At 53.5% G+C, this 70833-nt stretch overlaps 3 protein-coding genes across 7 annotated transcripts in view; 2 read left to right on the forward strand and 1 right to left on the reverse strand.

Annotated features, from left to right (window-relative positions):
* Positions 1-771: 771 nt before the first annotated feature.
* RAB40C (RAB40C, member RAS oncogene family) lies at positions 772-33893 on the forward strand. Of its 5 annotated transcripts, none has more exons than XM_075566397.1 (7): positions 772-1202; positions 5729-6098; positions 25181-25241; positions 25756-25816; positions 27208-27285; positions 28797-29019; positions 29839-33893. In XM_075566397.1, the coding sequence occupies exons 2-7, from the start codon at positions 5945-5947 to the stop codon at positions 30132-30134; spliced, it is 873 nt and encodes a 290-aa protein (XP_075422512.1). In that variant the 5' UTR covers positions 772-1202; positions 5729-5944; the 3' UTR covers positions 30135-33893. The 5 variants fall into 5 exon arrangements, with proteins under 5 accessions (XP_075422512.1, XP_075422511.1, XP_075422515.1 ...); XM_075566396.1 differs by having other exon boundaries at positions 5746-6098; XM_075566400.1 differs by having other exon boundaries at positions 772-1064; positions 5746-6098.
* Positions 33894-58410: 24517 nt separating this feature from the next.
* On the forward strand, positions 58411-63317 carry WFIKKN1 (WAP, follistatin/kazal, immunoglobulin, kunitz and netrin domain containing 1). Its single transcript, XM_075566401.1, has 2 exons — positions 58411-59488; positions 61076-63317. Exons 1-2 carry the CDS (start codon positions 59330-59332, stop codon positions 62567-62569), a joined length of 1653 nt encoding a protein of 550 aa, XP_075422516.1. The 5' UTR covers positions 58411-59329; the 3' UTR covers positions 62570-63317.
* Positions 63318-69770: 6453 nt separating this feature from the next.
* METTL26 (methyltransferase like 26) overlaps positions 69771-70833 on the reverse strand; it is an 8279-nt gene continuing 7216 nt past the window's right edge. Inside the window, exon 3 of the mRNA XM_075565101.1 lies at positions 69771-69818. Coding sequence (XP_075421216.1) covers positions 69771-69818 — 48 coding nt within the window. The remainder of the gene's footprint in view (positions 69819-70833) is intronic.

A 70833-nucleotide genomic window follows, 5' to 3' on the forward strand; every position in this document is an offset into this window, starting at 1 on the left:
GGAGGAAGAGGCGGAGGCTCCGGGACCGGTGGGTATGTGAGCCCCACCCCCCGGGTTATACATGCTGCTAATGTACACCCCCCCTACTGTGTGTGTGTGTGTGTGGTGTGTGTGTCCCTGTGTGTGTGTGTCCCCCTGTGTGTGTGTGTGTCCCTGTGTGTGTGTCCCTGTGTGTGTGTGTGTCCCTGTGTGTGTGTGTGTCCCTGTGTGTCCTTTGGCCCGTCATTCCACCTCAGGCCAATGAGAGGTGTGCGGGGGCGGGCCAAGGAACCAATCAGATTTCCCCTAGGGACACCGGACATCCAGGCAGGCAGGCAGGCATACAGTGCTTTCACTAATATAGTATAAGATGGTTACAAATACATAGTTACATTAAGTGAGCAGGGTTATACATTATATTTATTTATAAAATATTTTACCAGGAACTAATACATTGAGAGTTACCTCTCGTTTTCAAGTATGTCCTGGGCACAGAGTATACAAGACATTGCATGCACCCATGGCTCACCCATGCTTGCTCACGGCTCACCCAACACCCCATCCTGTGTAATTACTCTGAACAACAACGTGCCACCTTTCCTATTAATAGAGGACCCCTCAGCCAATCAGAGAAGTGGGCGTGTCCTTCCCCAGTGCAGTAGGGGCGTGGTTTAATGCTGTTGGCCCGGACGGGACCTATAGGAGGCGTGGCTTCATCCTAGTGACCTGCGCGAGAAAGTGGGCGTGGTTCCTCGCCTCCCTTTGTTGCCGATGCGGTGGCTATAGGAGGAGGCGTGGTTTCCCCCCCTTCTCCGATCCCCAACCTTCACGGGGCGCGCGCGGCAAGGCTCCTCCCCCCTCTTTCCACGGCGCGCGGAAGTGGGCGTGGTTTCTACGCCCACCTTGGTCTTGGTCATATGGTGCCCATAGATATGGGCGTGGTTAACCGCCTTCCCCTCGACTGCGCGCGCATCTCTCCTGTCAGACGGAAGCCTGTGCGGGACAACAGAGCGGAGGGGAACGCACGGACAACCGACGGGGGAAAGGAAGAGTGGGACGGCCAGCAAGGCCCAGCGCTCCGGGAGGTGGGGGAAGGACTGTGTCACGTGCCGAGCGCGGGGTGTGCGTGCGGCCTAAACTAGGCCGCAGCCTGGGGGCTCGCGTAGTTATCTAACCCGGGCATCAGGCTTGTTCCTTGGGCATGAGCAGCAGCCACGTCAGCGGTGAGTTCCAGCACCTAGTGCCCACTATCCCACCCCCTCTGTCACTCACTATCCTTATTAGTAACCTTCTGCTGCCCAAGAGACCTGCTGCACACCATAACACCGCCCCCTTTGTTTCATACAGGGTTAATTATAGCCATAATTAATAATTACTTTATTTTATATAGCGCTTTTATACAAATGGGACGCAAAACGTGTCACAATGGCAGTATAACGCGCGGGACGCAGTGCACAGGATTGTTGCAGACGCAGTCCCTGCCCCACAGAGCTGACAATCCCTTTTTTTTTTTTTGGTGACTGAGGCGCAGGGAGATTAAAGTGATTTCGCCCAAGGTCACAAGGAGCCACTCTGATTCCAACTGGGGCCTCGGATACGGTAGGCACGTGACGGAGCGCATGGCGTCGCGTGCGCCTGTGGCTGGAGCAATTTCGTGGGCTGTTGGATTTCTGGTGACGTCACGGGAGCGGTTCGGCTCTTGTTGGCGGAATGCGTGCACATGACCCGGCCACTGCGCGGCCATATAAAAAAAATCTGCTGCTCCGTCGCGCTTCCCTGCACGCACAATGGCCGGCCCCATAGATCCCCCTGTATTTTGTTTACGCTGCTCGTAGTATGGACGCGGCCTCACTGTCGTTATCAGTCAGTGCCATCATTATTATTATTGCTATTATTGTGTGGGGCCACTTGTTGCTCTTTAGTCCACATACTTTAAAATATCTTCACATCAGGGGTTTTTTTTCCCCCTCTCTAAAAGCAAGTGTGTTTGAAGGTTTTGCACTGCAGGTTATGTGAACATTGATATTGGAAATGTTTTACATTCTATGTGCTCACGGTGGAGAAGTACATTTTAAAGGTTAAAAAATTAATGTGGGTAAGAAAGAGCCCTGGATATCACAAGCTGTAAATATGATCCTATTGGTTTATCCTTTACCTTATAGATCCCATATTACCGATACCCCAAATCCCCCTCCCTTTCTGGTCAGTTTTTAGTCATATTGATTTGTACCAATTGAAATGTTTCTACTTTCTAAAGACAACCTCCGCTCCCAATACTTCACACCCCTCGCATCAATACTCTCGCTCCCAATACTTCACACACCTCGCTTCAATACTCTCGCTCCCAATACTTCACACCCCTCGCTTCAATACTCTCGCTCCCAATACTTCACACCCCTCGCATCAATACTCTTGCTCCCAATACTTCACACCCCTCGCATCAATACTCTTGCTCCCAACACTTCACACACCCCGCTCTAGTAAATTAATTAAGAAAGCAAGTACGTTGTCCACCCCCATAAGTCCGGGGCCATGGTAAAAAATACAGCGCTGAGCCAGGAAACTTACCTCCTGCATCCGGCATGTGTGGGGCTTTGGTAGACGCTTCCGCAGGCGTGTGGAATTGCAGCCGACAGATTCATTTAATTTTTCGCGCGGAGGGCCGGTCATGTGACCGGCTAAAGCTAATGGCACTCCGTGACGGCGCGGTGATGTGGTGCGCTAGCCCCGCCTCCCACCCGCCAAAATGGCATCCTTCCCGTAGCCTTCCTAGGGCTGATTTGAGGAGCCGAGTGGGGATGTCGCTGCCTTGGAAGTGGGGTTACCTAGTTGGAGCCCTCCGTGTCCGCTCAGCTGGCGAGCTTAGGCGAGTCACTTTATCTCCCTGTGCCTCTGGCACAGGGCTTAGATTGCTTAGATTGTAAACTCTTAGCTCTTGTAATCCGGCTTAGATTGTAAACTCTTTGTGGCAGAGCCTGGTGCAGGAAGAAATTCTACGTACTGTACTGTGGAGGCTGTCAGCACTATGTACCAAAGAGATAATTATTGGTACGTGCCAGGGATGGAGAAATCCTGGTCACATAAAATGTCAGCTCTGGCGCCTGTGCTGACGTCTGTCAATCACTGCTGCGACATCCACGGTGTCGCCCCTCATGCTTTGCCAAGCATGATGCTGGCCACGGGGGTGACTGACTGGCATGGAGGTAAATCGCTATGGCCCGTGACACTAACTTGTGGCAGGGGTTCAGTGTGAGTGTCAGTTGCACACTGACTTGCTGACACACAGCTAACCTCCCACCCCCTACCCATCCGACACTCCACTCTTCCACCGTTTCCGACATCCGGCGCCAGTTGCGTCATGTGAACGCTACAGGAGAGGTCACTTCTGTGGGTTATGGACCTGGGGATATGGAGTTGTGGTGACCCTATTGTTTTCAGAAAGAGACAGTGAATTTGCCACACATCCCAGTATTTGAGCTTGTAAGCGATCGCTTCTGGTGTATATAGTTATTGAAGTCTTGAATGATCCGTTTTCATGCCATGTTAACCCATAGTCCCTGCCCCAAAGGGATTACAATCTAATTTTGGTGACTGAGGCACATGAAAATAGTGCTTTGTACAAGGACAGCTGATTTTAATCGGGCTCACGCATTTTAAGGGTGGTGTTTTTGCCATTAAAACAACTCTTGTAGCCTTCATTTCAGAAGAGCAAATCCACAAATGTGATATCACTTCAGCCATGTGAAACCAATTATAGTTACTGTGAGTTTGCATTGCAGGTGTCTGCCCGCTGAAGCGTTTTAGAAGGGCACTCCATGTCTCCTTTTATTGACACCTGTGTGCTTGTAGAGAGGCTTGTGACTGTCCCGGCTTCTAAACCGACGTCGTGTTTGTGACCTGCGTTGTGTTGTTGGTGTGTAGATCTACGTTGTCAGCAGTTATGTGGGAGCGGTTAGTGGTCACAAATTCACACCGTGATCTCGCAGCAGAAAAAGAGGGAGTGAGAGCGCCCAGATGTTGTAGAAAGTAGTTGCATATGATTTATTAATTTTTAATGTACTGCCATATTCCGTAGCGCAGTACAATGTGAATGGGAGGACGACAAATTTTGTATGCCGGGGGTGCTCAACTCTAGTCCTCAAGCGCCGTGCCCCCCCAAACAGGTCAGTTTTTCAGGATGTTCCTGCTTCAGCACAGGCGTCTCAATCAGCAATTGAGCCACCTGAGCTGAAGTTGGCATAACACAAAGAGTACATATGTTACATCAGGGGTGCACAAACTCTTCTCCCTGCGCCCCCCTGCCTGCTCGTGCCTCCCCCCCGCCGGGTTGCCATGGCGATACGTCGCGGGAAAGTTACAGTAAGTAAAGTTAGAGGCCTCGCGTGATCCCCCACATTTAATTTAACTGCCTTCAAGGAAGCGCGGGGCCTCTGTAACCGCAACCCCCCTTCCCCCCCAAAAAAACGTGCGTGCGTAATTGATGGAAACTAAGCTTTTTATTTATATATTTTTTATGTATGTCTGCATCTTTGATTGTGTCATTTTATATATAAGGGGCATGTGTGCGCGCGCACACACCCCTTATATATAAAATAACATACAATCAATGTTAGGAATTAATATCACCAGATTTATTATTGCAATATCCCACTTAATTTTCAACGCCAATTTCTTATATATATATATATATATATATTTTATTTTGTTACGCCAATAAACTTTTGATATTTGGCCCCTTCTGTCCTTTGTCCTGTTACCCCCTGGCAGGGGACACTGGGAAGAAGCCCCTTGCTGCCCCCCCCCCCTTCCCAGCACGAGGCCTGGAAGAGAAGGGGGTACCCTGCGAACAATGCCCTGACTGCACAGAGCTCATGCACAAGGGGCATGAATTTCAATGAGCCTCCGCTGATTGCAGCTCTTGTCCTGTGGGGTTGGATGGAGAGAGGTTGTTATGCAGTGGAAATGATGATGCATTTTTTTTTGTTTTGTTTCACCCTCAACAAAGCTCACGTTGCAAGGGTGGAAGACTTGGGGCCATCTGCCCGTGTTTTGCTCCGTATGCAAATATCCGTGTGCTCCGCTGCAGTGCCCCCCTTCTGTCAAGGAGTGGCTCACTTTGCAGGCTGCAGATTTTAAAGCCCACCATTGGATGAGGCCAGCAGGCTACCCCTCTATCCCCCCCCCCCCCATCATTATGCCAAAGCCGGGGGCTCATGAGAGCCTTTTATGCTCATTTAGCAATTGGATGCCTTCCGTATGGCCAGAGAGAGCGCGTGCAGCTGAGACGGGCGGGACATTTTGTGGTGTAAAAGGTTTTAATGAATCTAGCATATTTTTTTTACACACACCCACACACCCACCCACATACAGCCACACAGCCACACATTTTATAAACATACACACCCACACATAAACAACTTAAGGGACTGGGTTCTAGATGGTGGTTGTGAAGTTATTAGGAGGGGGACTGGTGGATAAATGTTTAATCTAACATTCCTTTATTTGAAACAGAATGATGTAATGTTTTGGTATAAATTAATGTTTGCTTAGGATTCTGCCATCTTTTTACTACTGAAACGTGTATATATTTGTGTAATATATGTATGTATTGTAGTGTGTATGTATATATGGACTATGCAAACAGTATTATTGTGTGTGTGTGTGTGTGTGTGTGTGTGTGTGTATGTATGTGTGTCCTTGCACAGTTTGCGATGAGTGATTCATTTGTTTATCGGTTGTCTAATTCTAGGCTCCTCTCCCCACCAGGTCCCTCTGGGATTCTCAATGAGGCAGCGAGCGCGTTAAAGCCCCGCTCCCAAACCACCCGCCCTCTCTCCCCGGAAACCTTTCACGGTCCAGCTCTATAAAAAGAATAAGCGCAGGCACACAGCTGCCAGGCTTCCCGCAGCGGGAGTCTCCGGGCACGTTCCCGGGCGCCGGACATGCCGGTTGCCAGTCTCGGCTCATGAGAGGGAGGATGGGCACTCAGGGCAGCCCCGTGAAGAGCTACGACTACCTGCTGAAGTTCCTGCTGGTGGGCGACAGCGACGTGGGGAAGGGAGAGATCCTGGCGACCCTGCAGGACGGAGCGTCGGAGTCCCCCTACTCCTACAGTAACGGTAAGAGCGCTGCCTGGGCCGATGATGGGTGGGAAGAGGAACCCAGGTCTGCTGTCCTGGAATCAAACATTGGGGCGCCACCGCCTCGCCGTGACCAAGTCTCCACCGGCGTTTAACCGCTGACAGCCGTGAGTAATATTAGGGGCTTACCCTGGCGGCGAAGTGAGTGGCGCTTAAACACTGGCGGTGATTTTATCGTGGCCGCGACCCAATGTCCAAAACCAGGGGTGCGCAAACTTTCCCCTTCATAGATTGTAAGCTCTTCAGGGCAGTGGCGCCCTCTCATTACTCCCATGTATGTGCATCCTACTTACCCTTCTACTAACCTTGTGTTAACCTTCACTCAATGGGAATTTAGTTTTGTACAGCGCAGAGTACATGCTCAGTGCTATAAGATAAAGAATAGTCCTTATAATATATATATATAACACTGCACAGTGCTGTGCAAGTTAACTAGCATACCATATGATGACCCCTTTTAGAGCACTGACTACGTGTAGTGTACGCCGTGGAAAGTGCCAGCCCAGGGGCCCTAGTGATCTACGTGATGGCCATGGGCTCGTTTTCTAAGGGCTGTCTACGATTTGGGGCACCGATCGCAGACTTCACGGAGGGGGGCAGACCCTCCCTTTTCCCTCCCCGTGCCCTTCCGCGACTGGAACCCGGAAGGAATCACGTGATTGCTCTGAAGAGCTGTCAAGTGATCCATCGGTGCCGGAGGGTCCGTGCCTCGGAAGTGTGGCCCCCCTGGGCTGAAGGTGTAACAATTCTTCTAGTAAAATAACTGTTGACCTGTATATAGAATTGTTTCAGGCACAACGAGTCCCTGCCCCAAAGTACTTACAGTATAGTTTGGTGCCAGAGGCACAGGGAGATAGTCACTTGCCCAAGGTCACCATGAGGAGCGGTCGCTGGGTGGAGGTGGATGAGCCCAGTTTAGATGCCAGTGTTGCTACCACTAAGGTACTGCTTCAACCTCCATCAACTTCCAAAATATTATCACGTATACACAGGCCGATGCCAAAGGAGCTTACAGTCTATTAAAGGAACAGTACCCCGAGCAATATTTTATTGGAGTTGCAATGTGTACGTAACGCCCTCATTGCCACTTTTAAGATAGCTGACCCCCCTGACAGCAGTAGAGTTAAGGAACCCGTATGGCTTACTCCAATGTCATTACATAAGGATTGCAACAAAACAAAGCTCTTGTTTACCTGGAATTGTTCAATTAAAATAAATACTTTAAAAAAAAAAAGGGGGGGGGGGATGTAAAGAGACTCCATTTAACCAATTACCTCCGCCACTGTTACTAGTTCATTGTTGTCCTAGGAGGGAATGACCCCGTACAGCCGTTTCAGATCAGCCAGTAAGCTTTTATCTCTGTTTTTTTAGTCTTCTACATTTGCATTACACCCCCGAGGATCTAATTACCTTCGGGGGCATTGTACCCCCCTCTCTCCAACCCCCCCCCCCCACACCTTTGTTCCTGTTAATCCAATGGATGCACAACGCGCGAGATCCATAATGAAACCCATTGCCATGTATTAGTTTAGCAATAGAACGAAGCCTCAATGTTAACGCAGCAGCGACGCCGTCCTGTCCTCGTGTCGCCGATATCCTGATTGGAAGAACAGAACAATCACAGAGGCTTTATTCCAATCATTGTGCCGATGCCTGAGCATGAAGGGAAACCCCTCTGCTTATAGCACAACAGTCCCTATGTGTGGTTGCTATACGCGAGTACGTTGAGTTGTACGTCTATGGGAGCGTTGGCAGGACATCCCTAGGAGCCAGCACCAGCGCCAGTGTGGGCACAAAGCAGAAGAAATGGAGCGTGTGCCAGTATAACCCTGTACTAAATCCTGATTGAAAGGCCCGTTGATCCCCTATGACGTCCCAGCGCTGGTGACCCCTGGGACGTCCCTTGGATGTCTTCACTTTCTAGGGTGGTCACCTCCGCGCCTCTCATTGTTACACACACACACGGCACTGAAGAAGAGGACTTGCTCTTTCACTGTGATGTTGGGGGGGAGGGGGACGGAATGTGATCACTACACACACAGATCCGTGTGTCTGAGGTCGTGAGGCCCTGTCCAAGTTGGAGAGGCTAATTTTGTTGATGCTTTTTAATAACATTGCCGCAGGGAGTTTTGGGTTGACTCTTATAACTGGGGTTTCGAGGTCCGGAAACATATATACTGGGGGTGAAGTCGGAAGGTAGAGCAGCGAGATACTTTGTGCCGATATAGCGCAGTCAGCTTTACCTATTGTGTCCATTTGTTTCTGCGAGCCATAGTGTGGAGTGGTTATACGGAGGAGGCACTTGAAGTGGGTGTAATGGGTGAGTCTAGCCGTATTTCCCACCTTGGCTGCCACAGGTCACGCATTTCGTTGCTGGACCCATCTGGCAATCATGGGGTTACCAGCACGTTGGGCATAAGAAGCATTGATTATTGATCTTTGTTGCCCTGGCGGTTAATGTCACCCCACAGACAGCGGTGATAAATCAGGTGTCACATTTTGTGTGTGTTGGCTCTGAGTGTCCATGTAAGATTGCAGTAATTACATGGGGGGAAACAGGGATGGAACATTACCAGGGCCCAGTCAGGCACGCTTCCCTGAGGAACAGACCTCCCGACCCCCCTCTCTGTGCCTCCACTCAGGCCTGTTCCTCACACCCTCCCCCCTCGCCTCCTTTGTCTTTTGAAGCCTTGTTTAGTCACAGTTTGTGTCTGATTTGTGTTTTAGGAGCCTCTTCCTCTGCTCCATGACTACTAAAACCCTAACGTGTGTCCTCGTTCTCTCCCGTACTGATTACTGCAACATTTTTATCTGGCCTCCCAGCCTCACACCGCTTTCTTACAATATATTCAACATTATGTTGCTAGAATAATATCCTGCCCTGGAGGGCACATATCTGCTTCTGACCACCTGAAACCTTTCTGCTGGCTTCCTAAGAACCCCTGTATAAAGTGCAACCTTCTCCATGTCCTCTAAAGGCTCGTTACACACCTCTGCACTTCCGTATATCACACCCATGATCTCTCGTTACACACCTCTGCACTTCCGTATATCACACCCATGATCTCTCGTTACACACCTCTGCACTTCCGTATATCACACCCATGATCTCTCGTTACACACCTCTGCACTTCCGTATATCACACCCATGATCTCTCGTTACACACCTCTGCACTTCCGTATATCTCACCTCTGATCTCTCGTTACACCCCTCTGCACCTCCATATATCTCACCTCTGATCTCTCGTTACACACCTCTGCACCTCCGTATATCACACCCCTGATCTCTCGCTACACCCCTCTGCACCTCCGTATATATCTCACCTCTGATCTCTCGTTACACACCTCTGCACTTCCGTATATCTCACCTCTGATCTCTCGTTACACCCCTCTGCACCTCCATATATCTCACCTCTGATCTCTCGTTACACACCTCTGCACTTCCGTATATCTCACCTCTGATCTCTCGTTACACCCCTCTGCACCTCCATATATCTCACCTCTGATCTCTCGTTACACCCCTCTGCACCTCCATATATCTCACCCCTGATCTCTCGTTACTCCCCTCTGCACCTCCGTATATCACACCTCTGCACCTCCGTATATCTCACCTCTGATCTCTCGTTACTCCCCTCTGCACCTCCGTATATCACACCCCTGATCTCTCGTTACTCCCCTCTGCACCTCCGTATATCACACCTCTGCACCTCCGTATATCTCACCTCTGATCTCTCGTTACTCCCCTCTGCACCTCCGTATATCACACCCCTGATCTCTCGTTACTCCCCTCTGCACCTCCGTATATCACACCCCTGATCTCACGTTACACACCTCTGCACCTCCGTATATCACACCCCTGATCTCTCGTTACTCCCCTCTGCACCTCCGTATATCTCACCCCTGATCTCTCGTTACTCCCCTCTGCACCTCCGTATATCACACCTCTGATCTCTCGTTACTCCCCTCTGCACCTCCGTATATCACACCCCTGATCTCACGTTACACACCTCTGCACCTCCGTATATCACACCCCTGATCTCTCGTTACTCCCCTCTGCACCTCCGTATATATCTCACCCCTGATCTCTCGTTACTCCCCTCTGCACCTCCGTATATCTCACCTCTGATCTCTCGTTACACACCTCTGCACCTCCGTATATCTTACCTCTGATCTCTCGTTACTCCCCTCTGCACCTCCGTATATCACACCTCTGATCTCTCGTTACTCCCCTCTGCACCTCCGTATATCACACCCCTGATCTCACGTTACACACCTCTGCACCTCCGTATATCACACCCCTGATCTCTCGTTACTCCCCTCTGCACCTCCGTATATATCTCACCCCTGATCTCTCGTTACTCCCCTCTGCACCTCCGTATATCTCACCTCTGATCTCTCGTTACACACCTCTGCACCTCCGTATATCTCACCTCTGATCTCTCGTTACTCCCCTCTGCACCTCCGTATATCACACCCCTGATCTCTCGTTACTCCCCTCTGCACCTCCGTATATATCTCACCCCTGATCTCTCGTTACTCCCCTCTGCACCTCCGTATATATCTCACCCCTGATCTCTCGTTACTCCCCTCTGCACCTCCGTATATCACACCCCTGATCTCTCGTTACTCCCCTCTGCACCTCCGTATATCACACCCCTGATCTCTCGTTACTCCCCTCTGCACCTCCGTATATCTCACCCCTGATCTCTCGTTACTCCCCTCTGCACCTCCGTATATCTCACCTCTGATCTCTCGTTACTCCCCTCTGCACCTCCGTATATCTCACCCCTGATCTCTCGTTACTCCCCTCTGCACCTCCGTATATCTCACCTCTGATCTCTCGTTACTCCCCTCTGCACCTCCGTATATCACACCCCTGATCTCTCGTTACTCCCCTCTGCACCTCCGTATATCACACCCCTGATCTCTCGTTACTCCCCTCTGCACCTCCGTATATCACACCCATGATCTCTCGTTACTCCCCTCTGCACCTCCATATATATCTCACCTCTGATCTCTCGTTACTCCCCTCTGCACCTCCATATATATCTCACCTCTGATCTCTCGTTACTCCCCTCTGCACCTCCGTATATCTCACCTCTGATCTCTCGTTACTCCCCTCTGCACCTCCGTATATCTCACCTCTGATCTCTCGTTACTCCCCTCTGCACCTCCGTATATCTCACCTCTGATCTCTCGTTACTCCCCTCTGCACCTCCGTATATCTCACCCCTGATCTCTCGTTACACACCTCTGCACCTCCGTATATCACACCCCTGATCTCTCGCTACACCCCTCTGCACCTCCGTATATATCTCACCTCTGATCTCTCGTTACACACCTCTGCACTTCCGTATATCTCACCTCTGATCTCTCGTTACACCCCTCTGCACCTCCATATATCTCACCTCTGATCTCTCGTTACACCCCTCTGCACCTCCATATATCTCACCTCTGATCTCTCGTTACACACCTCTGCACTTCCGTATATCTCACCTCTGATCTCTCGTTACACCCCTCTGCACCTCCATATATCTCACCTCTGATCTCTCGTTACACCCCTCTGCACCTCCATATATCTCACCCCTGATCTCTCGTTACTCCCCTCTGCACCTCCGTATATCACACCTCTGCACCTCCGTATATCTCACCTCTGATCTCTCGTTACTCCTCTCTGCACCTCCGTATATCACACCCCTGATCTCTCGTTACTCCCCTCTGCACCTCCGTATATCACACCTCTGCACCTCCGTATATCTCACCTCTGATCTCTCGTTACTCCCCTCTGCACCTCCGTATATCACACCCCTGATCTCTCGTTACTCCCCTCTGCACCTCCGTATATCACACCCCTGATCTCACGTTACACACCTCTGCACCTCCGTATATCACACCCCTGATCTCTCGTTACTCCCCTCTGCACCTCCGTATATATCTCACCCCTGATCTCTCGTTACTCCCCTCTGCACCTCCGTATATCTCACCTCTGATCTCTCGTTACACACCTCTGCACCTCCGTATATCTCACCTCTGATCTCTCGTTACTCCCCTCTGCACCTCCGTATATCACACCTCTGATCTCTCGTTACTCCCCTCTGCACCTCCGTATATCACACCCCTGATCTCACGTTACACACCTCTGCACCTCCGTATATCACACCCCTGATCTCTCGTTACTCCCCTCTGCACCTCCGTATATATCTCACCCCTGATCTCTCGTTACTCCCCTCTGCACCTCCGTATATCTCACCTCTGATCTCTCGTTACACACCTCTGCACCTCCGTATATCTCACCTCTGATCTCTCGTTACTCCCCTCTGCACCTCCGTATATCACACCCCTGATCTCTCGTTACTCCCCTCTGCACCTCCGTATATATCTCACCCCTGATCTCTCGTTACTCCCCTCTGCACCTCCGTATATATCTCACCCCTGATCTCTCGTTACTCCCCTCTGCACCTCCGTATATCACACCCCTGATCTCTCGTTACTCCCCTCTGCACCTCCGTATATCACACCCCTGATCTCTCGTTACTCCCCTCTGCACCTCCGTATATCTCACCCCTGATCTCTCGTTACTCCACTCTGCACCTCCGTATATCTCACCTCTGATCTCTCGTTACTCCCCTCTGCACCTCCGTATATCTCACCCCTGATCTCTCGTTACTCCCCTCTGCACCTCCGTATATCTCACCTCTGATCTCTCGTTACTCCCCTCTGCACCTCCGTATATCACACCCCTGATCTCTCGTTACTCCCCTCTGCACCTCCGTATATCACACCCCTGATCTCTCGTTACTCCCCTCTGCACCTCCGTATATCACACCCATGATCTCTCGTTACTCCCCTCTGCACCTCCATATATATCTCACCTCTGATCTCTCGTTACTCCCCTCTGCACCTCCATATATATCTCACCTCTGATCTCTCGTTACTCCCCTCTGCACCTCCATATATATCTCACCCCTGATCTCTCGTTACTCCCCTCTGCACCTCCGTATATCTCACCTCTGATCTCTCGTTACTCCCCTCTGCACCTCCGTATATCTCACCTCTGATCTCTCGTTACTCCCCTCTGCACCTCCGTATATCTCACCTCTGATCTCTCGTTACTCCCCTCTGCACCTCCGTATATCTCACCTCTGATCTCTCCTTACTCCCCTCTGCACCTCCGTATATCACACCCCTGATCTCTCGTTACTCCCCTCTGCACCTCCGTATATCTCACCTCTGATCTCTCGTTACTCCCCTCTGCACCTCCGTATATCACACCTCTGCACCTCCGTATATCTCACCCCTGATCTCTCGTTACTCCCCTCTGCACCTCCGTATATCTCACCTCTGCACCTCCGTATATCTCACCCCTGATCTCTCGTTACTCCCCTCTGCACCTCCGTATATCTCACCCCTGATCTCTCGTTACTCCCCTCTGCACCTCCGTATATCTCACCCCTGATCTCTCGTTACACACCTCTGCACCTCCGTATATATCTCACCTCTGCACCTCCGTATATCTCACCCCTGATCTCTCGTTACTCCCCTCTGCACCTCCGTATATCTCACCCCTGATCTCTCGTTACACACCTCTGCACCTCCGTATATATCTCACCTCTGATCTCTCGTTACTCCCCTCTGCACCTCCGTATATCACACCCCTGATCTCTCGTTACTCCCCTCTGCACCTCCGTATATCACACCCCTGATCTCTCGTTACTCCCCTCTGCACCTCCGTATATCACACCCATGATCTCTCGTTACTCCCCTCTGCACCTCCATATATATCTCACCTCTGATCTCTCGTTACTCCCCTCTGCAGCTCCATATATATCTCACCTCTGATCTCTCGTTACTCCCCTCTGCACCTCCATATATATCTCACCCCTGATCTCTCGTTACTCCCCTCTGCACCTCCGTATATCTCACCTCTGATCTCTCGTTACTCCCCTCTGCACCTCCGTATATCTCACCTCTGATCTCTCGTTACTCCCCTCTGCACCTCCGTATATCTCACCTCTGATCTCTCGTTACTCCCCTCTGCACCTCCGTATATCTCACCTCTGATCTCTCGTTACTCCCCTCTGCACCTCCGTATATCTCACCTCTGATCTCTCGTTACTCCCCTCTGCACCTCCGTATATCACACCCCTGATCTCTCGTTACTCCCCTCTGCACCTCCGTATATCTCACCTCTGATCTCTCGTTACTCCCCTCTGCACCTCCGTATATCACACCTCTGCACCTCCGTATATCTCACCCCTGATCTCTCGTTACTCCCCTCTGCACCTCCGTATATCTCACCCCTGATCTCTCGTTACTCCCCTCTGCACCTCCGTATATCTCACCCCTGATCTCTCGTTACACACCTCTGCACCTCCGTATATATCTCACCTCTGCACCTCCGTATATCTCACCCCTGATCTCTCGTTACTCCCCTCTGCACCTCCGTATATCACACCCCTGATCTCTCGTTACTCCCCTCTGCACCTCCGTATATCACACCCCTGATCTCTCGTTACTCCCCTCTGCACCTCCGTATATCTCACCCCTGATCTCTCGTTACTCCCCTCTGCACCTCCGTATATCTCACCTCTGATCTCTCGTTACTCCCCTCTGCACCTCCGTATATCACACCCCTGATCTCTCGTTACTCCCCTCTGCACCTCCGTATATCACACCCATGATCTCTCGTTACTCCCCTCTGCACCTCCATATATATCTCACCTCTGATCTCTCGTTACTCCCCTCTGCACCTCCATATATATCTCACCTCTGATCTCTCGTTACTCCCCTCTGCACCTCCATATATATCTCACCCCTGATCTCTCGTTACTCCCCTCTGCACCTCCGTATATCTCACCTCTGATCTCTCGTTACTCCCCTCTGCACCTCCGTATATCTCACCTCTGATCTCTCGTTACTCCCCTCTGCACCTCCGTATATCTCACCTCTGATCTCTCGTTACTCCCCTCTGCACCTCCGTATATCTCACCTCTGATCTCTCCTTACTCCCCTCTGCACCTCCGTATATCACACCCCTGATCTCTCGTTACTCCCCTCTGCACCTCCGTATATCTCACCTCTGATCTCTCGTTACTCCCCTCTGCACCTCCGTATATCACACCTCTGCACCTCCGTATATCTCACCCCTGATCTCTCGTTACTCCCCTCTGCACCTCCGTATATCTCACCTCTGCACCTCCGTATATCTCACCCCTGATCTCTCGTTACTCCCCTCTGCACCTCCGTATATCTCACCCCTGATCTCTCGTTACTCCCCTCTGCACCTCCGTATATCTCACCCCTGATCTCTCGTTACACACCTCTGCACCTCCGTATATATCTCACCTCTGCACCTCCGTATATCTCACCCCTGATCTCTCGTTACTCCCCTCTGCACCTCCGTATATCTCACCCCTGATCTCTCGTTACACACCTCTGCACCTCCGTATATATCTCACCTCTGATCTCTCGTTACTCCCCTCTGCACCTCCGTATATCACACCCCTGATCTCTCGTTACTCCCCTCTGCACCTCCGTATATCACACCCCTGATCTCTCGTTACTCCCCTCTGCACCTCCGTATATCACACCCATGATCTCTCGTTACTCCCCTCTGCACCTCCATATATATCTCACCTCTGATCTCTCGTTACTCCCCTCTGCACCTCCGTATATCTCACCTCTGATCTCTCGTTACTCCCCTCTGCACCTCCGTATATCTCACCTCTGATCTCTCGTTACTCCCCTCTGCACCTCCGTATATCTCACCTCTGATCTCTCGTTACTCCCCTCTGCACCTCCGTATATCACACCCCTGATCTCTCGTTACTCCCCTCTGCACCTCCGTATATCTCACCTCTGATCTCTCGTTACTCCCCTCTGCACCTCCGTATATCACACCTCTGCACCTCCGTATATCTCACCCCTGATCTCTCGTTACTCCCCTCTGCACCTCCGTATATCTCACCCCTGATCTCTCGTTACTCCCCTCTGCACCTCCGTATATCTCACCCCTGATCTCTCGTTACACACCTCTGCACCTCCGTATATATCTCACCTCTGCACCTCCGTATATCTCACCTCTGATCTCTCGTTACTCCCCTCTGCACCTCCGTATATCACACCTCTGATCTCTCGTTACACACCTCTGCACCTCCGTATATCTCACCCCTGATCTCTCGTTACTCCCCTCTGCACCTCCGTATATATCTCACCTCTGATCTCACGTTACACACCTCTGCACCTCCGTATATATCTCACCTCTGATCTCTCGTTACTCCCCTCTGCACCTCCGTATAGCTCACCCCTGATCTCTCGTTACTCCCCTCTGCACCTCCGTATATCTCACCCCTGATCTCTCGTTACTCCCCTCTGCACCTCCGTATATCTCACCCCTGATCTCTCGTTACTCCCCTCTGCACCTCCGTATATCTCACCCCTGATCTCTCGTTACTCCCCTCTGCACCTCCGTATATATCTCACCTCTGATCTCACGTTACACACCTCTGCACCTCCGTATATATCTCACCTCTGATCTCTCGTTACTCCCCTCTGCACCTCCGTATATCTCACCCCTGATCTCTCGTTACTCCCCTCTGCACCTCCGTATATCTCACCTCTGGTCTCTCGTTACTCCCCTCTGCACCTCCGTATATATCTCACCTCTGATCTCTCGTTACTCACCTCTGCACCTCCGTATATATCTCACCTCTGATCTCTCGTTACTCCCCTCTGCACCTCCGTATATCTCACCTCTGATCTCTCGTTACTCCCCTCTGCACCTCCGTATATCTCACCTCTGATCTCTCGTTACTCCCCTCTGCACCTCCGTATATCTCACCTCTGATCTCACGTTACTCCCCTCTGCACCTCCGTATATCTCACCTCTGGTCTCTCGTTACTCCCCTCTGCACCTCCGTATATATCTCACCTCTGGTCTCTCGTTACTCCCCTCTGCACCTCCGTATATCACACCTCTGGTCTCTCGTTACTCCCCTCTGCACCTCCGTATATATCTCACCTCTGGTCTCTCGTTACTCCCCTCTGCACCTCCGTATATCACACCTCTGATCTCTCGTTACTCCCCTCTGCACCTCCGTATATCTCACCTCTGGTCTCTCGTTACTCCCCTCTGCACCTCCGTATATATCTCACCTCTGGTCTCTCGTTACTCCCCTCTGCACCTCCGTATATCACACCTCTGATCTCTCGTTACTCCCCTCTGCACCTCCGTATATCTCACCCCTGATCTCTCGTTACACCCCTCTGCACCTCCGTATATATCTGACCTCTGATCTCTCGCTACTCCCCTCTGCACCTCCGTATATATCTCACCTCTGATCTCTCGTTACTCCCCTCTGCACCTCCGTATATCACACCTCTGATCTCTCGTTACTCCCCTCTGCACCTCCGTATATCTCACCTCTGATCTCTCGTTACTCCCCTCTGCACCTCCGTATATCTCACCTCTGGTCTCTCGTTACTCCCCTCTGCACCTCCGTATATATCTCACCTCTGGTCTCTCGTTACTCCCCTCTGCACCTCCGTATATCACACCTCTGGTCTCTCGTTACTCCCCTCTGCACCTCCGTATATCACACCCCTGATCTCTCGTTACACCCCTCTGCACCTCCGTATATATCTGACCTCTGATCTCTCGCTACTCCCCTCTGCACCTCCGTATATATCTCACCTCTGATCTCTCGTTACTCCCCTCTGCACCTCCGTATATCACACCTCTGATCTCTCGTTACTCCCCTCTGCACCTCCATATATCTCACCCCTGATCTCTCGTTACTCCCCTCTGCACCTCCATACAGGACTGCAGACAGATTTCCTGGATCCCAGGATGTTACAACCGGGGCGCCCCCCCCCCCCCCCATGTCAGCGGTCTTGCGAGCCCCCCATTTCACACCTCACAAGCCCCCTCTATTTCCCCCTTCTTCCCATGTATTTGTCTCCCCTCCGTCTCACTCCCTCTCTTCCTCACTCACCCCCTCTCTCCCCCGCCCTCCATCAATTACCCCACTCACTCAATCCCTTCCCCCGCATGTATTTCTCTCCCCTTTGTCTCACTCCCCCCCTCCATCAATTACCCTCACTCAAACCCCCCTCCTCACACTCATTCCTTCCCCTGACAGACAATCCCCGCTCCCAATACATATAAAAGAACCCCCCAAATAGATATTAAAGAACTATATATAGCGCTGCTATATATGTAGGATTGTGTTACAGTATACAGGAGGACCTCGCGCTGCTATATATGTAGGATTGTGTTACAGTATACAGGAGGACCTCGCGCTGCTATATATGTAGGATTGTGTTACAGTATACAGGAGGACCTCGCGCTGCTATATATGTAGGATTGTGTTACAGTATACAGGAGGACCTCGCGCTGCTATATGTAGGATTGTGTTACAGTATACAGGAGGCCCTCGCGCTGCTATATATGTAGGATTGTGTTACAGTATACAGGAGGACCTCGCGCTGCTATATGTAGGATTGTGTTACAGTATACAGGAGGAGCTCGCGCTGCTATATGTAGGATTGTGTTACAGTATACGGGAGGCCCTCACGCTGCTATATATGTAGGATTGTGACAGTATACAGGAGGCCCTCGCGCTGCTATATGTAGGATTGTGTTACAGTATACAGGAGGACCTCGCGCTGCTATATGTAGGATTGTGTTACAGTATACAGGAGGCCCTCGCGCTGCTATATATGTAGGATTGTGTTACAGTATACAGGAGGACCTCGCGCTGCTATATGTAGGATTGTGTTACAGTATACAGGAGGACCTCGCGCTGCTATATGTAGGATTGTGTTACAGTATACAGGAGGACCTCGCGCTGCTATATATGTAGGATTGTGTTACAGTATACAGGAGGACCTCGTGCTGCTATATATGTAGGATTGTGTTACAGTATACAGGAGGACCTCGCGCTGCTATATATGTAGGATTGTGTTACAGTATACAGGAGGCCCTCGCGCTGCTATATGTAGGATTGTGTTACAGTATACAGGAGGACCTCGCGCTGCTATATATGTAGGATTGTGTTACAGTATACGGGAGGCCCTCGCGCTGCTATATATGTAGGATTGTGTTACAGTATACAGGAGGACCTCGCGCTGCTATATATGTAGAATTGTGTTACAGTATACGGGAGGCCCTCGCGCTGCTATATATGTAGGATTGTGTTACAGTATACGGGAGGCCCTCGCGCTGCTATATATGTAGGATTGTGTTACAGTATACAGGAGGACCTCGCGCTGCTATATATGTAGGATTGTGTTACAGTATACAGGAGGACCTCGCGCTGCTATATATGTAGGATTGTGTTACAGAATACGGGAGGCCCTCGCGCTCCTATATATGTAGAATTGTGTTACAGTATACAGGAGGACCTCGCGCTGCTATATATGTAGGATTGTGTTACAGTATACAGGAGGACCTCGCGCTGCTATATATGTAGGATTGTGTTACAGTATACAGGAGGACCTCGCGCTGCTATATGTAGGATTGTGTTACAGTATACAGGAGGACCTCGCGCTGCTATATATGTAGGATTGTGTTACAGTATATAGGAGGCCCTCGTGCTGCTATATATGTAGGATTGTGTTACAGTATACAGGAGGCCCTCGCGCTGCTATATGTAGGATTGTGTTACAGTATACAGGAGGCCCTCGTGCTGCTATATATGTAGGATTGTGTTACAGTATACAGGAGGCCCTCGCGCTGCTATATGTAGGATTGTGTTACAGTATACAGGAGGCCCTCGCGCTGCTATATGTAGGATTGTTACAGTATACAGGAGGCCTCGCGCTGCTATATGTAGGATTGTTACAGTATACAGGAGGCCTCGCGCTGCTATATATGTAGGATTCTGTTACAGTATACAGGAGGCCCTCGCGCTGCTATATATGTAGGATTGTGTTACAGTATACGGGAGGCCCTCGCGCTGCTATATGTAGGATTGTGTTACAGTATACAGGAGGACCTCGCGCTGCTATATATGTAGGATTGTGTTACAGTATACAGGAGGCCCTCGCGCTGATATATGTAGGATTGTGTTACAGTATACAGGAGGACCTTGCGCTGCTATATGTAGGATTGTGTTACAGTATACAGGAGGACCTCGCGCTGCTATATGTAGGATTGTGTTACAGTATACAGGAGGCCCTCGCGCTGCTATATGTAGGATTGTGTTACAGTATACAGGAGGCCTCGCGCTGCTATATGTAGGATTGTGTTGCAGTATACAGGAGGCCTCGCGCTGCTATATGTAGGATTGTGTTGCAGTATACAGGAGGCCCTCGCGCTGCTATATATGTAGGATTGTGTTACAGTATACAGGAGGACCTTGCGCTGCTATATGTAGGATTGTGTTACAGTATACAGGAGGACCTCGCGCTGCTATATATGTAGGATTGTGTTACAGTATACAGGAGGACCTCGCGCTGCTATATATGTAGGATTGTGTTACAGTATACAGGAGGCCCTCGCGCTGCTATATGTAGGATTGTGTTGCAGTATACAGGAGGCCCTCGCGCTGCTATATATGTAGGATTGTGTTACAGTATACGGGAGGACCTCGCGCTGCTATATATGTAGGATTGTGTTACAGTATACAGGAGGCCCTCGCGCTGCTATATATGTAGGATTGTGTTACAGTATACAGGAGGACCTTGCGCTGCTATATGTAGGATTGTGTTACAGTATACAGGAGGACCTCGCGCTGCTATATGTAGGATTGTGTTACAGTATACAGGAGGACCTCGCGCTGCTATATATGTAGGATTGTGTTACAGTATACAGGAGGACCTCGCGCTGCTATATATGTAGGATTGTGTTACAGTATACAGGAGGACCTCGCGCTGCTATATATGTAGGATTGTGTTACAGTATACAGGAGGACCTCGTGCTGCTATATATGTAGGATTGTGTTACAGTATACAGGAGGACCTCGCGCTGCTATATATGTAGGATTGTGTTACAGTATACAGGAGGCCCTCGCGCTGCTATATATGTAGGATTGTGTTACAGTATACAGGAGAACCTCGCGCTGCTATATGTAGGATTGTGTTACAGTATACAGGAGGCCTCGCGCTGCTATATGTAGGATTGTGTTGCAGTATACAGGAGGCCCTCGCGCTGCTATATATGTAGGATTGTGTTACAGTATACAGGAGGACCTTGCGCTGCTATATGTAGGATTGTGTTACAGTATACAGGAGGACCTCGCGCTGCTATATATGTAGGATTGTGTTACAGTATACAGGAGGACCTCGCGCTGCTATATATGTAGGATTGTGTTACAGTATACAGGAGGCCCTCGCGCTGCTATATGTAGGATTGTGTTGCAGTATACAGGAGGCCCTCGCGCTGCTATATATGTAGGATTGTGTTACAGTATACGGGAGGACCTCGCGCTGCTATATATGTAGGATTGTGTTACAGTATACAGGAGGCCCTCGCGCTGCTATATATGTAGGATTGTGTTACAGTATACAGGAGGACCTTGCGCTGCTATATGTAGGATTGTGTTACAGTATACAGGAGGACCTCGCGCTGCTATATGTCGGATTGTGTTACAGTATACAGGAGGACCTCGCGCTGCTATATATGTAGGATTGTGTTACAGTATACAGGAGGACCTCGCGCTGCTATATATGTAGGATTGTGTTACAGTATACAGGAGGACCTCGCGCTGCTATATATGTAGGATTGTGTTACAGTATACAGGAGGACCTCGTGCTGCTATATATGTAGGATTGTGTTACAGTATACAGGAGGACCTCGCGCTGCTATATATGTAGGATTGTGTTGCAGTATACAGGAGGACCTCGCGCTGCTATATGTAGGATTGTGTTACAGTATACAGGAGGACCTCGCGCTGCTATATATGTAGGATTGTGTTACAGTATACAGGAGGACCTCGCGCTGCTATATGTAGGATTGTGTTACAGTATACAGGAGGACCTCGCGCTGCTATATATGTAGGATTGTGTTACAGTATACAGGACTCCTGCAGGAAAAGCTATTTGCCTGATTATAAACGGCCGCTTGCCTCCTAATGGGTTCTGGGAAAAAGCCTTTGCGGTAGCAGAGCGATGTAGTATGTTAGAGCGATGTAGTATGTTAGAGCGATGTAGTATGTTAGAGCGATGTAGTATGTTAGAGCGATGTAGTATGTTAGAGCGATGTAGTATGTTAGAGCGATGTAGTATGTTAGAGCGATGTAGTATGTTAGAGCGATGTAGTATGTTAGAGCGATGTAGTATGTTAGAGCGATGTAGTATGTTAGAGCGATGTAGTATGTTAGAGCGATGTAGTATGTTAGAGCGATGTAGTATGTTGGAGCGATGTAGTATGTTGGAGCGATGTAGTATGTTGGAGCGATGTAGTATGTTGGAGCGATGTAGTATGTTGGAGCGATGTAGTATGTTGGAGCGATGTAGTATGTTGGAGCGATGTAGTATGTTGGAGCGATGTAGTAGTGTCCTATTAGAGGGATTTGTCTGCGTTAGGACCACGTAATGGAGCCTCTGATCTTTATATTTCTGGGTTATTAAAACAGCAAGGTAAGCCGATTGCAGGGACCTTTTTAACCTCTTCACTGCCAGGGGTCACTGCCAGGGGTCACTGCCAGGGGTCACTGCCAGGGGTCACTGCCAGGGGTCGGCCAGGCATCGCACATTGGGGAAATGTCCTGGTCTTGTCGGGATAAAGCACAAATTGATGGCTTAGTCCTCAACCTACAACTGCACGTCCTTAAGTGCTGTATATGGGATCGTACGGGCAGGCAATGACCTCAATGGTCCTGATATGTGGGACACAGCCGCACACCATATACAGATTGATTGCAACGTATGTGCCTCAGAATTGTGACCGGTATCGCAAGTATAACATACGGCACCGAGGTGTCATCGGGTGTTTGTCAGAATCCAGGGTGTATGCGTGTGCGTATATACAGGCGCTCCCCGGTTACCCTCCGTCGGACAGCAGACTATCGGTTTGCGGATCCAATGTTAATACGCGGCGGTGAGCGTCGGATTATCCGTTCCGACGTTGGATTATGCGTTTAGCGTGAACCATTATCTGGCATCAGATTATGCGTTCAGCGGGATGCGTTATCCGACGTCGGATTATGCAGCGGGATGCGTTATCCGACGTCGGATTATGCAGCGGGATGCGTTATCCGACGTCGGATTATGCAGCGGGAAGCGTTATCTGGCATCAGATTATGCGTTCAGCAGGATGCGTTATCCGACGTCGGATTATGCAGCGGGATGCGTTATCTGGCGTCGGATTATGCAGCGGGAAGCGTTATCTGGCGTCGGATTATGCAGCGGGAAGCGTTATCTGGCGTCGGATTATGCAGCGGGAAGCGTTATCTGGCGTCGGATTATGCAGCGGGAAGCGTTATCTGGCGTCGGATTATGCAGCGGGAAGCGTTATCTGGCGTCGGATTATGCAGCGGGAAGCGTTATCTGGCGTCGGATTATGCAGCGGGAAGCGTTATCTGGCGTCGGATTATGCAGCGGGAAGCGTTATCTGGCGTCGGATTATGCAGCGGGAAGCGTTATCTGGCGTCGGATTATCCGTTCCGACATCGGATTATGCGTTCAGCGGGAAGCGTTATCCGGCGGCGGAAAATGGACCATTGGATAGCGAGGACCACCTGTGCTTGTATACAACGGTATAGTGGCACTCCAGTAAAGATGGGGCTGTGCCTGCGCCTGCGCCTGCGCCTGCGCCTGTCAGGGACACCATGACTGAAGAAAAATGCAAATAGTTTATTACAAAGAATGAATGTGTGGCTCACCAAAACGTTGATTGTTTTGTAATGGTGTGCCCGCTCTATTTACAACACACACACACACACTATGGTGTGCCCGCTCTATTTACAACACACACACACTATGGTGTGCCCGCTCTATTTACAACACACACACACACACTATGGTGTGCCCGCTCTATTTACAACACACACACACACACACTATGGTGTGCCCGCTCTATTTACAACACACACACACACACACTATGGTGTGCCCGCTCTATTTACAACACACACACACACACACTATGGTGTGCCCGCTCTATTTACAACACACACACACACACACTATGGTGTGCCCGCTCTATTTACAACACACACACACACACACACTATGGTGTGCCCGCTCTATTTACAACACACACACACACACACACTATGGTGTGCCCGCTCTATTTACAACACACACACACACTATGGTGTGCCCGCTCTATTTACAACACACACACACTATGGTGTGTCCGCTCTATTTACAACACACACACACACACACTATGGTGTGCCCACTCTATTTACAACACACACACACACACACTATGGTGTGCCCGCTTTATTTACAACACACACACACACACAAACACTGGTGTGCCCGGTCTATTTACAACACACACACACACACTCACACACACACACACTGGTGTGCCCGGTCTATTTACAACACACACACACTATGGTTTGCCCGCTCTATGAACACCCCTTTTCTCCCCTCCCCCCCCCCCACAATTGAAACTGATCCTGGTGTGCTGCTGTGTTCCCTATATCTGGTCTCCCTTTGTCCTGTGTGTTACTTATGTTACCTAGTCATTCTGCTATATGTCCCTGTTCATAATGGCAGCGTCGTTAGTTTGTACGAGTTTGCCACGGGAAAGGACGCTTCCGTTAACAACTGCTTGTTTGCAGGAGATTATCTGCTCACGAGCTTCGGTCAGGGTGGTGTGTAAAGGGTTAATCTCTGTGAGCGCTTTCATGTTGCAGATCAGGTATGTGACACCGGGGCTGCTCCGGCGGTGAAGGAGTTAACGGAGCATCAGTGGGAAGCAGGGGGTTTCCGGGGCTGAATCGTGTTCATGTCGGCTCTGGGGACCCCCTGCTCCCCCAGATACTTAGTGTGAAAATTGCAGCTGATTACTTTGTGTTAACTCTGCCGCGCTTGTGTATAACACTACAGTGTGTGTGTGTGTGTGTGTGCTGACTGCCCCTCTTCCCTTTTTTCTTCTCCAGGTATCGACTACAAAACCACCACCATCCTTCTGGACGGCCGCAGGGTGAAACTGGAGCTCTGGTAAGGCGGGGTGCCAGGGGTCGCAGTGACCCGCGGTCCTGATAACCTCCGGCAGCTTCAGGGACCATCCACACGTTCTAGTTGCCCAACTGCAGTAGATAATCGAAGCACAACAAGGATTCAGACATTATTATTATTATCATCATATTTTAGACTTCTTAGTCTGATTATGTTTGGGAACACCACGTTCTGTGGCGAGAGTTACCCTGCCCGTGCCTCTGTTAGTGGGACCCCATTTAGACCCCCACTGGGGTAACTGGATTTACACCCATAACTATTAACGCTGCAATCCTCCCACAATCCCATATGAGTTTAACTCCTATAGTGTTATCCTGTTATTATCCCGCTATACACACACACACACGCGCGCTTTAAATAGCGCACGCGGCTTCATGGCGTGACAACCGTTTCACTTCACTGACCTTTCTATAGCCACAACCGCTCCCCAACTACAAGTGGCGAGCTGCTGCGGGACGCTCCGCGTATAACCACCTTTTCTGGGTTTTCTCCACAGGGACACCTCTGGCCAGGGCAGGTTCTGCACCATCTTTCGCTCTTACTCCAGAGGAGCCCAGGTAAGGGGTGTGTGTGTTGGTCAGGTCAGCGTGGGGGCGTGTGCATGTCTTGGTGTCTCGGGTCAGTGTGGGGGAGGGGGTGTCGAGTCGGCGTAGGTGGGGTTGTGTGTCGGATCGGCGTAGGTAGGGGGTGTCGGGTCAGTGTGTGTGTGTGTGTGTGTGTGTGTGTGTGTGTGTGTGTGTGTGTGTGTGTGTGGTCAGCGTAAGTGGGGTGTGTGTCGGCTCAGCAGTTTGTGCGTGTGTAGGGGTGTGTGTGTCGGCGTGCGTGTGTGCGTGTGTGCGTGTGTAGGGTTGTGTGTGTGTGTCGGCTCAGCGGTGTGTAGGTGTGTCGGGTCAACATGGGTGTGGAGCAGTGACGAGGGCAAACGGGTATAACTAATATTAAAGTGGAGAGCTGCCTAGGAACCCCACTTCTACTTAATGCTTTAATATCACAAAATGTAAACAAGTCAGGTCTGAAAGTCCAATATTTTCTGGGTAATAATTGGTCAAATAAATAAATTCAGTCACTACTTATTAGTATAAAAAAGGAGGCCCACAGCCCAGTTGGTGCTGGCCTTATGTGCGTTTGTGATGGGGCTCAACTCCAGTCCCCACTTCCCCCCAATGGGTTAGGTTTTCAGGATAACCCTGCTTCAGTACAGGTGGCTCAATCAGTCCCTGCTTCAGCATAGGTTTTCAATTGAGCCACCTATGCTGAAGCTGGGATATCTGAAAACCTGACCTGTTGGGGAAGCTTGAGGACTGGAGTTGGTACATGTGATTGTGTTAAACAGGCACCCAGGAGTTGTAGCTCCTTCCATAGTAAAAACATTTTGAAGAAGAGGTGGTCGCACTGAAGATTTATCTAAAAGGTCCTCCGACCAATTCTTTGTATACAAAAGCCAAGTAATGGCACAGCGTTTCCGGGTAAAAGAGGGTAACCCTGCTTCAGGTGCCTCACCTCCCCGGGTCTCTGTCACTGGCCAGGTTTCTAAGGAAATGTTCAATACTTTATTACTAAGGTGACAGGCCAGAAAATAGGACTGTGACAGGAGCAGAGGACACCAACAGTAAAAGGGACTCCCGGGGGGGTGAGCAGACAGGGAGGAGCGCGGGGGGGTCTGCTTTGCACACTTCTTTCCGGTACTGCTGGGGTTAAGGCGTTCCCATCACTTGGCAGCTGTAAGGCCAGACGTCGTCCTGAAGGGGGCAGGTTCTGGCACAGATGGAGGGATTCCCCAGTGGCCTGGAAGTGTGACCACGTACATTGTCTGAGCGGCTTGCTTGCGCCGTTTCTCCCCGCGTGCAGCTGAGCCCGGGCAGAGGGCTCAGGAGGAAGGAATCCGGGATGTCACGGTGCTGGGGAGCGGACCCCTCACTCGCAGCTGCTCTCCCGTCTTCTCTTGCAGGGCATCCTCTTGGTGTACGACATCACCAACCGATGGTCGTTTGACGGAATAGACCGCTGGATCAAAGAGATAGATGAGGTTAGGGTCCCCCTGGGAAGGTGTGGGGTTTGGGGGTTAGCAGATGGGGACCCTCATTAGTAATGCTCACTTAAATGTGCAGTCCCAATTACCAGTGTATCTAGGATATTTTATATTTACATTCTATTATTGTTTATTTTGGTAAATACTTTATTTGTAATCCACATTTTTCTAACAAATAACATATACAATACACACAAATCCTATTTCCAATCCTACATCCTACATTCTATGTTCACATTACATATACTTGTAATTGTCCTCGCCTCAAAACAATATACAGAGCGATGTTAGAACTCAAGTTCCTTATAACCAATCGTATAATACGACACGAAACAATAAGTTGTATAATACAGTATCAAATATGAATTGTATTATTAAATGTAAAATGTAAAATATACAATAACATAAGAAACAAACTAATAATATTAATATTGGACCTTCACAGAACAAAAACATAAAACAAAAAAATATAAAACTCAAAATAAAAAAACAAGTCTATTATTGTTTTATACAAAATGTTTTTATTTCTTTTATCTTACGCACCTAAACGTCCTTTTTTGGGGGGGGAAATGAATTTCCAAGAGTCTTTCGTTCCCGAAGTTTAAAAATGTTATCCGCCATCTAAAGGGTCAATCCCCGGCCTTAACCCCAAATGAACCCATAGTAGTGACCTGGTTGAAAGGTCACATTTGGGTGATTGATAATGCATTTTATTTTTTTATAACCCAAATCTGACCAGTATTTTGAAATCCCTTTTTAATGTTTGGTGTGTAAACCCTGTGAGCTGCGACTTGGGACTGGTTTTGTTACCGCTGACCGTTCCTGTTTGTGTGGTATCTGTGCCGAGCATGAGCTTGCACAGGTACGGCCGCCCTCTATCCCCCCTCCTCTACGCCGGGGCTGACAGACACGGGGTGGGCTAGAGCAGGGGGGCTCAACTCCAGTCCTCAAACGCTCCCCCTCCCCACCCCAACAGGTCAGGTATTCAAGATACCCCTGCTTCAGCACAGGTGGCTCAATCAGGCTCAATCATAAGACTGAGCCTCTGAGCCAACTGTGCTGAAGCAGGGATATCTGTAAAACCTGACCTATTGGGGTGGGAGTCTTGAGGACTGGAGTTGAGCGCCCCTGAGCTAGAAGTTTACTAAATACTTGATTGACCAGCTTGACCAAAAAACCCCACCCCCACCCCCCTCATTCAGAGCACACAATGAAAATAAATCTGTACTTTTCCAATGCCCCAGAATCCACTAGTTAAAGAAGACCATTGCGATGCAGAGCCCTCTGGCAGAGCATGGGTTAAGTGGCTTTTATTAGCCAAGTTGCTGCCTTCGAGATTTGCCACACTATAATATAATCCAGATTATGCCGCACTGGGCAGGATGTGACATAACGTTACATCATATTGTAATTCAGATCAACAGTAGGATTCACTTCCATTTCTTCTGTAACGGTCCCGTCTCCCCTCCCCCACCCTCCCCTTTCTCTTCTTTGTTGTGTGATGCCAGCACGCCCCGGGTGTCCCCAGGATACTGGTAGGTAACAGGCTGCACCTGGCCTTCAAGCGGCAGGTCCCCACCGAGCAGGCCCGGGCCTACGCCGAGAAGAACGGCATGACCTTCTTCGAGGTCAGTCCCCTGTGCAACTTCAACGTGACGGAGTCCTTCACCGAGCTGTCCCGCATCGTCCTGATGAGGCACGGGATGGAGAAGATATGGAGGCCAAACAGAGGTGGGTGGTGAAGCAGACATGGGCCAACTTGTATCATCAGTGATGTAGACCCTTCTAGGGACCAAAGGGGGCATGACCTTGTCTTGGGTGCGTGGGAAGGACTGTTGAGGTATATTGGGAACAGAGAAGAGTCTCTGTTGTACGTTGAGGTAAAGAGGGTCAGGTGAGGTTGGGGCTGAACGGAGAGAGATCCGGGGAGACTGCAGTGGGTTGGAGAATGGAAGAGCGCATTGGGCTGAAGAGTATCTTGTGAGGGCGTACTAGCGTGCAGGTGTGGTTATTCTGGTGAGAGCCGCTTGTGGATGTTTTGTAACGATGTGCACGTTGTAATTTGGGTTGGGAGAGGTTGGTACAAGGACACTGCGGTATGGTCGGGAAGAGATGTGGGACCTCTGAGGTAGATGTTTGTATGAAGGCCCGTCTGCTGGGGTGAGATTATGGCGAGAGCACCCTGCTGCTGGGAGAAGAGGTTATGGTGAGATGCTGAGGTTGTCAGGAGGAGAGGTTATGAGCAGGTCCTGTTGGGCTTGAGTGGAGAGGTTGTTGTGAAGGTGGAGAAGAGATTGGAGGGGTGGGGAAGAGATGGGTGGGATGAGGGTCCAGCTGGAGGGGCAGGTAAGAGATGGGTGGGATGAGGGTCCTGCTGGAGGGGCAGGTAAGAGATGGGTTTGTTGAGGGTCCTGCTGGAGGGGCAGGTAAGAGATGGGTTTGTTGAGGGTCCTGCTGGATGGGTGAGGAGTAGAGGGTTGTGATGAGTTTCACATTGGGGAGCAGAGATTAGATTCTAATGTGTAACTTCTGTGTCCCGTCCCCCCCCAGTGTTCAGCCTGCAGGACCTGTGTTGCCGGGCCATAGTCTCCTGCACCCCCGTGCACCTCATCGACAAGCTTCCCCTGCCTGTGGCCATCAAGAGCCACCTGAAGTCCTTCTCCATGGCCAACGGCATGAACGCCGTCATGATGCACGGACGCTCCTACTCTGTGGCCGGCAGCAGTGGCGGAGCCGCGGGAAGTGGTGGAGGCAGCAAAGGCAACAGCCTCAAACGCTCCAAGTCCATCCGGCCACCACAGAGCCCTCCGCAGAACTGCTCGAGAAGCAACTGCAAGATCTCTTAGCATGGGAAGCAGGGAGAGTGAGGGCGGGGGGCCCTCCCACTGGCACCAATCCCCCTCCCTGAGCACACAACAGCTAGATATGCTGGGCTCATCTGGAGAGTAACCTACAGGTGGCGCTGTGCATGAACCCAGATGCTGTTACTCCCTTTGTGCAGAGTGGTGAATCCATCGGAGGATGGGAGCAGATGAGCAGAGACTATAGATCGTTGCCTCCCTCTTCCCCCCCCCCCCCCCCCACACACACCGATCACCTCCCAGACACCACCCAACCCACCTTGAATCCTTCCAAGGGTTCTACACTGCATGATGGACGTGCCGAACTCCTACCCCCGGGGAGGACAGGAGAGGCGGAGAAAGCACAGCTCCCCCCCCCCCCCCGTGCTAAAGGACCTCCCGCCTTCCTCTTTTATTTATGAATCTTTTATATATTAACAAACACCGCTCCGTTTTTTTCTTTTCTTTCTCAGAGCGATGTGATGCCTGGTAATACACCTCTGTATCACTCTGTAAATAAGGATTGTTCTCTCGTTACCCTGTGTACAGAAAGGGAGGTCCGCATCGCGCTGGCATGGCGCTGTCCCGCACCGCAACTGCTTGGAGACAGCTTGTGTATTAGTGTAGCCTCAAAATGCTAACCGCTGTGTATACACTTACACAACGCTAACCGCTGTGTATGCACTTACACAACGCTAACCGCTGTGTATACACTTACACAATGCTAACCGCTGTGTATACACTTACACAACGCTAACCGCTGTGTATACACTTACACAATGCTAACCGCTGTGTATACACTTACACAATGCTAACCGTTGTGTATACTCTTACACAACGCTAACTGCTGTGTATACACTTACACAACGCTTGCTGCTTGCTTTAGGGCAGGGGTGTTCAACTCCAGTCCTCGGACTCACCCTCACCCCCCCAGGTCGATGACTGAGCCACCTGTGCTGTAGCTGGGATATGCTGAACCTGACCTGTTGAGGGTGGGGGGGGGGGGTACTTGAGAACTGGAGTTGAGCCCCCCTGCTTTAGGGGAATGAGGCTAGGATGCTGCAGCGATTGTGTTTTGGGGGTAAATGAGCTGAACTAGGGGATCCCTGGGAGCACCTCCGCCCTGCAGGGGGGGGACCCGCCTGGTTCCCATGGCGGCCGGTCTCAGCCTCTCCCTGGCTCCCGTAGAGCTGCCGCGTCCTAAGGAGATGATGTTGGGAATCTGAAAGTGACCCCATGTGTCATGGTATTTTGAGGGGGAGGGGTCCAGTTGTCACAGACCTCGCCCTCCCTCCCCTAAATATTCTGGGAACTGGGGTCCCCGAGCCCAAGGGGACAGCAAATAAACTCCAACTGCCCCCCCCCCCCTCTCCCAGTCCAGTAATACCAATATATATATATTTTTGGGGTGACCTATTGCTGCTTCCCAGAACCCCCTGCAGCATTTATTCTACCTCAGTATGTGTTTGGGATTTAAGCCTCGGGAGAATGTGACAGCGCAGTGAGGAACGGAGATTTCTATGTGGGGTGAATTTTCTTTTTGTGCCAAGGTGGGAAAGCCACAGAAGGCGACTGTCCTTTATATGATATTCTATATAGTAAGGGCGGCCAAATCCAGTCCTAGAGGGTCTGCTTTTCAGGATATCCCTGCTTCAGCACAGGTGGTACAGTCATTCTGACTGAGACACCGGTGCTGAAGCAGGGATATCCCAAAAACCTGACCTCTTGGTGGCCCTTGAGGACTGCCGTTGCCGCCCACGCTCCATCCTATATAGTATATGACATTCTTGGGTGTACACACGCTGTTCTTTTAGTGGCTACCTCTTGAAGCATCAGTGGTTAAAATAGCGTATCCACGTACCGCTGGTCCACGTGCCAGTCTCTGGCCTACGCTCCGAGAAGCGGCCGATGCCCTGGCTGCGGCCGCCCATGATGTCATTGCGTGCGCTTGCCCGTGGGAGTTTTTAAATAGGGCAGCAACGGGGACGGTCCAGCACCTGTCTATGAAGCATGTTGCCGTGGAAAAAATCCAACGGCAGCTGCAGAGAAACCAGGCTTTCCAAGTCCCCCTCGGCCCCTCTGTTGCCCCTAAACATTTTGTATATAAAGAAGCAGTTCCAAAGTGCGGGGGAGACGGTTTCAGGCGAGGAGAATCCGGCTCGTGCAGCCAACACAACACAGGCAAATTCTTCCACGTGCAGGTCTCCTCTGGGACAGCTCACAAGTGGCAGCCAAGGACAGGGGAAAGACGACGTTTCGGGAGCCATATGCACCTTTCATCGGGTCTTGAAACGTCTTTCCGCTGTTCTTGGCTGTCGCTGGAGCATTGCATTGTGAACCTGTGAGTAGAGCTAGACTTTGTATCTCTGTCCCAGAGGAGACCTGCACTTTGCACATGTTTGTGTAGAAGGTCGCACCGCTCCTTTACATTCAACAGGCTCGATTAACCTGTTTTTTAATAATTTTTTTGCAATCCCACGTCTTTCTGTCCGAGTCCTATTGAACTATTCAGCATCCCATTTTTATTGTCATTTGTAATATAAAGTGAGTTTAAACATTCCTAATGCAATTTGCGCTGCCCTCCCCACCCTCCCCCCCCCCCCCCCAAAGACCAAATACTACACACACTGTACTTTTACCAGATTACACAAATAAGTGATTTAATATATTGCACCGTTTAGAGGAGGAGCCCACCTGAAAGGGAGCTAACGCTGTGTTTAACGGCTTGGCCGGGCATGGCGCCATTTTTATTCAAACAAAATTCTGATAATTGAAGAAAACATTGTAAAAATACTTCTCACCCAAATGTTTTGGGGGAGGGGCGGGTGTCCCCCCCCCCCCCTCAGATCATTACCTAATCTCTTAGTGATCAGTTTGTTTCAACAAATTACACTGCCATCAGCCGTAGCCTTATCACCAGATTATCTCTGCATTATACAGGGAGCACGGAAACAGGTTCCACTTCGCACAGGAAGCCACCGAGGACTTGAATCTTTGATAGCTTGTTTAAATCGCCGGTTTTGTCCACTTTACCTGCCTTGGCTTCCTCATTCCTTGGTGGGCCCGGGGGTCTTTTATTACGACCTCTGCCCTCAATAGGATCTGGCTAAAGCTGATAAGGACAGTCTGGCTGTAAACACTAATAATGTGGGTATGGGGAGTCGGAGACTATACACTTTAAGACGGGGTCCCAACTCCAGTCCTCAACTTCTCTTCTCCCCCCCTCCAACCCCCCCCATCAGGCCAGGTATTGAGGTCATCCCTATTTCAGCACAGGTGGCTTAATCCGTGGAAGACTGAACCACCTGTGCTGAAGCAGGGATATCCTGAAAACCTGACCTGTTGGGGAGGGGGGCTTAAGGACTGTAGTTGAGAACTCCTGCCTTAAGATCTTCAGCTGTGCGTTGGTCCTCCCACGCCCCCTTACGTCGTCAACGTACCCCGATGTTGATACCATGTCCCTCTCTGGGGGCAAGTAGGCACTTTGGGAAGTGTCCAAGATAACGGTTTGAAACCCATCTCCTTCAGTGTGTCGCGGTGGGAGAGGGGATGAGAATCTGATCTGTAAGGGTTAAACATATTGTGTGTTATAATTGTGATCATGCATTTCTTTTAATGCTGCTCTGGACTCTTCTAGCATTCCTCCCTGGGCCTCCGTGAATGGCTTACAGACAACGCACAACTGTGAAATCCTGATGTTTGTTTTTTTTAAATATTATTTCTTGTCTGTTTTTCTAAATAAATTAAAATCCCTTCGTTCTTTTACCTCAGTCTGTGTGTTTTAAACAAAACCGTTGTTAACCTGTTCACTGTAATAGAGGGAAGATTAATTGGCCAAATTCTTGGTGTGTGTGTGTGTGTGTGTGTGTGTGTGTCAGTGTGTGTGTGTCGGTGTGTCAGTCACTTTGGTTTGCTTCTGAAACCCATTCATTGTTAGTTTTCCTGTCTCTAAGTAATACCCAACATACATTTGTATAGAAAAAATTAAAATGGTGGAGGACTGGGCTTATAACAAGAATAAATGACCATCGTTGGGCACTCCACTGGATTCCAAGCGATATTGAAAGATCAAGATGATGATAAATAAGACGGGAGGCTGGAATCGGATCATGTGGGGGCAACGTTGGAGAAGAGGTGGTAACCGCAGGGCCTGTGAGATCATCAGGCAGTGGGGAGATGAGGGCCAAAGGTGATTATATATAGATATAGCTGTGTTAGTACAGTTGCGATAGTGCAGAATAAATGAGTTCTTCAGTATTAGGTGATACCTTTTATTTGGACTAACAATTTATGTCATAGGACAAGCTTTCGAGAGTTTTCCTCTCAAAATTCTATACAAAAATACGGATGTTGGTCCCAGCACATGAAAAAAGAAAAATGGAGAGTACATAGCATAATTTACAATGCATCGGATCTAAAAAGCACTATTTGAGAGGGTCGCGGTTCCATACAATGCATCTGATGTCAGGCGTGCTATTAGAGAGGGTTGGGGTTCCTTACAATGCATCTGATGTCAGGCGCGCTATTAGAGAGGGTTGGGGTTCCTTACAATGCATCTGATGTCAGGCGCGCTATTAGAGAGGGTTGGGGTTCCTTACAATGCATCTGATCTCAGACGCGCTATTAGAGAGGGTTGGGGTTCCTTACAATGCATTGATCGCAGACGTGCTATTAGAGAGGGTTGGGGTTCCTTACAATGCATCTGATGTCAGGCGCGCTATTAGAGAGGGTTGGGGTTCCTTACAATGCATCTGATGTCAGGCGCCCTATTGGAAATGGTCGGGGTTACGCAGAATTTCACAATATAATGATAGGTCCCTTAACCTGGAAATGGTTGGAGACCGCGGCACTAGCGCAGCGTTATGGGTTTTCATTCTCACTGAATCCTCTGAAATGTTGATCATATACGGTAATACATTTGGCTGTCTTCAAGTCCTGTGCGTGCCCATTCTCGCCCATCTATTGTATGACAAGAGTACATATGCGTCAAGACAGACTGAGACAATAGGATGGGTCCGTGTGTATAAATATGTGTATGTAGGAATATGTATGGATAGATGGAAGCCCCTACAATGCCTGAGGGGGAAAACATCCGTGGCTGACATTGAAATGAGTGTGGGGTTCTTCCCAGACACACCATTAATCAATGCTCACCCTATTACTCTGTGTACGCCCTCAGTCTCTCTGTTCAAAGGCCTGGGGTTTCCATACAGATGACGCCTCTGTTCCAGAATTCCAGAGGCGCGGGGTCCCCCTTTGTCTATGGGCCCAGCACATGTGGTGTGTGTGAGGGGAGCGAGACCTGGTCGCCAGGGTCTGGCCATGAAGCTCCCTCCCAGCGTAGAGACGCAGCTGGGTGTGTGAGACCCACTAACGGGTTTATAAAGGCAGGTAACACAATGGGGCAGCCGGAAATACGCTGGCGGAGGAGCAGAAGGGACATGGTTTTGTGTCACTGTCACCCTGCGGTGGGAACACAATAGGAACACATTGCTCCTTGTGTCTGGGTGTCACTGTCACCCTGCGGTGGGAACACATTGCTCCTTGTGTCTGGGTGTCACTGTCACCTGCCTGCGCTGGGAAGAACAGATGGGTTTGTCCTTTCCCTGTCACCCTCCATAGAGAGATTAATGGGATCTGAGTCCCTACTCTGGGCCGCCCTTCGGGGAGAAAGATGTTGGAAGGGACGCAGGTCTCCTCCCTGTCTTTGTCACCCTGCAGTCGGAGGGACAGACTAGATCAGTGACATGGGTCACCTTCACTCTCTGTCACCCTACAATGGGGAGCCTGGGTGGGACATATTGTAGATTCCATCTGTCTTTAAGAAACAATGGTGACACAGAAGTCCCCTCTGTCTTTGTGAGTGTTCCCTGCAGTACAGTCACAGTGCGGTGGCTTTAGGTGCCTTTAGTCTCTGTGACACTATGGGACCCTGCAGTAGGACAGGTCCCTCTGTCACATCGACCTGTGGATAGAAAACGGTGACCCTTTGTGTCTTTAAATGACTTTGTGTTCCAGCCGCAATGGGAGAACTGAGCCTAGTATTACACATCCTAGGCAGAAGAGCTTACATTCTAAAGCAGGGTTGGCCAACTCCAGTCCTCAAGGGCCACCACAAAGCCAGGTAGTAGGGATATCCCTGCTTCAGCACAGGTGGCTCAGTGTCTCAGGATGAGCTACTGATTGAGCCGCCAGTGCTGAAGCAGGGATATCCTGCAAACCAGTCCTGTTGGTGGCCCTTGAGGACTGGAGTGGGTCACCCCTGTTCTAAGGGGTTTGAGTGACATGCAAGGGGCATTAACCCATCTATTACCAGAGAGACACAAAAGGCTTAATTAAGGCTGGAATTACAGGAAAGATTTCAAGTGTAGGAGGCAGGTCCTATTCTGGGGTTAAATTCCCAGTGTTTGGTCCAGAAGCTCCCAAACTCCCTAATGAATGTTCTCTTGACTGGTTTGTCATGGCAGTGCTGGTGGACCCCGCGGTGTATGGGAAGAGAGACAGAGGGGTGGGATTGCCGGGGAGATGGCGGTGCTGGTGGACCCCGCGGTGAATGGGAGAGAAACAGAGGGATGGGATTGCCGGGGAGATGGCGGTGCTGGTGGACCCCGCAGTGTATGGGAAGAGAGACAGAGGGGTGGGATTGCCGGGGAGATGGCGGTGCTGGTGGACCCCACAGTGTATGGGAAGAGAGACAGAGGGGTGGGTTGGGATTGTCAGGGAGATGGCGGTACTGGTGGACCCAGCGGTGTATGGGAAGAGAAACAGAGGGGTGGGATTGACGGAGAGATGGCGGTACTGGTGGACCCCGCGGTGTATGGGAAGAGAGACAGAGGGGTAGGTTGGGATTGTCAGGGAGATGGCGGTGCTGGTGGACCCCGCAGTGTATGGGAAGAGAGACAGAGGGGGGGGATTGCCGGGGAGATGGCGGTGCTGGTGGACCCTGCGGTGTATGGGAAGAGAGACACAGGGATGGGGTGGGATTGTCAGGGAGATGGCGGTGCTGGTGGACCCTGCGGTGTATGGGAAGAGAGAGAGGGGTGGGATTGCCGGGGAGATGGCGGTGCTGGTGGACCCCGCGGTGTATGGGAAGAGAGACAGAGGGGTGGGTTGGATTGTCAGGGAGATGGCGGTGCTGGTGGACCCCCGGTGTATGGGAAGAGAGACAGAGGGGTGGGTTGGGATTGTCAGGGAGATGGCAGTGCTGGTGGACCCCGCGGTGTATGGGAGAGAGACAGAGGGGTGGGATTGCCGGGGACATGGCGGTGCTGGTGGACTCCGCGGTGTATGGGAAGAGAGACAGAGGGGTGGGATTGCCGGGGAGATGGCGGTGCTGGTGGACCCCGCGGTGTATGGGAGAGAGACAGAGGGGTGGGGTGGGATTGCTGGGGAGATGGCGGTGCTGGTGGACCCCGCGGTGTATGGGAAGAGAGACAGAGGGGTGGGTTGGATTGTCAGGGAGATGGCGGTGCTGGTGGACCCTGCGGTGTATGGGAAGAGAGACAGAGGGGTGGGATTGCCGGGGAGATGGCGGTGCTGGTGGACCCCGCGGTGTATGGGAAGAGAGACAGAGGGGTGGGTTGGGATTGCCGGAGAGATGGCGGTGCAGGTGGACCCCGCGGTGTATGGGAAGAGAGACACAGGGATTGGTCGGGATTGCCGGGGAGATGGCGGTGCTGGTAGACCCAGCGGTGTATGGGAAGAGAGACACAGGGATGGGTCGGGATTGCCCGGGAGATGGCGGTGCTGGTGGACCCCACAGTGTATGGGAAGAGAGACACAGGGGTGGGTTGGATTGTCAGGGAGATGGCGGTGCTGGTGGACCCCCGGTGTATGGGAAGAGAGACAGAGGGGTGGGTTGGGATTGCCAGGGAGATGGCAGTGCTGGTGGACCCCGCAGTGTATGGGAAGAGAGACAGAGGGGTGGGATTGCTGGGGAGATGGCGGTGCTGGTAGACCCCGCGGTGTATGGGAAGAGAGACAGAGGGGTGGGTTGGATTGTCAGGGAGATGGCGGTGCTGGTGGACCCCGCGGTGTATGGGAGAGAGACAGAGGGGTGGGATTGCCGGGGAGATGGCGGTGCTGGTGGACCCCGCGGTGTATGGGAAGAGAGACAGAGGGGTGGGATTGCCGGGGAGATGGCGGTGCTGGTGGACCCCGCGGTGTATGGGAGAGAGACAGAGGGGTGGGGTGGGATTGCTGGGGAGATGGCAGTGCTGGTGGACCCCGCGGTGTATGGGAAGAGAGACAGAGGGGTGGGTTGGATTGTCAGGGAGATGGCGATGCTGGTGGACCCTGCGGTGTATGGGAAGAGAGACAGAGGGGTGGGATTGCCGGGGAGATGACGGTGCTGGTGGACCCCGCAGTGTATGGGAAGAGAGACAGAGGGGTGGGTTGGGATTGCCGGAGAGATGGCGGTGCTGGTCGACCCCGCGGTGTATGGGAAGAGAGACAGAGGGGTGGGTTGGGATTGCCGGAGAGATGGCGGTGCAGGTGGACCCCGCGGTGTATGGGAAGAGAGACACAGGGATTGGTCGGGATTGCCGGGGAGATGGCGGGGCTGGTAGACCCCGCGGTGTATGGGAAGAGAGACACAGGGATGGGTCAGGATTGCCGGGGAGATGGCGGTGCTGGTGGACCCCACAGTGTATGGGAAGAGAGACAGAGGGATGGGTTGGGATTGTCAGGGAGATGGCGGTGCTGGTGGACCCCGCGGTGTATGGGAAGAGAGACAGACGGGTGGGATTGCCGGAGAGATGGCGGTGCTGGTGGACTCCGCGGTGTATGGGAAGAGAGACAGCGGGATGGGTTGGGATTGCCGGGGAGATGGCGGTGCAGGTGGACCCCGCGGTGTATGGGAAGAGAGACACAGGGATGGGTCGGGATTGCCGGGGAGATGGCGGTGCTGGTGGACCCCGCGGTGTATGGGAAGAGAGACAGAGGGATGGGTTGGGATTGCCGGGGAGATGGCGGTGCTGGTGGACCCCGCGGTGTATGGGAAGAGAGACAGAGGGGTGGGATTGCCGGGGAGATGGCGGTGCTGGTGGACCCCGCAGTGTATGGGAAGAAAGACAGAGGGATGGGATTGCCGGGGAGATGGCGGTGCTGGTGGACCCCGCGGTGTATGGGAAGAGAGACACAGTGGTGGGTTGGATTATCAGGGAGATGGCGGTGCTGGTGGACCCCCGGTGTTTGGGAAGAGAGACAGAGGGGTGGGTTGGGATTGTCAGGGAGATGGCGGTGCTGGTGGACCCCGCGGTGTATGGGAAGAGAGACAGAGGGGTGGGATTGCTGGGGAGATGGCGGTGCTGGTAGACCCCGCGGTGTATGGGAAGAGAGACAGAGGGATGGGGTGGGATTGCCGGGGAGATGGCGGTGCTGGTGGACCCCGCGGTGTATGGGAAGAGAGACAGAGGGATGGGGTGGGATTGCCGGGGAGATGGCGGTGCTGGTGGACCCCGCGGTGTATGGGAAGAGAGACAGAGGGATGGGGTGGGATTGCCAGGGAGATGGCGGTGCTGGTGGACCCCGCGGTGTATGGGAAGAGAGACAGAGGGGTGGGATTGCCGGAGAGATGGCGGTGCTGCTGGACCCCGCGGTGTATGGGAAGAGAGACAGCGGGATGGGTTGGGATTGCCGGGGAGATGGCGGTGCAGGTGGACCCCGCGGTGTATGGGAAGAGAGACACAGGGATGGGTCGGGATTGCCGGGGAGATGGCGGTGCTGGTGGACCCCGCGGTGTATGGGAAGAGAGACAGAGGGACGGGTTGGGATTGCCGGGGAGATGGCGGTGCTGGTGGACCCCGCGGTGTATGGGAAGAGAGACAGAGGGGTGGGATTGCCGGGGAGATGGCGGTGCTGGTGGACCCCGCAGTGTATGGGAAGAAAGACAGAGGGATGGGATTGCCGGAGAGATGGCGGTGCTGGTGGACCCCGCGGTGTATGGGAAGAGAGACAGCGGGATGGGTTGGGATTGCCGGGGAGATGGCGGTGCTGGTGGACCCCGCGGTGTATGGGAAGAGAGACAGAGGGGTGGGTTGGGATTGCCGGAGAGATGGCGGTGCAGGTGGACCCCGCGGTGTATGGGAAGAGAGACACAGGGATTGGTCGGGATTGCCGGGGAGATGGCGGTGCTGGTAGACCCAGCGGTGTATGGGAAGAGAGACACAGGGATGGGTTGGGATTGCCGGAGAGATGGCGGTGCTGGTGGACCCCACAGTGTATGGGAAGAGAGACAGAGGGATGGGTCGGGATTGCCGGGGAGATGGCGGGGCTGGTAGACCCCGCGGTGTATGGGAAGAGAGACACAGGGATGGGTCAGGATTGCCGGGGAGATGGCGGTGCTGGTGGACCCCACAGTGTATGGGAAGAGAGACAGAGGGATGGGTTGGGATTGTCAGGGAGATGGCGGTGCTGGTGGACCCCGCGGTGTATGGGAAGAGAGACAGACGGGTGGGATTGCCGGAGAGATGGCGGTGCTGGTGGACCCCGCGGTGTATGGGAAGAGAGACAGCGGGATGGGTTGGGATTGCCGGGGAGATGGCGGTGCAGGTGGACCCCGCGGTGTATGGGAAGAGAGACACAGGGATGGGTTGGGATTGCCGGGGAGATGGCGGTGCTGGTGGACCCCGCGGTGTATGGGAAGAGAGACAGAGGGATGGGTTGGGATTGCCGGGGAGATGGCGGTGCTGGTGGACCCCGCAGTGTATGGGAAGAAAGACAGAGGGATGGGATTGCCGGGGAGATGGCGGTGCTGGTGGACCCCGCGGTGTATGGGAAGAGAGACACAGTGGTGGGTTGGATTATCAGGGAGATGGCGGTGCTGGTGGACCCCCGGTGTTTGGGAAGAGAGACAGAGGGGTGGGTTGGGATTGTCAGGGAGATGGCGGTGCTGGTGGACCCCGCGGTGTATGGGAAGAGAGACAGAGGGGTGGGATTGCTGGGGAGATGGCGGTGCTGGTAGACCCCGCGGTGTATGAGAAGAGAGACAGAAGGATGGGGTGGGATTGCCGGGGAGATGGCGGTGCTGGTGGACCCCGCGGTGTATGGGAAGAGAGACAGAGGGATGGGGTGGGATTGCCGGGGAGATGGCGGTGCTGGTGGACCCCGCGGTGTATGGGAAGAGAGACAGAGGGATGGGGTGGGATTGCCAGGGAGATGGCGGTGCTGGTGGACCCCGCGGTGTATGGGAAGAGAGACAGAGGGGTGGGATTGCCGGAGAGATGGCGGTGCTGGTGGACCCCGCGGTGTATGGGAAGAGAGACAGCGGGATGGGTTGGGATTGCCGGGGAGATGGCGGTGCAGGTGGACCCCGCGGTGTATGGGAAGAGAGACACAGGGATGGGTCGGGATTGCCGGGGAGATGGCGGTGCTGGTGGACCCCGCGGTGTATGGGAAGAGAGACAGAGGGATGGGTTGGGATTGCCGGGGAGATGGCGGTGCTGGTGGACCCCGCGGTGTATGGGAAGAGAGACTGAGGGATGGGATTGCGAGGGAGATGGCGGTGCTGGTGGACTCCGCGGTGTATGGGAAGAGAGACAGAGGGGTGGGATTGCCGGAGAGATGGCGGTGCTGGTGGACCCCGCGGTGTATAGGAAGAGAGACAGATGGGTGGGATTGCCAGGGAGATGGCGGTGCAGGTGGACCCCGCGGTGTATGGGAAGAGAGACACAGTGGTGGGTTGGATTATCAGGGAGATGGCGGTGCTGGTGGACCCCCGGTGTTTGGGAAGAGAGACAGAGGGGTGGGTTGGGATTGTCAGGGAGATGGCGGTGCTGGTGGACCCCGCGGTGTATGGGAAGAGAGACAGAGGGGTGGGATTGCTGGGGAGATGGCGGTGCTGGTAGACCCCGCGGTGTATGGGAAGAGAGACAGAGGGATGGGGTGGGATTGCCGGGGAGATGGCGGTGCTGGTGGACCCCGCGGTGTATGGGAAGAGAGACAGAGGGATGGGGTGGGATTGCCGGGGAGATGGCGGTGCTGGTGGACCCCGCGGTGTATGGGAAGAGAGACAGAGGGATGGGGTGGGATTGCCAGGGAGATGGCGGTGCTGGTGGACCCCGCGGTGTATGGGAAGAGAGACAGAGGGGTGGGGTGGGATTGCCGGGGAGATGGCGGTGCTGGTGGACCCCGCGGTGTATGGGAAGAGAGACAGAGGGATGGGGTGGGATTGCCGGGGAGATGGCGGTGCTGGTGGACCCCGCGGTGTATGGGAAGAGAGACAGAGGGATGGGGTGGGATTGCCAGGGAGATGGCGGTGCTGGTGGACCCCGCGGTGTATGGGAAGAGAGACAGAGGGGTGGGTTGGGATTGCCAGGGAGATGGCGGTGCTGGTGGACCCCGCGGTGTATGGGAAGAGAGACTGAGGGATGGGATTGCGAGGGAGATGGCGGTACTGGTGGACTCCGCGGTGTATGGGAAGAGAGACAGAGGGGTGGGATTGCCGGAGAGATGGCGGTGCTGGTGGACCCCGCGGTGTATAGGAAGAGAGACAGATGGGTGGGATTGCCAGGGAGATGGCGGTGCTGGTGGACCCCGCGGTGTATGGGAGAGAGACAGTGGGGTGGGTTGGGATTGTCAGGGAGATGGCGGTGATGGTGGACCCCGCGGTGTATGTTAAGAGAGACAGAGGGATGGGTCAGGATTGCCAGGGAGATGGCGGTGCTGGTGGACCCTGCGGTGTATGGGAGAGAGACAGAGGGGTGGAATTGTCAGGGAGATGGCTGTGCTGGTGGACCCTGCGGTGTATGGGAAGAGAGACAGAGGGATGGGTTGGGATTGCCAGGGAGATGGCGGTGCTGGTGGACCCCGCTGTGTATGGGAAGAGAGACAGAGGGGTGGGTTGGATTGTCAGGGAGATGGCGGTGCTGGTGGACCCCCGGTGTATGGGAAGAGAGACAGAGGGGTGGGTTGGGATTGTCAGGGAGATGGCAGTGCTGGTGGACCCCGCGGTGTATGGGAGAGAGAAAGAGGGGTGGGATTGCCGGGGAGATGGCGGTGCTGGTGGACCCCGCGGTGTATGGGAAGAGAGACAGAGGGGTGGGATTGCCGGGGAGATGGCGGTGCTGGTGGACCCCGCGGTGTATGGGAGAGAGACAGAGGGGTGGGGTGGGATTGCTGGGGAGATGGCGGTGCTGGTGGACCCCGCGGTGTATGGGAAGAGAGACAGAGGGGTGGGTTGGATTGTCAGGGAGATGGCGGTGCTGGTGGACCCTGCGGTGTATGGGAAGAGAGACAGAGGGGTGGGATTGCCGGGGAGATGGCGGTGCTGGTGGACCCCGCGGTGTATGGGAAGAGAGACAGAGGGGTGGGTTGGGATTGCCGGAGAGATGGCGGTGCAGGTGGACCCCGCGGTGTATGGGAAGAGAGACACAGGGATTGGTCGGGATTGCCGGGGAGATGGCGGTGCTGGTAGACCCAGCGGTGTATGGGAAGAGAGACACAGGGATGGGTCGGGATTGCCGGGGAGATGGCGGTGCTGGTGGACCCCACAGTGTATGGGAAGAGAGACAGAGGGATGGGTCGGGATTGCCGGGGAGATGGCGTTGCTGGTGGACCCCACAGTATATGGGAAGAGAGACAGAGGGATGGGTTGGGATTGTCAGGGAGATGGTGGTGCTGGTGGACCCCGCGGTGTATGGGAAGAGAGACAGACGGGTAGGATTGCCGGAGAGATGGCGGTGCTGGTCGACCCCGCGGTGTATGGGAAGAGAGACAGAGGGGTGGGTTGGGATTGCCGGAGAGATGGCGGTGCAGGTGGACCCCGCGGTGTATGGGAAGAGAGACACAGGGATTGGTCGGGATTGCTGGGGAGATGGCGGGGCTGGTAGACCCCGCGGTGTATGGGAAGAGAGACAGAGGGGTGGGTTGGGATTGCCGGAGAGATGGCGGTGCTGGTCGACCCCGCGGTGTATGGGAAGAGAGACAGAGGGGTGGGGTGGGATTGCCGGAGAGATGGCGGTGCTGGTCGACCCCGCGGTGTATGGGAAGAGAGACAGAGGGGTGGGTTGGGATTGCCGGAGAGATGGCGGTGCAGGTGGACCCCGCGGTGTATGGGAAGAGAGACACAGGGATGGGTCGGGATTGCCAGGGAGATGGCGGTGCTGGTGGACCCCACAGTGTATGGGAAGAGAGACAGAGGGAGGGGTTGGGATTGTCAGGGAGATGGCGGTGCTGGTGGACCCCGCGGTGTATGGGAAGAGAGACAGACGGGTGGGATTGCCGGAGAGATGGCGGTGCTGGTGGACCCCGCGGTGTATGGGAAGAGAGACAGAGGGGTGGGATTGCCGGAGAGATGGCGGTGCTGGTGGACCCCGCGGTGTATGGGAAGAAAGACAGCGGGATGGGTTGGGATTGCCGGGGAGATGGCGGTGCAGGTGGACCCCGCGGTGTATGGGAAGAGAGACACAGGGATGGGTCGGGATTGCCTGGGAGATGGCGGTGCTGGCGGACCCCGCGGTGTATGGGAAGAGAGACAGAGGGATGGGTTGGGATTGCCGGGGAGATGGCGGTGCTGGTGGACCCCGCGGTGTATGGGAAGAGAGACAGAGGGGTGGGATTGCCGGAGAGATGGCAGTGCTGGTCGACCCCGCGGTGTATGGGAAGAGAGACAGAGGGGTGGGTTGGGATTGCCGGAGAGATGGCGGTGCTGGTCGACCCCGCGGTGTATGGGAAGAGAGACAGAGGGGTGGGTTGGGATTGCCGGAGAGATGGCGGTGCAGGTGGACCCCGCGGTGTATGGGAAGAGAGACACAGGGATGGGTCGGGATTGCCAGGGAGATGGCGGTGCTGGTGGACCCCACAGTGTATGGGAAGAGAGACAGAGGGAGGGGTTGGGATTGTCAGGGAGATGGCGGTGCTGGTGGACCCCGCGGTGTATGGGAAGAGAGACAGACGGGTGGGATTGCCGGAGAGATGGCGGTGCTGGTGGACCCCGCGGTGTATGGGAAGAGAGACAGAGGGGTGGGATTGCCGGAGAGATGGCGGTGCTGATGGACCCCGCGGTGTATGGGAAGAAAGACAGCGGGATGGGTTGGGATTGCCGGGGAGATGGCGGTGCAGGTGGACCCCGCGGTGTATGGGAAGAGAGACACAGGGATGGGTCGGGATTGCCTGGGAGATGGCGGTGCTGGCGGACCCCGCGGTGTATGGGAAGAGAGACAGAGGGATGGGTTGGGATTGCCGGGGAGATGGCGGTGCTGGTGGACCCCGCGGTGTATGGGAAGAGAGACAGAGGGGTGGGATTGCCGGGGAGATGGCGGTGCTGGTGGACCCCGCGGTGTATGGGAAGAGAGACACAGTGGTGGGTTGGATTATCAGGGAGATGGCGGTGCTGGTGGACCCCGCGGTGTATGGGAAGAGAGACAGAGGGGTGGGATTGCTGGGGAGATGGCGGTGCTGGTTGACCCCGCGGTGTATGGGAAGAGAGACAGAGGGATGGGGTGGGATTGCCGGGGAGATGGCGGTGCTGGTGGACCCCGCGGTGTATGGGAAGAGAGACAGAGTGATGGGGTGGGATTGCCAGGGAGATGGCGGTGCTGGTGGACCCCGCGGTGTATGGGAAGAGAGACAGAGGGGTGGGTTGGGATTGCCAGGGAGATGGCGGTGCTGGTGGACCCCGCGGTGTATGGGAAGAGAGACAGAGGGATGGGATTGCGAGGGAGATGGCGGTGCTGGTGGACTCCGCGGTGTATGGGAAGAGAGACAGAGGGGTGGGATTGCCGGAGAAATGGCGGTGCTGGTGGACCCCGCGGTGTATAGGAAGAGAGACAGATGGGTGGGATTGCCAGGGAGATGGCGGTGCTGGTGGACCCCGCGGTGTATGGGAGAGAGACAGTGGGGTGGGTTGGGATTGTCAGGGAGATGGCGGTGATGGTGGACCCCGCGGTGTATGTTAAGAGAGACAGAGGGATGGGTCAGGATTGCCAGGGAGATGGCGGTGCTGGTGGACCCTGCGGTGTATGGGAGAGAGACAGAGGGGTGGAATTGTCAGGGAGATGGCGGTGCTGGTGGACCCCGCGGGGTTTGGGAGAGAGACACAGGGGTGGGTGGGATTGTCAGGGAGATGGCTGTGCTGGTGGACCCTGCGGTGTATGGGAAGAGAGACAGAGGGATGGGTTGGGATTGCCAGGGAGATGGCGGTGCTGGTGGACCCCGCTTTGTATGGGAAGAGAGACAGAGGGGTGGGTTGGATTGTCAGGGAGATGGCGGTGCTGGTGGACCCCCGGTGTATGGGAAGAGAGACAGAGGGGTGGGATTGCTGGGGAGATGGCGGTGCTGGTTGACCCCGCGGTGTATGGGAAGAGAGACAGAGGGATGGGGTGGGATTGCCGGGGAGATGGCGGTGCTGGTGGACCCCGCGGTGTATGGGAAGAGAGACAGAGTGATGGGGTGGGATTGCCAGGGAGATGGCGGTGCTGGTGGACCCCGCGGTGTATGGGAAGAGAGACAGAGGGGTGGGTTGGGATTGCCAGGGAGATGGCGGTGCTGGTGGACCCCGCGGTGTATGGGAAGAGAGACAGAGGGATGGGATTGCGAGGGAGATGGCGGTGCTGGTGGACTCCGCGGTGTATGGGAAGAGAGACAGAGGGGTGGGATTGCCGGAGAAATGGCGGTGCTGGTGGACCCCGCGGTGTATAGGAAGAGAGACAGATGGGTGGGATTGCCAGGGAGATGGCGGTGCTGGTGGACCCCGCGGTGTATGGGAGAGAGACAGTGGGGTGGGTTGGGATTGTCAGGGAGATGGCGGTGATGGTGGACCCCGCGGTGTATGTTAAGAGAGACAGAGGGATGGGTCAGGATTGCCAGGGAGATGGCGGTGCTGGTGGACCCTGCGGTGTATGGGAAGAGAGACAGAGGGGTGGGATTGCTGGGGAGATGGCGGTGCTGGTTGACCCCGCGGTGTATGGGAAGAGAGACAGAGGGATGGGGTGGGATTGCCGGGGAGATGGCGGTGCTGGTGGACCCCGCGGTGTATGGGAAGAGAGACAGAGTGATGGGGTGGGATTGCCAGGGAGATGGCGGTGCTGGTGGACCCCGCGGTGTATGGGAAGAGAGACAGAGGGGTGGGTTGGGATTGCCGGAGAGATGGCGGTGCAGGTGGACCCCGCGGTGTATGGGAAGAGAGACACAGGGATTGGTCGGGATTGCCGGGGAGATGGCGGTGCTGGTAGACCCAGCGGTGTATGGGAAGAGAGACACAGGGATGGGTCGGGATTTCCGGGGAGATGGCGGTGCTGGTGGACCCCACAGTGTATGGGAAGAGAGACAGAGGGATGGGTCGGGATTGCCGGGGAGATGGCGTTGCTGGTGGACCCCACAGTATATGGGAAGAGAGACAGAGGGATGGGTTGGGATTGTCAGGGAGATGGCGGTGCTGGTGGACCCCGCGGTGTATGGGAAGAGAGACAGACGGGTAGGATTGCCGGAGAGATGGCGGTGCTGGTCGACCCCGCGGTGTATGGGAAGAGAGACAGAGGGGTGGGTTGGGATTGCCGGAGAGATGGCGGTGCAGGTGGACCCCGCGGTGTATGGGAAGAGAGACACAGGGATTGGTCGGGATTGCTGGGGAGATGGCGGGGCTGGTAGACCCCGCGGTGTATGGGAAGAGAGACAGAGGGGTGGGTTGGGATTGCCGGAGAGATGGCGGTGCTGGTCGACCCCGCGGTGTATGGGAAGAGAGACAGAGGGGTGGGGTGGGATTGCCGGAGAGATGGCGGTGCTGGTCGACCCCGCGGTGTATGGGAAGAGAGACAGAGGGGTGGGTTGGGATTGCCGGAGAGATGGCGGTGCAGGTGGACCCCGCGGTGTATGGGAAGAGAGACACAGGGATGGGTCGGGATTGCCAGGGAGATGGCGGTGCTGGTGGACCCCACAGTGTATGGGAAGAGAGACAGAGGGAGGGGTTGGGATTGTCAGGGAGATGACGGTGCTGGTGGACCCCGCGGTGTATGGGAAGAGAGACAGACGGGTGGGATTGCCGGAGAGATGGCGGTGCTGGTGGACCCCGCGGTGTATGGGAAGAGAGACGGAGGGGTGGGATTGCCGGAGAGATGGCGGTGCTGGTGGACCCCGCGGTGTATGGGAAGAAAGACAGCGGGATGGGTTGGGATTGCCGGGGAGATGGCGGTGCAGGTGGACCCCGCGGTGTATGGGAAGAGAGACACAGGGATGGGTCGGGATTGCCTGGGAGATGGCGGTGCTGGCGGACCCCGCGGTGTATGGGAAGAGAGACAGAGGGATGGGTTGGGATTGCCGGGGAGATGGCGGTGCTGGTGGACCCCGCGGTGTATGGGAAGAGAGACAGAGGGGTGGGATTGCCGGAGAGATGGCGGTGCTGGTCGACCCCGCGGTGTATGGGAAGAGAGACAGAGGGGTGGGTTGGGATTGCCGGAGAGATGGCGGTGCTGGTCGACCCCACGGTGTATGGGAAGAGAGACAGAGGGGTGGGTTGGGATTGCCGGAGAGATGGCGGTGCAGGTGGACCCCGCGGTGTATGGGAAGAGAGACACAGGGATGGGTCGGGATTGCCAGGGAGATGGCGGTGCTGGTGGACCCCACAGTGTATGGGAAGAGAGACAGAGGGAGGGGTTGGGATTGTCAGGGAGATGGCGGTGCTGGTGGACCCCGCGGTGTATGGGAAGAGAGACAGACGGGTGGGATTGCCGGAGAGATGGCGGTGCTGGTGGACCCCGCGGTGTATGGGAAGAGAGACAGAGGGGTGGGATTGCCGGAGAGATGGCGGTGCTGGTGGACCCCGCGGTGTATGGGAAGAAAGACAGCGGGATGGGTTGGGATTGCCGGGGAGATGGCGGTGCAGGTGGACCCCGCGGTGTATGGGAAGAGAGACACAGGGATGGGTCGGGATTGCCTGGGAGATGGCGGTGCTGGCGGACCCCGCGGTGTATGGGAAGAGAGACAGAGGGATGGGTTGGGATTGCCGGGGAGATGGCGGTGCTGGTGGACCCCGCGGTGTATGGGAAGAGAGACAGAGGGGTGGGATTGCCGGGGAGATGGCGGTGCTGGTGGACCCCGCAGTGTATGGGAAGAAAGACAGAGGGATGGGATTGCCGGGGAGATGGCGGTGCTGGTGGACCCCGCGGTGTATGGGAAGAGAGACACAGTGGTGGGTTGGATTATCAGGGAGATGGCGTGCTGGTGGACCCCCGGTGTTTGGGAAGAGAGACAGATGGGTGGGTTGGGATTGTCAGGGAGATGGCGGTGCTGGTGGACCCCGCGGTGTATGGGAAGAGAGACAGAGGGGTGGGATTGCTGGGGAGATGGCGGTGCTGGTTGACCCCGCGGTGTATGGGAAGAGAGACAGAGGGGTGCGGTGGGATTGCCGGGGAGATGGCGGTGCTGGTGGACCCCGCGGTGTATGGGAAGAGAGACAGAGGGATGGGGTGGGATTGCCGGGGAGATGGCGGTGCTGGTGGACCCCGCGGTGTATGGGAAGAGAGACAGAGTGATGGGGTGGGATTGCCAGGGAGATGGAGGTGCTGGTGGACCCCGCGGTGTATGGGAAGAGAGACAGAGGGGTGGGTTGGGATTGCCAGGGAGATGGCGGTGCTGGTGGACCCCGCGGTGTATGGGAAGAGAGACAGAGGGATGGGATTGCGAGGGAGATGGCGGTGCTGGTGGACTCCGCGGTGTATGGGAAGAGAGACAGAGGGGTGGGATTGCCGGAGAAATGGCGGTGCTGGTGGACCCCGCGGTGTATAGGAAGAGAGACAGATGGGTCGGATTGCCAGGGAGATGGCGGTGCTGGTGGACCCCGCGGTGTATGGGAGAGAGACAGTGGGGTGGGTTGGGATTGTCAGGGAGATGGCGGTGATGGTGGACCCCGCGGTGTATGTTAAGAGAGACAGAGGGATGGGTCAGGATTGCCAGGGAGATGGCGGTGCTGGTGGACCCTGCGGTGTATGGGAGAGAGACAGAGGGGTGGAATTGTCAGGGAGATGGCGGTGCTGGTGGACCCCGCGGGGTTTGGGAGAGAGACACAGGGGTGGGTGGGATTGTCAGGGAGATGGCTGTGCTGGTGGACCCTGCGGTGTATGGGAAGCGAGACAGAGGGATGGGATGGGATTGTCAGGAAGATGGCGGTGCTGGTGGACCCCGCGGTGTATGGGAGACAGTGGGGTGGGATTGCGGGGGAGATGGCGGTGCAGGTGGACCCTGCGGTGTATGGGAAGAGAGACACCGGGATTGGTTGGGATTGCCGGGGAGATGGCGGTGCTGGTGGACCCCGCGGTGTATGGGAAGAGAGACAGAGGGATGGGTTGGGATTGCCAGGGAGATGGCGGTGCTGGTGGACCCTGCGGTGTATGGGAAGAGAGACAGAGGGATGGGATGGGATTGTCAGGAAGATGGCGGTGCTGGTGGACCCCGCGGTGTATGGGAGACAGTGGGGTGGGATTGCGGGGGAGATGGCGGTGCAGGTGGACCCTGCGGTGTATGGGAAGAGAGACACCGGGATTGGTTGGGATTGCCGGGGAGATGGCGGTGCTGGTGGACCCCGCGGTGTATGGGAAGAGAGACAGAGGGATGGGTCGGGATTGCCAGGGAGATGGCGGTGCTGGTGGACCCCACGGTGTATGGGAGAGAGACAGAGGGATGGGTTGGGATTGCCGGGGAGATGGTGGTGCTGGTGGACCCCGCGGTGTATGGGAGAGAGACAGAGGGATGGGTTGGGATTGCTGGGGAGATGGCGGTGCTGGTGGTCCCCGCGGTGTATGGGAGAGAGACAGAGGGGTGGGTTGGGATTGTCAGGGAGATGGCGGTGCTGGTGGACCCCGCGGTGCATGGGAAGAGAGACACAGGGTTGGGATTGCTGGGGAGATGGCAGTGCTGGTGGACCCTGCGGTGTATGGGAGAGAGACAGAGGGATGGGATTGCCGGGGAGATGGCGGTGCTGGTGGACCCCACGGTTTATGGGAGAGAGACAGAGGGATGGGATTGCCGGGGAGATGGCGGTGCTGGTGGACCCCGCGGTGTATGGGAAGAGAGACAGAGGGGTGGGATTGGCGGGGAGATGGCGGTGCTGGTGGACCCCGCGATGTATGGGAAGAGAGACAGATGGGTGGGTTGGGATTGCCAGGGAGATGACGGTGCTGGTGGACCCCGCGGTGTATGGGAAGAGAGACAGAGGGGTGGGATTGCCGGGGAGATGGCGGTGCTAGTGGACCCCGCGGTGTATGGGAAGAGAGACAGAGGGATGGGATCGCCGGGGAGATGGTGGTGCTGGTGGATCCTGCGGTGTATGGGAAGAGAGACAGAGGGGTGGGATTGCCGGAGAGATGGCGGTGCTGGTGGACCCTGCGGTTTATGGGAAGAGAGACACAGGGATGGGTTGGGATTGTCAGGGAGATGGCGGTGCTGGTGGACCCCGCGGTATATGGGAAGAGAGACAGAGGGGTGGGATTGCCGGAGAGATGGCGGTGCTGGTGGACCCCGCGGTGTATGGGAAGAGAGACAGAGGGATGGGATTGCCGGGGAGATAGCGGTGCTGGTGGACCCTGCGGTGTATGGGAAGAGAGACACAGGGATGGGTCGGGATTGCCGGAGAGATGGCGGTGCTGGTGGACCCCGCGGTGTACGGGAAGAGAGACAGAGGGATGGGTCGGGTTTGCCGGGGAGATGGCGGTGCTGGTGGACCCCGCGGTGTATGGGAAGAGAGACAGAGGGGTGGGATTGTCAGGGAGATGGCGGTGCTGGTGGACCCCGCGGTGTATGGGAAGAGAGACAGAGGGGTGGGATTGTCAGGGAGATGGCGGTGCTGGTGGACCCCGCGGTGTATGGGAAGAGAGACAGAGGGGTGGGATTGTCAGGGAGATGGCGGTGCTGGTGGACCCCGCGGTGTATGGGAAGAGAGACAGATGGGTGGGATTGACGGAGAGATGGCGGTGCAGGTGGACCCCGCGGTGTATGGGAAGAGAGACGGTGGGTTGGGATTGCCGGAGAGATGGCGGTGCAGGTGGACCCCGCGGTGTATGGGAAGAGAGACACAGGGATTGGTCGGGATTGCCGGGGAGATGGCGGTGCTGGTAGACCCCGCGGTATATGGGAAGAGAGACACATGGATGGGTCGGGATTGCCGGGGAGATAGCGGTTCTGGTGGACCCCACAGTGTATGGGAAGAGAGACAGAGGGATGGGTTGGGATTGTCAGGGAGATGGCGGTGCTGGTGGACCCCGCGGTGTATGGGAAGAGAGACAGAGGGATGGGTTTGGATTGCCGGAGAGATGGCGGTGCTGGTGGACCCTGCGGTTTATGGGAAGAGAGACACAGGGATGGGTTGGGATTGTCAGGGAGATGGCGGTGCTGGTGGACCCCGCGGTATATGGGAAGAGAGACAGAGGGGTGGGATTGCCGGAGAGATGGCGGTGCTGGTGGACCCCGCGGTGTATGGGAAGAGAGACAGAGGGATGGGATTGCCGGGGAGATAGCGGTGCTGGTGGACCCTGCGGTGTATGGGAAGAGAGACACAGGGATGGGTCGGGATTGCCGGAGAGATGGCGGTGCTGGTGGACCCCGCGGTGTACGGGAAGAGAGACAGAGGGATGGGTCGGGTTTGCCGGGGAGATGGCGGTGCTGGTGGACCCCGCGGTGTATGGGAAGAGAGACAGAGGGGTGGGATTGTCAGGGAGATGGCGGTGCTGGTGGACCCCGCGGTGTATGGGAAGAGAGACAGAGGGGTGGGATTGTCAGGGAGATGGCGGTGCTGGTGGACCCCGCGGTGTATGGGAAGAGAGACAGAGGGGTGGGATTGTCAGGGAGATGGCGGTGCTGGTGGACCCCGCGGTGTATGGGAAGAGAGACAGATGGGTGGGATTGACGGAGAGATGGCGGTGCAGGTGGACCCCGCGGTGTATGGGAAGAGAGACGGTGGGTTGGGATTGCCGGAGAGATGGCGGTGCAGGTGGACCCCGCGGTGTATGGGAAGAGAGACACAGGGATTGGTCGGGATTGCCGGGGAGATGGCGGTGCTGGTAGACCCCGCGGTATATGGGAAGAGAGACACATGGATGGGTCGGGATTGCCGGGGAGATAGCGGTGCTGGTGGACCCCACAGTGTATGGGAAGAGAGACAGAGGGATGGGTTGGGATTGTCAGGGAGATGGCGGTGCTGGTGGACCCCGCGGTGTATGGGAAGAGAGACAGAGGGATGGGTTTGGATTGCCGGGGAGATGGCGGTGCAGGTGGACCCCGCGGTGTATGGGAAGAGAGACACAGGGATGGGTCGGGATTGCCATGGAGATGGCGGTGCTGGTGGACCCCGCGGTGTATGGGAAGAGAGACACAGGGATGGATCGGGATTGCCGGGGAGATGGCGGTGAGATGGCGGTGCTGGTGGACCCCGCGGTGTATGGGAAGAGAGACAGAGGGGTGGGATTGTCAGGGAGATGGCGGTGCTGGTGAACCCCGCGGTGTATGGGAAGAGAGACAGAGGGGTGGGATTGCCGGAGAGATGGCGGTGCAGGTGGACACTGCGGTGTATGGGAAGAGAGACAGATGGGTGGGTTGGGATTGTCAGGGAGATGGCGGTGCTGGTGGACCCTGCGGTGTATGGGAAGAGAGACAGAGGGGTGGGATTGCCGGAGAGATGGCGGTGCAGGTGGACCCCGCGGTGTATGGGAAGAGAGACACAGGGATTGGTCGGGATTGCCGGGGAGATGGCGGTGCTGGTAGACCCCGAGGTATATGGGAAGAGAGACACAGGGATGGGTCGGGATTGCCGGGGAGATGGCGGTGCTGGTGGACCCCGCGGTGTATGGGAAGAGAGACAGAGGGGTGGGATTGCCGGGGAGATGGCGGTGCTGCCGCTGGGTAATGCAGGCAGCAGGACGGGTTAAAAGGTCTTTGATCCTCATGGAGAGTTTGCAGGAGGAGATTACAGTCCCCGGCTCCCGGAAAGGAGACAGTCTGAGGAATCGGGTTACTCTGCATATCCCCCTCTCTCCATCACAGGCGCTGAGCGGCAGCCCTCCTCCTCCTCACACTGCATACTGTACCTTTGTGTGGCACACAGATACACACTGCCCCTCTGTTACACACACAGATACACACTGCCCCTCTGTTACACACACAGATACACACTGCCCCTCTGTTACACACACAGATACACACTGCCCCTCTGTTACACACATAGATACACACTGCCGCTCTGTTACACACACAGATACACACTGCCCCTCTGTTACACACACAGATACACACTGCCGCTCTGTTACACACACAGATACACACTGCCCCTCTGTTACACACACAGATACACACTGCCGCTCTGTTACACACACAGATACACACTGCCGCTCTGTTACACACACAGATACACACTGCCGCTCTGTTACACACACAGATACACACTGCCGCTCTGTTACACACACAGATACACACTGCCGCTCTGTTACACACACAGATACACACTGCCCCTCTGTTACACACACAGATACACACTGCCCCTCTGTTACACACACAGATACACACTGCCCCTCTGTTACACACATAGATACACACTGCCGCTCTGTTACACACACAGATACACACTGCCGCTCTGTTACACACACAGATACACACTGCCCCTCTGTTACACACACATATACACACTGCCCCTCTGTTACACACACAGATACACACTGCCCCTCTGTTACACACACAGATACACACTGCCCCTCTGTTACACACACAGATACACACTGCCCCTCTGTTACACACACAGATACACACTGCCCCTCTGTTACACACACATATACACACTGCCCCTCTGTTACACACACAGATACACACTGCCCCTCTGTTACACACACAGATACACACTGCCGCTCTGTTACACACACAGATACACACTGCCGCTCTGTTACACACACAGATACACACTGCCCCTCTGTTACACACATAGATACACACTGCCGCTCTGTTACACACACAGATACACACTGCCGCTCTGTTACACACACAGATACACACTGCCCCTCTGTTACACACACAGATACACACTGCCCCTCTGTTACACACACAGATACACACTGCCCCTCTGTTACACACACAGATACACACTGCCCCTCTGTTACACACACAGATACACACTGCCCCTCTGTTACACACACAGATACACACTGCCCCTCTGTTACACACACAGATACACACTGCCGCTCTGTTACACACACAGATACACACTGCCCCTCTGTTACACACACAGATACACACTGCCCCTCTGTTACACACACAGATACACACTGCCCCTCTGTTACACACACAGATACACACTGCCCCTCTGTTACACACACAGATACACACTGCCGCTCTGTTGCACACAAAGATACACACTGCCGCTCTGTTACACACACAGATACACACTGCCGCTCTGTTGCACACACAGATACACACTGCCGCTCTGTTGCACACACAGATACACACTGCCCCTCTGTTGCACACACAGATACACACTGCCGCTCTGTTACACACACAGATACACACTGCCCCTCTGTTACACACACAGATACACACTGCCCCTCTGTTACACACACAGATACACACTGCCGCTCTGTTACACACACAGATACACACTGCCCCTCTGTTACACACACAGATACACACTGCCCCTCTGTTACACACACAGATACACACTGCCCCTCTGTTACACACACAGATACACACTGCCCTTCTGTTACACACACAGATACACACTGCCCCTCTGTTACACACACAGATACACACTGCCGCTCTGTTACACACACAGATACACACTGCCCCTCTGTTACACACACAGATACACACTGCCCGTCTGTTACACACACAGATACACACTGCCCCTCTGTTACACACACAGATACACACTGCCCCTCTGTTACACACACAGATACACACTGCCCCTCTGTTACACACACAGATACACACTGCCCCTCTGTTACACACACAGATACACACTGCCCCTCTGTTACACACACAGATACACACTGCCCCTCTGTTACACACACAGATACACACTGCCCCTCTGTTACACACACATATACACACTGCCCCTCTTTTACACACACAGATACACACTGCCCCTCGGTTACACACACAGATACACACTGCCGCTCTGTTACACACACAGATACACACTGCCGCTCTGTTGCACACACAGATACACACTGCCGCTCTGTTACACACACAGATACACACTGCCTCTCTGTTACACACACAGATACACACTGCCACTCTGTTATACACACAGATACACACTGCCGCTCTGTTACACACACAGACACACTGCCGCTCTGTTACACACACAGACACACTGCCCCTCTGTTACACACACAGACACACTGCCCCTGTTACACACACAGATACACACTGCCGCTCTGTTACACACACAGATACACACTGCCGCTATGTTACACACACAGACACACTCTGCCCCTCTGTTACACACACAGATACACACTGCCCCTCTGTTACACACACAGATACACACTGCCGCTCTGTTACACACACAGACACACTGCCACTCTGTTACACACACATATACACACTGCCCGTCTGTTACACACACAGACACACTGCCCCTCTGTTACACACACAGATACACACTGCCCCTCTGTTACACACAGATACACACTGCCCCTCTGTTACACACACAGACACACTGCCCCTCTGTTACACACACAGATACACACTGCCCCTCTGTTACACACACAGACACACTGCCCCTGTTACACACACAGATACACACTGCCCCTCTGTTACACATACAGATACACACTGCCGCTCTGTTACACACACAGACACACTGCCCCTCTGTTACACACACAGATATACACTGCCCCTCTGTTACACACACAGACACACTGCCTCCTCTGTTACACACACACAGATACACACTGCCCCTGTTACACACACACAGATACACACTGCCCCTGTTACACACACAGATACACACTGCCCCTGTTACACAGAGACACACTGCCCCTCTGTTACACACACAGACACGCAGCCCCTGTTACACACACAGACCCGCTGCCCCTCTGTTACACACACAGATACACACTGCTCCTCTGTTGCACACACAGATACACACTGCCGCTCTGTTACACACACAGACACACTGCCCCTCTGTTACACACACAGATACACACTGCCCCTCTGTTACACACACAGATACACACTGCCCCTCTGTTGCACACACAGATACACACTGCCCCTCTGTTGCACACACAGATACACACTGCCCCTCTGTTACACACACAGATACACACTGCCCCTCTGTTACACACACAGACACGCTGCCCGTTACACACACAGATACACACTGCCCCTCTGTTACACACACAGATACACACTGCCCCTCTGTTGCACACACAGATACACACTGCCCCTCTGTTACACACACACTGCCCCTCTGTTACACACACAGATACACACTGCCCCTCTGTTACACACACAGATACACACTGCCCCTCTGTTACACACACAGATACACACTGCCCCTCTGTTACACACACACTGTCCCTCTGTTACACACACAGACACACTGCCCCTGTTACACACACAGATACACACTGCCCCTCTGTTGCACACACAGATACACACTGCCCCTCTGTTACACACACAGACACACTGCCCCTCTGTTACACACACACACACGCTGTCCATCATACATGCTATACCTCTGACACACCCTCTACTTTAAACACCCAGACACATACACTGCCCCTCTCGTATGTACACAGATATACACTGCCCCACTGTTACACACAGACATACATTATCCCTCTATTACATGCAAACACTGCACCCTGTTACACACACCACATCTCTGTTACACACACACACACACATCTCCTCTCTGTCCCACATACACACTACACACCACCTCTGTTACATATACACACCTCTTTTCTCTCACACACATTCCTCTCTGTTACACACTGTTCTATAAGTGTTACCTGCACACACACAGACGGGCACAGTCTTCTCCCTACCTCTCTTCCCACGTAACCTTCTAAACACACACACACACACACACACAAACGCACGGTCTACCCCCTCACACACACACATCCTGGGTCTGCCCCCTCTCCCACACACGCACACACAACACACAAACACACGGTCTCCCCTTCACACACACATACATCCTGTGTCTGCCCCCTCACACACACACACACACACACACACACAACACATATATAACACACAGATACAACACACACACACACGGTCTGCCCCCTCACACACACATCCTGGGTCTGCCCCCTCTCCCACACACGCACACACACGCACACACACAACACACACACAGTCTGCACCCCTCACACACACACACACACATCCTGGGTCTGCCCCCTCTCCCACACTCCCACACTCCCACACACCCACACACACACACAGGGCTCTAGTTAGGAAGTTGGTCCTGTCCCAGACCGGGGGCGGGAGAGAGAGGAACAAGAGAGAAAGCGAAATCCCTGGCACAGCCCCCAGACATCTCTCTCTGTGCCTGCACTCGCAGAGTGCCTGCGCTCCTCTCTCTCCAGGTGCCATACATGGGACATCCCGGAGGAAGGTCAGGCGAGATGCACACGCACAGACCACACGCACTCAACACAGGATCATGCAGGACAGGTGTGCAGAACATGCACGCACAGATATAGCACATGCGTGTGCATTTGTATGTACATGTGTGATTATAATATGCGCACGTGCATAGCGTGCACACACAATATTATAGAATTATAAAGAATATATATATGTTTAACAATACATTTATAATTGTATTCATATACATGGATGTTCGATAGCATGCGCACACGCACACTGTCATGTATTAAACATGGCACATTTAATCACACGCATGACATATACAAAGAGGCACACTATCTTCCATAGACGCCGTGGGCTATACACGTATAGCATATAAATACATGTACGTAAAAAGTAACACGCATGTCTGTACTGTAATACACATGCGTACACATGTCAGCACACACATGTAAATATTACGTGTGCATGTAGGATATGAACATACCGTAATATACATGCTACACGTGTACAACATGCAGATATAATGCATGCACAAACAATTATACAACCCGTGATAAGGAGGAACACGTAGAGTAGGAACATATAATAACACGCATGTTACATGACTCACGCAGTGCTCATATATAAAACACACGCAACCATACAGTGGACGTTGATGCCGGCGGACGAGGCGGAGGGAGATGATCGCCGCGCTCTGTGTCCTGCTGCTCTGTCTGCGGGCGGACGGTGCCAGTCTCACCCCTGCCAGGGCACACCTGGGCATCTGCCCCAACCAGCTCAATGCCAACCTGTGGGTGGATGCGCAAAGCACCTGCGAGAGGGAATGCCAGTCCGACCAGGTAAGGACGGGGTTAACCCTCTCTGCGTAACTCACTACCGGGCGCAACTATGTTATATATATATATCTATACAGTATATACAGTATATATATATATATATATATATATATATATAATTACTGTATATATATCAAGATAAAGTAAAATGTAACGGACAGCGCTTATACGTGTATAGTGATAAATCAAAACCCCCACCAATATAACTACACTATATATATATATGATGAATAACCAGCAAAGAGTACAGATGCCCACAGTGTATATAATCAAATACAAATCGATCTAATGATAACTCTGATGTGCCGTGAGTGTGTAAATAGCTGTGTGAGCAAAGCTTAGGTGCAAAAAATGTAATGTAAAAAACCCTTATAAATATGTGATTGATAATATGAGTAAACAAATAAAAAATGAAAAATAAAAAAGTATAAGTCCAAAAAAGTTATATAAAAATTCCGGTGTCACTGTGATCCAACCAAGGGTTAATAACCTTACCCAGGTCCCCTTGCATAATTGCAGCTTTCTTCCTTAGTTCAACAAACTCCCATTGTGTGACCTAAACATATACACATATATATGGTGCATATATATATAATATATATATATATATATATATATATATATATATATATATATATATATATATATATATATATATATATATACAGTGTTCGACAAACCTGTACATTTGCTCGCCCCGGGCGAGTGGATTTAACATCGTGGCGAGCTCCTATTGGCCCAAGCAGCACACGTTTGGTACTAGGTGGCGAGTAGATTTTTTTGTTCGGCGAGTAGATTTTTTGGTGATTTGTCGACCACTGTATATATATATATATATATATATATATATGATATCTATCTACCTAGCCTCCATAAACAGAAAGGGAGAATATATATACAGTATACAGTGTATCTCGAAAGCTCGCACAAATAAAAGCATTTCGTTAGCCACAGAACGGTATCATCTATTTATTTTTTGATTTTATATATATATATATATATATATATATATATATATATGCCATACCATGTCACTGCCATTAGTACACTTTGCCCCTAGGATGGACTGACCCCTTAACCATGTCACTGCCATTAGTACACTTTGCCCCTAGGAGGGACTGACCCCCTAACCCTGTCACTGCCATTAGTACACGTTGCCCCTAGGAGGGACTGACCCCCTAACCCTGTCACTGCCATTAGTACACTTTGCTCCTAGGAGGGACTGACCCCTTAACCATGTCACTGCCATTAGTACACTTTGCCCCTAGGATGGACTGACCCCTTAACCATGTCACTGCCATTAGTACACTTTGCCCCTAGGAGGGACTGACCCCCTAACCCTGTCACTGCCATTAGTACACGTTGCCCCTAGGAGGGACTGAGCACTTAACCATGTCACTGCCATTAGTACACTTTGCTCCTAGGAGGGACTGACCCCTTAACCATGTCACTGCCATTAGTACACTTTGCTCCTAGGAGGGACTGGTCCCTTAACCCTGTCACTGCCACTAGTACGCGTTGGTGTGGTCCGGGACTGGCCTTTACATGGTGCCTGAGAGGAGCCTGTAACGTTTCTCCCTTCTCCCCCAGGACTGCGAGGCCTTTGAGAAATGTTGCACCAATGTCTGTGGCCAGAGAAGCTGTGTGGCCGCCCGTTACCCGGACTCCGGCCTGAGCGCCCCAGGCTCCCTCCGCCCTGCCACCTGCTCCAACTTGGCGTGTGCCCAGCAGGGATCCGACTGCGAGCTGTGGGAAGGGCGGCCGGTTTGCCGCTGCCGGGAGCGCTGTGGAAAGCAGCCGGCATTTACCTGCGCGTCTGACGGTCTCACCTACTACAACCGCTGTTACATGGACGCCGAGGCCTGCGCCCGGGGCATCAGCCTGTCGGAGGTGCCCTGCAAGTTCGTCTCATCCTGGCCCCTCACCAGCCCGGTCCCTTATGAGACCACCCCCCAGCCCACCCTACCTGCCCCACCCCTGGAGTTGCCGGTCCCCCCTGCCCTCTACCACACGCCAGCCGCTCAGTCGGTGACGGAGGGTGGCACCGTGGGCCTGCAGTGTGAATCGAGCGGGCGCCCCCGGCCGGAGATCCTATGGGAGAAGGTGGGTGAAGATGCCTCTTCGCCCCTGATGCGGCCGGACCAGATGTATGGCAACCTGGTAGTCACCAACTCTGGCCAGCTGGTCATCTACAATGCCCGCCCGGAGGATGCTGGCATCTACGTTTGCATGGCGCGCAACGCAGCCGGGCTCCTCCGTGCCCACTTCCCTCTCTCGGTCCTGAAGAAGGGCGCTGCTCCCGCGGTTGACCCCCAACTCCAGCCATCGTACCCCTCCGAATGCCAGAAGCTGCCGGACCGCAGGGAGTGCCAAGGCCAGCGAGCCGTGCGCTGGCTCTACGATGCCCAGAGTGGCGACTGCCAGACTTTCCTCCACAAGGGGTGCCCAGGCAGCGCCAACGTCTTCCAGACCTACGAAGAGTGCCGGGCATCGTGCCAGGCGAGGCCCCCCGACGTCTGCTCTCTGCCGCCTGTCAGAGGTCCCTGCAAAGCCCAAGAGTGGCGCTGGGCATACAGCACCCTGATGCGCCAATGCTTCTCGTTTATCTACAGCGGGTGCCAGGGCAACCAGAACAACTTTGAGAGCCAGCCAGCCTGCGAGGACCGTTGCCCATTGCCCAGGGCCAGGCAGTGCCACGGGTGCCACCTACGAGGGAGGCTGGTGCCCAGCCTGTGTCGTAGCGACTTTGTCATCGTGGGCAGGCTGGAGGAGGGTGGCGAGGAGCGGGTGGTCCGTGTCACCCTCGGGGAGGTGCTGAAGGACGATCACATGGGCCTCCGGCTTTTCCACACCAAGTACCTGGAGGTCACGCTCGGCGAGGGCGGGGGAGCAGGGGGGTGTCCGTGCGCCAGCCTGGCCGGGTCAGGGGATGGGCCGCTCCTGATCATGGGGGAGGTGCAGGATGGCATGGCCTTGCTGGGACCGTCCAGTTACATCCGTCCGGCCAACGAGAAGAGGCTGAGGAAAGTGCGGGACATGCTGGAGAGAGGGACGTGTGACCTACTCAACAGATTCCAAGACTGACAAGGGGGTGTCTCGGAGGGGGGAGGGGGCGCACTCTCCCACCTCATGCCCTTCCTCTCCTGCCCTTATAAAGCCCAGTTATAACCGACCCCCTACACCCAAAAAGTTATAGGATCCGTTGGACCTTCATTTTTTTTATTCTGGTCCCAAGCCATTTCTTTTAACGCGGGTCTCTTAAAAATGGCCGCTTGCTTTCCCTCCGTGGAAACAAAATTCAGCCAGGTTAATTCGTTTCTAGGACTTTTATTTAAATAAAGCAATAGGATTAGGAAAGGATTGTGGGAACCGTCGCTAATAACAGACTAACTTTCCATTGTTATGTTTCAATGTCCTGAGACCTTGAGGAGGAGGGGGGGGGGGAGGGGGGAGTTTCAAAACCTCAGGACACTGCCCCCCTCTCCCCCGATGAAAAATCTGAGGGGTACTCCTGCTGCACGGACCCCCACAAACTGCTGCTGGGGAGCGGTAAAGCTGATCTATAATTATTTTTGTATGTGGGATTTTTTAAAATGGCCGCCATTATGTCCTACAAGCCTGCTTTATCGGAATCGTCGCTGCATCATTTGCTCAGTAAGTTAGCCCAGTATATTTGTTGTAAGATGAATAAACACGTGGTAAATTATGATCCCGCGTGGTACAGAACGTGTTACATGTTGAGTTCTCTCACGCTATTCTATGTATGTATATCTATATCAGACTGTGTGTAGTCAGCACGGATTTATAATCTCTCCGTCTAATAAATGTCAATCACGTCCCAATGATACAAACGCCATTTCTTTGGGCCCACAATCCCCGAATCCAACTCATGTTTGGTCCTAGGAGGTTGACCGGGGGAGAAAAAGGGGGGGGGGGAGGGGGCACGGCTCTGGCAGTGAGGGAAAGGGGTAAAGGGAGCAGGGGACACGAGGTCTTGTATCTGTGTATAGGGGATGCTGAGGGGACCTCTTGTATCTGTGTATAGGAGGCGCTGAGGGGACCTCTTGTATCTGTGTATAGGGGGAGCTGAGGGGACCTCTTGTATCTGTGAATAGGAGGAGCTGAGGGGACCTCTTGTATCTGTGTATAGGGGGAGCTGAGGGGACCTCTTGTATCTGTGTATAGGAGGAGCTGAGGAGACCTCTTGTATCTGTGTATAGGAGGAGCTGAGGGGACCTCTTGTATCTGTGTATAGGGGATGCTGGGAGGTCTCTTGTATCTGTATATAGGGGGTGCTGAGGGGGACCTCTTGTATCTGTGTATAGGAGCTGAGGGAACCTCTTGTATCTGTGTATAGGAGATGCTGAGGGGACCTCTTGTATCTGTGTATATGGGATGCTGAGGGGACCTCTTGTATCTGTGAATAGGAGGAGCTGAGGGGACTTCTTGTATCTGTGTATAGGGGGAGCTGAGGGACTTCTTGTATCTGTGTATAGGGGGAGCTGAGGGGACTTCTTGTATCTGTGTATAGGGGGAACTGAGGGACTTCTTGTATCTGTGTATAGGAGGAGCTGAGGGGACCTCTTGTATCTGTGTATAAGAGAAGCTGAGGGGACCTCTTGTATCTGTGTATAGGGGGAACTGAGGGAACCTCTTGTATCTGTGTATAGGGGGAGCTGAGGGGACCTCTTGTATCTGTGAATAGGAGGAGCTGAGGGGACCTCTTGTATCTGTGTATAGGAGGAGCTGAGGGGACCTCTTGTATCTGTGTATAGGGGGAGCTGAGGGGACCTCTTGTATCTGTGAATAGGAGGAGCTGAGGGGACCTCTTGTATCTGTGTATAGGAGATGCTGAGGGAACCTCTTGTATCTGTGTATAGGAGATGCTGAGGGGACCTCTTGTATCTGTGTATAGGAGGAGCTGAGGGGACATCTTGTATCTGTGTATAGGAGGAGCTGAGAGACTTCTTGTATCTGTGTATAGGGGGAACTGAGGGGACTTCTTGTATCTGTGTATAGGGGAAACTGAGGGGACCTCTTGTATCTGTGTATAGGGGGAGCTGAGGGACTTCTTGTATCTGTGTATAGGGTGAACTGAGGGACTTCTTGTATCTGTGTATAGGAGGAGCTGAGGGGACCCTCTTGTATCTGTGTATAAGAGAAGCTGAGGGGACCTCTTGTATCTGTGTATAGGGGGAACTGAGGGAACCTCTTGTATCTGTGTATAGGGGGAGCTGAGGGGACCTCTTGTATCTGTGAATAGGAGGAGCTGAGGGGACCTCTTGTATCTGTGTATAGGAGGAGCTGAGGGGACCTCTTGTATCTGTGTATAGGGGGAGCTGAGGGGACCTCTTGTATCTGTGAATAGGAGGAGCTGAGGGGACCTCTTGTATCTGTGTATAGGAGATGCTGAGGGAACCTCTTGTATCTGTGTATAGGAGATGCTGAGGGGACCTCTTGTATCTGTGTATAGGAGGAGCTGAGGGGACATCTTGTATCTGTGTATAGGAGGAGCTGAGGGGACTTCTTGTATCTGTGTATAGGGGGAACTGAGGGGACTTCTTGTATCTGTGTATAGGGGGAACTGAGGGGACCTCTTGTATCTGTGTATAGGGGGAGCTGAGGGACTTCTTGTATCTGTGTATAGGGGGAGCTGAGGGGACTTCTTGTATCTGTGTATACGAGGAGCTGAGGGGACCTCTTGTATCTGTGTATAGGGGATGCTGGGAGGTCTCTTCTTGTATCTGTATATAGGGGGTGCTGAGGGGGACCTCTTGTATCTGTGAATAGGAGGAGCTGAGGGGACTTCTTGTATCTGTGTATAGGGGGAGCTGAGGGACTTCTTGTATCTGTGTATAGGGGGAGCTGAGGGGACTTCTTGTATCTGTGTATAGGAGATGCTGAGGGGACTTCATGTATCTGTGTATAGGGGGGACTGAGGGGACCTCTTGTATCTGTGTATAGGAGGAGCTGAGGGGACCTCTTGTATCTGTGTATAGGGAATGCTGAGGGAACCTCTTGTATCTGTGTATAGGAGATGCTGAGGGGACTTCTTGTATCTGTGTATAGGGGATGCTGAGGGGGACCTCTTGTATCTGTGTATAGGAGCTGAGGGGACCTCTTGTATCTGTGTATAGGAGGAGCTGAGGGGACCTCTTGTATCTGTGTATAGGGGGAGCTGAGGGACTTCTTGTATCTGTGTATAGGGGGAACTGAGGGACTTCTTGTATCTGTGTATAGGAGGAGCTGAGGGGACCTCTTGTATCTGTGTATAAGAGAAGCTGAGGGGACCTCTTGTATCTGTGTATAGGGGGAACTGAGGGAACCTCTTGTATCTGTGTATAGGGGGAGCTGAGGGGACCTCTTGTATCTGTGAATAGGAGGAGCTGAGGGGACCTCTTGTATCTGTGTATAGGAGGAGCTGAGGGGACCTCTTGTATCTGTGTATAGGGGGAGCTGAGGGGACCTCTTGTATCTGTGTATAGGGGGAGCTGAGGGGACCTCTTGTATCTGTGAATAGGAGGAGCTGAGGGGACCTCTTGTATCTGTGTATAGGAGATGCTGAGGGAACCTCTTGTATCTGTGTATAGGAGATGCTGAGGGAACCTCTTGTATCTGTGTATAGGAGATGCTGAGGGGACCTCTTGTATCTGTGTATAGGAGGAGCTGAGGGGACATCTTGTATCTGTGTATAGGAGGAGCTGAGGGGACTTCTTGTATCTGTGTATAGGGGGAACTGAGGGGACTTCTTGTATCTGTGTATAGGGGGAACTGAGGGGACCTCTTGTATCTGTGTATAGGGGGAGCTGAGGGACTTCTTGTATCTGTGTATAGGGGGAGCTGAGGGGACTTCTTGTATCTGTGTATACGAGGAGCTGAGGGGACCTCTTGTATCTGTGTATAGGGGATGCTGGGAGGTCTCTTCTTGTATCTGTATATAGGGGGTGCTGAGGGGGACCTCTTGTATCTGTGAATAGGAGGAGCTGAGGGGACTTCTTGTATCTGTGTATAGGGGGAGCTGAGGGACTTCTTGTATCTGTGTATAGGGGGAGCTGAGGGGACTTCTTGTATTTGTGTATAGGGGGAGCTGAGGGGACTTCTTGTATCTGTGTATAGGAGATGCTGAGGGGACTTCATGTATCTGTGTATAGGGGGGACTGAGGGGACCTCTTGTATCTGTGTATAGGAGGAGCTGAGGGGACCTCTTGTATCTGTGTATAGGGGATGCTGAGGGGGACCTCTTGTATCTGTGTATAGGAGCTGAGGGGACCTCTTGTATCTGTGTATAGGAGGAGCTGAGGGGACCTCTTGTATCTGTGTATAGGAGGAGCTGAGGGGACCTCTTGTATCTGTGTATAGGGGATGCTGAGGGGGACCTCTTGTATCTGTGTATAGGAGATGCTGAGGGGACCTCTTGTATCTGTGTATAGGAGATGCTGAGGGGACTTCATGTATCTGTGTATAGGGGATGCTGAGGGGTACCTCTGTATAGGGGATGCTGAGGGGTACCTCTGTATAGGGGATGCTGAGGGGACCTCTTGTACCTGTGTATAGGGGATGCTGAGGGGACCTCTTGTACCTGTGTATAGGGGATACTGAGGGGACCTCTTGTACCTGTGTATAGGGGATGCTGAGGGGACCTCTTGTACCTGTGTAATAGAAGATGCTGAGGGGACCTCTTGTACATGTGTATAGGGGATGCTGAGGGGACCTCTTGTACATGTGTATAGGGGATGCTGAGGGGACCTCTTGTACCTGTGTATAGGGGATGCTGAGGGGACCTCTTGTACCTGTGTATAGGGGATGCTGAGGGGTACCTCTTGTACCTGTGTATAGGGGGAGCTCTGCTATCTTCAGACAGGCACCAATTGAGTTAATACAAGTCCGGCAATACCATATTAGCCACTAGAGGGTGCACACTTCCACAGATTGATATACACACTATGCGTCACTATGCGTCACTATGCGTCACTGGCTCTGGCAGCAAAGCAGTTAAATATAACACGTAATATATTCATATTTCCCTGATTTACACTTCTTCATATTATTAGGGCGCGCTTATAGTAGCGTCAACGGCGACGTGCTCGTGATGTCCCACGTCGCCATAGCGATAGTTGCACTTTAGTGCAGGAGACCTCGGGAGGGCGACAGGGGGCGTGGCCCGTGACATCACGCAAGCGGTTCGCCATCATTGTCTGAACCGCTTCACGTGATGAGGACGTCACGCGGCGGCCGCACACACAACACAAAATCCCCTATGGGCACCCGCGCCAGACTTCATGCCTTTGTTTTCACGCTGCGCGCCGGACAACGCTACTTATTCTGGAACCAGGGCCACGTGTAGGATGTGGCTGAGGCCAGATAGCTTAACTCGTCCCTTTCTGAAAGCAAACCAAGTCCTGTTATATTTTCTTAACTTCATTGGGAAGGCATCAGACATATAAAGGCACTTGTAGATGGTGGGGTGAGAGAGGGCTTCTCTAGGGTGAAGGTGCTTTGTAGTTAGAGGAAGGTAAAAACGAAATGGCCTTGCCAGGGGGTACAAGCATGAGAGGTACTCACTCAGCCTGCTTAGGATGGAAAAGGAAGTGAAGGGTTCCTGGGAGACAGGAATAGTCTCAGGACTAAACCAACTTGTCAGCAAAGACAGGGGGGGGGGGGGTGGATTGACCCATTCTCAGCTAGAATTGGGAGGTTGCTAGGGCAACCAGCTACAGGTTGTGTGAAGGAACATGTTACAAAATGTATCAATCACACAGGCACTGTGTTTTCAGAGCAGAGAAGCATGCAACCAAATATAGAAAGCTGGCAGGTAGCAAAGGGGGGGGGGGGGGGGAGGGAGAACAAAAATGAACAATCCTGTTCCAGGACGCTACTATAAGCGCGGCCTTACATTCACGACAAAATATTCCAATTCTTTTTAATTAAACTAATCAAGAAATCGGCCTCATTGTCCCAAATCTGTTCCGCGTTGCAGTGTGTATAAAAGCTTGCAGTGTATAAATGGATATTACGATGGTCACCGATTTGCATGACGCCAACAGATTCCGCGGCGTTGTACAACGGGGGAGGGAGATGTTAATGTTAAAATGGCATGACAAGATTACATGTGAAATCGGCGTGTAGGAATGCGTTCCCTGTCCCCAGGAGCTGACACTCTAGACCAGCAGTGCGCAAACTGGGGGCAGCGAGACTGAGTGCGGGGGGGGGGGGGGGGCCACAGGGTTTACAGAGGCCCCGCGCACTTCCCGAAGGCACTTAAAAATTAAGTGCCAGGGAAGCGGCGAAGGCCTCTGTAAGGGCTGTTATATAGGGGCACGCGCGCAGGCCCTTAGAAATGGCGGTGGTTAGTCAGCCTTCCTACAATGGTGCCGCGGCCACGCACGGCAGTGAGAGTGGAGCCGGCCGACGAGGGAAAAGATGGGGAAACTAATGATTTTGTGACGCTACCGCCGCTGTAATGTGTGTGTATGTGTGTGTGTGTGTGTGTCAAAGCTGCACAATATTTGTTTTTATTTATACTTTTTCTCTCTTAAATATTATTTAATAACACGCGCACAATATAACTGCCCTAAACCTAACTTACCTTGGCTAGGGTGAGGGAGGGCGCGGGGAGGGGAGGAGGGTGCGGGGAGGGGGGGAGGGCCGGGCCGGGGAGGGGGAGGAGAGCAGGGAATAAAGTTTGCACCCCCCTGCTCTAGACCTATATAGAATGGTTGATCTTCAGAATAGAACAGGAGTGGCCACTTCAAAGTCCCACCAACAGGTCAGGTTTTGGGGCTATCCCCTGCTTCAGCACAGGTAGTGGCCACTCCTGTAATGGGGGGGAGGGGGAGAACCAATGACTTGTGGAGGCAAGACGTTTTCAAAGTGTTTTTTTTTTTTTTAAATTTTTTTAATTTTATTTCATTAGAAATACAGATTTTTTTGATTTTTTTACTTCCAAATACAGAGATTCAGGGGAGGGGGAGAAAAAAGATACTCGGTATATTTTCAAAACACTCTTGTTTATTTTATTCAGTTGCTATCCAATCCTCTACATATGTGCTTATACATATACACACAAATATATACACCCACACCTTATATCTACCTATATATCTATCTATTATATTGAGGGTGTTAGCTCGGCCGCTGCGGGGGGGGCCAGCCATGCATGCAGGTAACTCCCATATATGGCCATGCTGCTGGCAAGGATTGTGTTGCAGGAAGCAGAGTTAATGGTTATTGGCCCAGAAGGGGGGTGGGTGCTGCTCGGGGCCCCTTCTCCCTGAGGGCTCCGGGGTCACTTCTTACGGAAGATCAGACATTTGTTGTTGGCTGGCATGTCCACCTGTAAGGCAGGAGAACGGAGAGTCAGCCACGGGCGCAGCGGGGGTACGGGTCCCCGTGTAACTGTCACCCTATATACCCAGCGGGGCACGGGTCCCCGTGTAACTGTCACCCTATAGTACCCAGCGGGGCACGGGTCCCCGTGTAACTGTCACCCTATAGTACCCAGCGGGGCACGGGTCCCCGTGTAACTGTCACCCTATAGTACCCAGCGGGGCACGGGTCCCCGTGTAACTGTCACCCTATAGTACCCAGCGGGGCACGGGTCCCCGTGTAACTGTCACCCTATAGTACCCAGCGGGGCACAGGTCCCCGTGTAACTGTCACTCTATAGTACCCAGCGGGGCACAGGTCCCCGTGTAACTGTCACCCTATAGTACCCAGCGGGGCACAGGTCCCCGTGTAACTGTCACCCTATAGTACCCAGCGGGGCACGGGTCCCCATGTAATAATGTCACCCGACAGTGCTCAGCGGGACACGGGTCCCCGTGTAATAATGTCACCCGACAGTGCTCAGCGGGACACAGGTCCCCGTGTAATAATGTCACCCGACAGTGCTCAGCGGGACACGGGTCCCCGTGTAATAATGTCACCCGACAGTGCTCAGCGGGACACAGGTCCCCGTGTAATAATGTCACCCCGACAGTGCTCAGCGGGACACGGGTCCCCGTGTAACTGTCACCCTATAGTACCCAGCGGGGTACAGGTCCCCGTGTAACTGTCACCCTATAGTACCCAGCGGGGCACAGGTCCCCGTGTAACTGTCACCCTATAGTACCCAGCGGGGCACGGGTCCCCATGTAATAATGTCACCCGACAGTGCTCAGCGGGACACGGGTCCCCGTGTAATAATGTCACCCGACAGTGCTCAGCGGGACACAGGTCCCCGTGTAATAATGTCACCCGACAGTGCTCAGCGGGACACGGGTCCCCGTGTAACTGTCACCCTATAGTACGCAGCAGGTCACAGTGTCCCTGTGTAATAATGTCACCCGACAGTGCTCAGCGGGGCAGAG

This window comes from Ascaphus truei, chromosome 11 (assembly GCF_040206685.1).
Source record: "Ascaphus truei isolate aAscTru1 chromosome 11, aAscTru1.hap1, whole genome shotgun sequence".
Taxonomy (NCBI): Eukaryota; Metazoa; Chordata; class Amphibia; order Anura; family Ascaphidae; genus Ascaphus; species Ascaphus truei.

Coding starts and splice junctions, on each gene's coding strand:
- RAB40C (XM_075566397.1), top strand. CDS start 5,945: ATGAGAGGGAGGATGGGCACTCAGGGCAGCCCCGTGAAGAGCTACGAC. Junction 27,286..28,796: donor GGATCAAAGAGATAGATGAG/GTTAGGGTCCCC, acceptor GTGTGATGCCAG/CACGCCCCGGGTGTCCCCAG. Junction 29,020..29,838: donor GATATGGAGGCCAAACAGAG/GTGGGTGGTGAA, acceptor GTCCCCCCCCAG/TGTTCAGCCTGCAGGACCTG.
- WFIKKN1 (XM_075566401.1), top strand. CDS start 59,330: ATGATCGCCGCGCTCTGTGTCCTGCTGCTCTGTCTGCGGGCGGACGGT. Junction 59,489..61,075: donor GGGAATGCCAGTCCGACCAG/GTAAGGACGGGG, acceptor CTTCTCCCCCAG/GACTGCGAGGCCTTTGAGAA.